At 33.3% G+C, this 72,089-nt stretch overlaps 3 protein-coding genes and 3 long non-coding RNA genes across 32 annotated transcripts in view; 5 read left to right on the forward strand and 1 right to left on the reverse strand.

Moving 5' to 3' along the window:
* Window positions 1–4,531: 4,531 nt before the first annotated feature.
* LOC108204145 (mitochondrial metalloendopeptidase OMA1-like) lies at window positions 4,532–18,220 on the reverse strand. 24 transcript variants are annotated; one of them, XM_064093144.1, is made up of 14 exons: window positions 17,805–18,173; window positions 17,458–17,579; window positions 15,277–17,361; window positions 14,551–14,640; window positions 14,127–14,221; window positions 13,879–13,982; window positions 11,308–12,631; window positions 10,105–10,846; window positions 9,690–9,856; window positions 7,716–8,038; window positions 7,405–7,521; window positions 5,176–5,326; window positions 4,928–5,037; window positions 4,532–4,785 (listed from the first exon to the last, which is right to left on the reverse strand). In XM_064093144.1, exons 8-10 carry the CDS (start codon window positions 10,624–10,626, stop codon window positions 7,780–7,782), a joined length of 948 nt encoding a protein of 315 aa, XP_063949214.1. In that variant the 5' UTR covers window positions 10,627–10,846; window positions 11,308–12,631; window positions 13,879–13,982; window positions 14,127–14,221; window positions 14,551–14,640; window positions 15,277–17,361; window positions 17,458–17,579; window positions 17,805–18,173; the 3' UTR covers window positions 4,532–4,785; window positions 4,928–5,037; window positions 5,176–5,326; window positions 7,405–7,521; window positions 7,716–7,779. The 24 variants fall into 24 exon arrangements, with proteins under 24 accessions (XP_063949214.1, XP_063949212.1, XP_063949207.1 ...); XM_064093142.1 differs by having other exon boundaries at window positions 5,176–5,336; XM_064093137.1 differs by having other exon boundaries at window positions 5,176–5,386.
* Window positions 18,221–26,422: 8,202 nt separating this feature from the next.
* On the forward strand, window positions 26,423–30,295 carry LOC135152932 (uncharacterized). Its single transcript, XR_010292278.1, has 3 exons — window positions 26,423–28,457; window positions 28,538–28,653; window positions 30,023–30,295. It is a non-coding gene; the product is annotated as an uncharacterized LOC135152932 (long non-coding RNA).
* Window positions 30,296–31,054: 759 nt separating this feature from the next.
* On the forward strand, window positions 31,055–34,927 carry LOC135152931 (uncharacterized). The gene is made up of 3 exons (XR_010292277.1): window positions 31,055–33,089; window positions 33,170–33,285; window positions 34,655–34,927. It is a non-coding gene; the product is annotated as an uncharacterized LOC135152931 (long non-coding RNA).
* A 759-nt stretch (window positions 34,928–35,686) lies between these two features.
* LOC135152933 (uncharacterized) lies at window positions 35,687–39,558 on the forward strand. Its single transcript, XR_010292279.1, has 3 exons — window positions 35,687–37,720; window positions 37,801–37,916; window positions 39,286–39,558. It is a non-coding gene; the product is annotated as an uncharacterized LOC135152933 (long non-coding RNA).
* Window positions 39,559–58,352: 18,794 nt separating this feature from the next.
* LOC108194532 (protein MAIN-LIKE 1-like) lies at window positions 58,353–60,900 on the forward strand. Its single transcript, XM_064093787.1, has 5 exons — window positions 58,353–58,449; window positions 58,540–59,232; window positions 59,322–59,401; window positions 59,490–60,009; window positions 60,118–60,900. Exons 1-5 carry the CDS (start codon window positions 58,354–58,356, stop codon window positions 60,898–60,900), a joined length of 2,172 nt encoding a protein of 723 aa, XP_063949857.1. The 5' UTR covers window position 58,353.
* Window positions 60,901–68,013: 7,113 nt separating this feature from the next.
* The window catches only part of LOC135153047 (uncharacterized), a 5,240-nt gene continuing 1,164 nt past the window's right edge, over window positions 68,014–72,089 (forward strand). Inside the window, exons 1-7 of one of the 4 annotated variants that reach the window (XM_064094807.1) lie at window positions 68,014–68,261; window positions 68,452–68,674; window positions 68,909–68,969; window positions 69,127–69,228; window positions 70,170–70,244; window positions 71,075–71,159; window positions 71,937–72,061. In XM_064094807.1, coding sequence (XP_063950877.1) covers window positions 68,961–68,969; window positions 69,127–69,228; window positions 70,170–70,244; window positions 71,075–71,159; window positions 71,937–72,061 — 396 coding nt within the window. In that variant the 5' untranslated portion in view covers window positions 68,014–68,261; window positions 68,452–68,674; window positions 68,909–68,960. Of the gene's footprint in view, window positions 68,262–68,451; window positions 68,675–68,908; window positions 68,970–69,109; window positions 69,229–70,169; window positions 70,245–71,074 lie in introns of all 4 variants that reach the window. The other 3 variants (XR_010292587.1, XR_010292586.1, XR_010292585.1) reach the window with 3 other exon arrangements.

The following is a 72,089-nucleotide window of genomic DNA, read 5'->3' on the forward strand; positions in this document are numbered from 1 at the left end:
TCTACTTTATGTCGTATTCATTGTGGCGAGGATTACCATGCCATTTATCTTAGACCAGCTTACCATGTCTTATTAAACATGATAACAATATCCACCCAAAGGTACGTGAATAGAATATAAGACTCTTGAACCTTTATATGGTGTGAATACAAAGTCATCTAATTGCTAACTATTAATATTTTTCTTTTCAAAAAGAATAAAGTTTTTAAATGATATGACATTGGCTCACCAACAATTTTCAAGAAATCTAGTGATTAGTTTTCAAAAAAAAGAAGAAGAAGAAGAAGAAGAAATCTATTATTAGCGTGAATTCAAAACACATAAAATAATTATAATCATATGATTATAATAACTCAATACAATTTTATTTACTGGTATATGTAGATTTTAATAAAAAATATTAAGACCTTTTCACGGCCACTTCGGAATACTTGATTTGGCATAATGTTTACTATATTAATTAATTATTTATAATAAAAAGTCCTCTTAATTAGATAACTTCAAAACGATTATATTAATAAATTAAAAGTAGAACACAAAATAAAAGTATCAAATGAGGAAGTACATATAATGAGTTTGTTCATGGTATCCATGCAGTTTAAAAACACTTACACAAAACTTAAGACAATTATGAAGAACGATATAAGCTTGGTACACCGATATATTGAACTCGCAAACCAAGAAAGCACGTGTACCATGATCTAACGATGAATATTTAGCATAGCCTTAGCCTCACTCTGCTCCTGCAACAAATTTTCACTAGCATACTTGTTCAAATGCTCTAACTACTGAGATCTTTTCTTTTGTCTCATTTTTTACAGTAAAGTAAATCTTTATACTATCTTTATAAGATCTTAATACATGTCATATCTTTCTTTAAGAATTTGATCTTAAATATAGGTCTTAATCTGTGATTTTGTTCGGATTGTATTAATTATATTAGTTTGGTTCACTATAATTTAAATATTATTATATATTAAATTATTATCAATTAAATATATTAATTTAATATGATAACAAATTATATATATTGGTTAAATATGATTAGATGTTTATAGTCAATCTACGCAACTTTAAGATGTTGGCTAAAATTATATACAACACCATTATTTTCACTAGAGTTCAATCTTTTTTACCTAATCTTCATACTTATTATTTATAACATGTATAAATTATCTTTAACTAAGAATCTTACAAATTTCTAATTTTTACCTATGAAAAAGAGATCAATACTACTGAGATCTTTTCTTTTGTCTCATTTCTTACATTAATGTAAACTAGCACCAGTGCCCGTGCAAGGCACGGGCCTGGCATGAAGCTGGGACAATTTTCATTGCAGCGAAACATAGCTTGTGAGGAAGACAGTCATGAACAGTGTTACATATGAATTTGTTGAATATCTCAAAGGCGATGGCGAACAATTTTAACCGCTTTGTCGCCGTAGGAACTAAGTCATGTACTTTCGTCCACTTCCATAATTGAAGCCCTTGCAAATGGAAATCGTAATATTTTGTTGACAGTTTCTCTAGCTTTACCAGCTTGCCCTCTGGCTGTCTGAATGTGGCCGGAGCAGGGTGTAATTCAAGTTGTTTAGGCAATTTTGAGATATATGTTATTTTAAGACAATATTGGGAGTGCAGTAAATAATTTAGATAAGAATGAACTGTGGATTTCCGGAATTTTTTTTTGAAGGTTGGTTTTTTATATTCTGGCATGTTTGTCACTTATATTTTAAGTATTTTTTGAAGTATGTTAATATTGTTTTCTTAACTCCTTATATAATACTTTTAGTTTAAGATATATTAATTTAACCTCGTAGACCACCTTTAGTCTCATTATTTTAACAGCCATCTATCAGGAAATGATTTTTTAGAGAATTTGGGTTGCAGGATATTAAAATCTGTATTGATTATTAAAATAATAGATAATAAAATCAACCAAAATTGTATGAGTGTAGTGAGCTCTTGTATGATATATGGATATTTATGTTAGAGCATCTACAGCAGAGTCCTAACATATTTCCTAAATATATAATAAAATATTTATTTTTTAAGGGATTACTACATAAATGGGAACTCCAACAACATTCCCTATTTCTATTCCCTATTATTATTATAATATTATATTCAACTTGTAAGTAGAAGAGAGAAAGAAGGGAAAAAGGGGGAAAAAGAGATAAGTGAATATTTTATTCTTTAAAATAGTATGACTTAAAAATGAGGAATGAAGTGGGCATCCTAATTTTTTAAGAGATGGCTAGGACTCTGCTGGAGTTGTGTTTTATGTCATATTCGTTATATTAATAGTTTAGGATATCATATAGGGAAGCTGCTGGAGATGCTCTTAGGAAGCAGAAATAATTTTTGAAATTATTAGCCGACACGCCATCTTCAACACATTATTTCTACAGCAATGTATTGAGCGATGAAATATAGGTGTACTATTTGCACAATATTCACGTAACCCTGTATGTATTGAACAGGGCGTGCCTGAGGCTGTGCTAGGTGTTCGACGGAACAGGGCTCATAATTTTGGGAGGCACATTGTATATGTATATATTATTTGAAAAAAATATTATCTTAACAAAATTAAAAAAAGTTATATTAGTCTTTTTTTTGCCAAGGAAAAAATGTTCTATTAGTCTTAATGATAAAGTAATATATAACTTTTTTAAAATAAGATTCATAAGAAAAATATGTAATAAGAATATTAATTTATTTGATTAGTAATTTAGACTACCAATTTTAATAATTAAATACAACGGGTCAATACTAGTTCTCATTTAGACAACTTGTACATTATTATTTTTAATAATTCAATTATTGGATATCTAATTTATTTAAATTAGGTCTCTATTTAATGTTTATATATTCAATGAGAAAGTTAAATTAGAATTAATTAATCCGTTAGTTAAAGTTTTACATCAAAATTTAATAAATTTTACATTTAAATTAGTTTTTGTATGATTATATTTTTTTATAATTATTATATCTTACTATTTTTGCACTTGTTTTTCCAGTTTTTTATTTTTTTATAATTATTTCAAAATAATAAAAAATTGATTAATTTTTATTATTTTATATAATAACTATTATTTTTTGGGCTTTTTTTATTCATAACCACGTTTTCAATATTATTTCCAAAAATACTACCTTATCCAATCTTATTTTCAAAAATACTACCTTCTCTAAAATATTTTCAAAAATACTATGGTTGCATATGCAACTATGGGGCCGTTTGGGTTAGCTTAAAAGAAGTGACTTCTTGCTTATAGTAAAGAAGTGGAGTAGAAGTGAGAAGTAAATAAGTTAATAAAGTGTTTGGAAAAGAAGCAGAAGCTGTGAGAGAGAAGCTAGCATTCTCAGCTTTTTAAAAGTGCTTCTACTTCTTTACACAAACGGGTCAAGAGAAGCAGAAGCCAGAAGCAGCTTCTGCTTCTCTCAACCAAACAGCCCCTATATATGCAACTGAATTCCTGATTTCAAGTTCCAGTTTTCAAATGTCATTTTCGACCTCATATTTGGGATCGATATATATATATATACAGTTTCCGTTGCATATGAGGTTGCATATGAGGTTGCATGCAACCTCATATGCAACTAAATGCAACTGAAAACTGTAAGTTCCAACTGAAGTATGGGTGCCCCTGGCGGGGCCATTAGATTGCAATAGAATCAACTGAATGCAACCTCATATGCAACTAAATGCAACTGAAAACTGTAAGTTGCAACGGATGCATGTTGTGCCCCTGGCGGGGCCATTAGATTGCAATAGAATCAACTGAATGCAACCATATGCAACTGAATACAACCATATGCAACTATATATGCAACTGAATTCCTGATTTCGAGTTCTAGTTTTCAAATGTCATTTTCGACCTCATCTTTGGAGTCGATATATATATATACATATATATATATATATATATGGATTCCAAATATGAGGTCGAAAATGACATTTGAAAACTGAAACTTGAAATCAGGATTTGTAGTTGCATATATGGTTGCATATGCAACCACCGTATTTTTGGAAAATATTTTCAAAAAGGTAGTATTTTTGAAAATATTTTAGAGATTTGAAAATAAGATTGGATAAGGTAGTATTTTTGAAAATAAGATTGAAAAAACAGTATACAAGATAATTCCCCTTATTTTTTTTGTTGTTGGGGCACATATTTTTTATTTTGCACTGGGCACCTAGAATTTCAGGTTATTGAAACAAATGGTTTTCTGTCCATTACAAATAATCGAACTGTCAAATATTACCAAAAATATTCATTCAAACCGAAGTGAGTAGCGGCTTGTCTTGGGAGATGGGTATAACATGAGATTTATAAATAACGAGTGTGACTCTTGTGCTGGACAGTAAATTACCATAAGAGTTAAGAATGCAGACCGGCTCCAAATGGTAAAGAAAAGCTTAATTTTTCTACAATCATTAAATTAGCTAAACAAACGCTAAATATATCCCGAGGAATGAGTGTAATTTTATCAAATGTACAAATTACCCTAAAGTACCTTATAGAACAATGTAAACAAAAGAATATAACGACTGGTCAGTGGTCAATTAATGGGGAACAACTGGAAGAGGACAGCAGAGAAATGTCACTATAAGAAAACAGCACTTCCTTCCCAGATTCATACGACTAAAATGATTTTTCTGTTGACAAAATCATGACCATTGCATCTTCCTGATACAACAAACACTGCCATCAAACCCTAAAATATAACTTCGTACCAATCATAACCACTACAGAGGCCGACATGTAAAATGGCATGAAACAACCTAGAAGCAAGAAGACAAACATAATACATTTAAATAACTCAATAATAAGGAACAGCCAACCAATTTAATCAAACAAGCAAAAGCAAATTGTCTCAAATAATCTGCACCAAAAACAATAGCTCGAACACCATAAGAGGAGTACCTTAAAGTAAAATTTGAAAGTGCATTAAAATGCTTCAATCGTTCTACGAATTCCAGAAAGCAAAACATTGAAGACACCAAATTTATAAAAGCAAATAATAATCAGGATCGCTGCAAAGACAATAATCAACTCCATAAAAATAATTCTTTAAAAAAATTTAACTAATGAAAATATGTTAATAACCCAATTCAGTCACAGCATATACATATACAACTGATACACACCAAGTTTCCGGCATCACCAAATACCTGTCTCTGAAATCTCTTCCCTAAAAGTCGAACTCAGATTATGGACACAGTCACCGCTCTTAATTGTAGCTTTGCAAGATAGACGCACATCGAAATCACTTGAAAAAAGTAGTCAACTATTTACTCACAAGTTGCCTCCTGCCTCTTTGCTCTGGATGACCCTTGAGCAGAAGAAACATGGTTAAATACATGATCGAGGTGGACCGCTCTCCTGCAATTCTTTTCAACTTAAATTCAATCACTACAAAATTCTCCATAAAAACAATGAAAGGCATATGTGATGATTGATGAGCAGCCGTAAAAACATATCAAATGACCGGTTTGAAATTTAACATTAATCAAGGGTGCATAAGTAATTTCACAGCCATTTTTCAGGCTCAATTTGCCCCTGGTTCTCCTTTAATATATAGAAGTAGATTTAGTCAGAGCCAAAATCGGGGATCTTCAAATACAGGTTGCAGAATTGCGTAGTTTACATTGTCGATTTCATTCTTATGTAATGACTTGGTTAAGAAATCTCACACCGTGATAAGACCCTTTGGAGGTTCAATGGGAGCTCCAAATTTAATCAACCCATTGCTTTTTGCCAACATAGACATAACAGACAGGCTTAAGAAGTTATTTGACAAATTTATACTTCCAATTAACTGAATACGCAGCACAGAAAATTAAACTAAGCACTTCCAGAAAATATAAACGAAAAGACAACCATACAACTAACTGCAGCATGTAAAATTTAAAACAATGTCTAACTGTCTTACAAGCAAACTGAGACAAGTCATTCTACTTGCCACAACTTCATGTGATATATCCATGGAAGCCAAATATAGCTATGTATGTTTCTCCAGTGATTGTCCTGCTTTTTAATACCTCTGATTAGTTACGATACGAAGCAAAGTATGCAGCTCTACACGATGGACAAGTTTACGGAGGAAGATGCATTACTCTTGAGTGACCATAATGCATCATCTAATTAAGACGTTAATACACAAATATCATCTACAGACTCCAAAAGCTTCGCTTATTATTATCTTCTGAGTTCTCGCACAATCAAATCATTTATCAAGTTTCTATTTATTGCATAGCTTATAGGTTGATAGGATTCAACATTTTCATGTCCACACACCGAAAATTATAGTTTGGTTAACTGGTTTTTGTGCAGCCTTTTACTTCAGTTTAATTTGTTAAACATTCATATATTTATACAATATTATTAAATCTAGACATACAAAGTTTAGTCGTTGGTTTTGGTTTGTAGTCTGGTACAGTAGATTATAACAATTAGATCACTTAAATTATAGCAACTTATAAATCACATGTTCTATACTAATCTTTTTGTGTTACCAACTTATTTGCTTTTTCCAATTTGAACTATATGTTTAGCACATATCCTATAGTTATATGTACATCCATCCTTCTACCTAATGCTATATATTTCCAGTCTCAATTTTCTTCGGCCAAATCACAACCAAATGATTTATGTTTCTGGCTAGGCATCCATATTCAGGTTATATGATGATTGCTGGCAGGCCTACTCTAAATGAAGGGGAGATATACTCCCTGTGAGTAAATATTCAATAGCTGCATCCAAGAAAGAACCTGAATCTTATCAGTTTCGCTGTTATGCCTGATGTCTAACATGTCATTGAGGTGAAAATCACCTCATCAGGTGACTATCACAAGTAAAGACCGGCATACATATAGTTTTTTGAGTTTTTAAATTAAAGCAGCAAGGCTCCAGGAACGCTCGACAATTCATCTTATGTCATAGTTTATTGGACTTAGTTCGAATATAGATATGACCATGACATTTAGTTTCCAGGATGAACTATATAGTTGGAGACAAAAAGTGTTTATCTTCCCTGTATACAAAGAATAATTTTCTAATGTACTTTTCTACTTGCTGGCTGAGAAAATTAGAATCTGGTGCTTCCTAATAAGAGTGTACTTCAGAACCCTGGAGCTACTGCCAAAGTGATTATCTGAAAGCCACTTAATACAACTGTTGTTTCGAAACTATGATAGCTGCAAAGTTCTAACAGTAACAATTTAGTGTATTATATAAGGGACCGGTAACTACCTAACTACCCTAAAATTATAGCTATTGGCAGGCCATAGATAGCTGAATCTTAAAAGCAAAGTTTAAGTCTGGCAGACATGAGAGCATGAGTAAAGAATAACAAAATGCAAGCATTTTGAAAAACAACTGTCAAAAGCGGATAAAAATACCTTAACAACTATATTTCCAGTCAAACACCTCTCTTCCTGTCCCCCTGCAGAACACACGCCTACCCCACATATATTCCTTCATTCCACAGTCAAATTTGGCCCCAATAACCACCAAATCTAACAATCAGACATAACTAATTTATGAAATGGCGGAAAATTTTAACATAAAAAATAAACAAAGACCAAAAAACAGAGATACATCTAGCAAGAACACAAACACGTGAGTTAATACTAACAAAGCTACAAGAGGGGCTAATAACACTAATTTAGTTTGAGTACCAAAATTGTGGACCTTAGAGATTAAGACATGCCTTCTAGGTAGCGGAAAGAAGGTTGGAATTGGGAAATTTTCTCCGATGAAAACCACGTTCTTGCTTATGCCAAAATTCTCGTGACATTCCTCAAGATAATCGAGAATGCCCGAGTCAATATCAGTATTTTTTCTGTATTCTGGAATATGAGTGTGCGACTTGTTATAATTGATCCTATTGATAGTACAGAGAACGGGTCTGTCATCTTTTGATTTGATAGAGTTGGTTCTACTTCGTCGGGCACTCCCCGTCTTCCGTTAAGTAGTACCGTAAGGGAAAGTGCAAAATTCACCTTTGCCAGCATGTGCTGATGAACTAAGACCCTGCAAAAGGGACAAAAATCTCCCTAATCAGTATGGTATAAAGATACACCCAAATATGACATATAAGAAGCAAATAACCTAATATTACTCAACACAAACCCTCCCACAGCCCTGACTGTAACCAACATAGCACAAGTTTTGATGCGCACAACAAAGGTCAGCGCAGGTTTATAATCATATAAGCACCAACAAAAAGCATGCCAAAGGAGTCAGAAACAATGGCCAATTATTGGATACCAGCCTAACCGAACAATCAAATTATAGAATCAAATAAGAAACAATGACATACAGTCCCGTAAAACATCGGGCGCTATAATACGACTTGCAAGCATCATCAATAAACCCTAAACACTTCTAACTTGATGAATGATAATTTTGTTGCGACACGAGACACAAAAATGAGTTTTCTTTCTCGCCTCTGCATCACTGCCACGTAGTAATTGGCTGAGAAGAGAGAAGCCGATAAAATCCCCTAAAATCAATCACACAAATAGGATCCCCAAAAAAAAATATAGCATAGGGTAAAATGTCCAAGGTCAACCTTGCAGTAACAAATTCAAAAAATATCAAAGGCAAAAGAAGCACAAGGATGACATTGCTAAGCACTACTAAATGAATGAAAGAGGGCGCTGAACTAAATTAATTACCAAACACCCTGCGGCAAACTTGAGGGGAGCAGAATTACTTTAATTTCATAAACAGTCCATTGTGCCAAAAAACCTCAGGCACACATTTTATCAAACAGATATGGCGGGCCTTGATAATATAGACCGATAATCTATCTGGGAACGTACCGGAATTAGCCGCAATGGATTGAAGGGCTCGGAGAGATAGAAGCTCTGAATAGATGCTTGCGTACAACCGAGAGGCCTCCCAGCCAACAAAGCAGCTCTGAAATGAGATAACCCCGCTCCTCTTGATCACCACAGAAGCAGCGCTGTGGACAGAACACGGAAGGACCCGAGCATGGGCCGACAGAAATGACCGCCGAGGATGATAGCTAGGCCGGGAGCCAGTTTGGAGTCAGGGTCGGAAGGGCATGATTGTGAAAAACATTGCTTCGGTAATATATCTAGCTTTCCTCTAAAGGACTGAACTGTCTTTTAACACTGAATTAATTTGCTCAGGAGAAGGGCATGTTCTCGTATAATAGATATCTAGCATCAGTGCCCGTGCAATAGTACCAAAGCTACTGAAACAAATTTGAAAATAACTCACTGAAAAAGTCTCTGATAAATTTGAGTTTTGATTTCGAAGAATCGTCAGGAGGGTCAAGCATTTCAAACACCTTAGGTGCCTCACGAGGATCATAGCCAGCTGATGCCATCAGAAGCAGCCCAATATAATCTGCTTCTTTCTCATTGCTAATAAAAAATAAACAATCACTCACTATCTTTATTCACAGCTATGTAATCATCAATGGAAGTGAATATTTATAAATACAAACACAGTTATGAGTTATGACTCCACCAAGACTTAAAGTTTCGACCTCTTATTACCAAAAAACAGGATTGTGCAGCTTACTGATGTTTGCAATACAGTTGTATGAGGCAATGAAAATGGTGTTACAAATGTAGCAGGACATAAGTACTATACAATTTACAATCATAAATCCAGTAGATTTATAAGGATGCATAAATCAATAATATACCTCCGTGAGCAAGGATTGAGGACGAGTTCTGCCAGCTTCCGTGTACCTAGAGGATGAGGGGGAGGGGACCTCCCAGACCCACCAGAGAAGATGATCATCAGTCCAATTGCAAACCACAACGATTTTGTAAATCTTTCAGCATAATGCCTAGCAACAACATGCCCAACCTAATCCAACAACAAGCAAGGGCGGTTTCGTCAATTTGTGGTCGATCATATTTCCAAATATAATGAAACAAAAGATAATGTAATAAAAGCTTTCTGAAATACTGTTTTAACTACTCTGAACTCTTCCAATATATATGATTATATGTTCTATAGTTTCGAGTTGAGTGCACTGCACTGCTAAACAAAGACCATGCATATTAATTAAACAACAAGAGTAGGAGCAAAAACAATGAGAGTTTAGTAGATACCTCATGGTCGATGACAGCAGCAACCTGATCATCCGACTTGCAACTTTTAAGTAAATATTTGTACACCACAATCTTTCCTCCTGGTAGGACATAAGCATTGTTCAGATATCTATCCACCACCACAACCTCCCAATCTAATCCCTCCAAATGCCTAGTAGAGAATTTAGTTCGTCGCCACCATGGCACTGCTGCTTCCTTCTCATCAACATCACTAGTGATATTTCTTGAACTGTATTCCAAACCAGTCATCTCTTTGATCTTCAAGTCGCTTTGTAATGCCCTAAGTATCTTGTTTGAGATCGACCTCACGCGTACACTATCAGGGTGATCCTGAGGAAGAACAAAGATTTCTTCCCTCGTTCTAGAAATAAAATTTCCAAAACTTGTGTCCTTGCTAGGTGGAATTAGTACGAAGTGCTTTCGTTTCGAGTAAGGTATAGTTTCCCAACTGCCAATTGTGAAAATGGTAACAATTCCTAAACCAACGATACAAATTTTTTTATACTCTTTAACATGTTTCATAAATCGAGCAAATTTAGAGTAATCCTTGAGTGCTAGGGGAGGTCCTCTATATTTGTGATAATGCCTAACAGCACCAAGTGTCCAAAATCCTATAGCAGCTGATGGAGATTGGACGAGAAAATTACGATAAAGTCTACAGAAATTAGGGGCTGGATTGCTTCCAGGCTTCTTCGAGTCGAAGAGCCTAAATCTTTTTAACCCTTTTAATGGCTCCTCTCTCCTGCATACGAAACGTAAACAGCTTTTTAACCCTTTTACTCAAATTCACATAGAAACCTAAGCAACAAAAAAATCAAGAAGCTAAGAAATAAACAACACAAAGACAAAATGAAAGAGTAGTTAAATCAAACAGTGAGCAACCCCATACTTTACACACAAAATTCAAATGATTCAAACTCACATTTTACAAAGAAAATTCAAATGATTTAAATCCTTTGAAATAAAAAAAGAAAAGAAAATATAGATGACTTATTGTTGTCCCAGCCTATCTTCATGTGTTTCAGACTATATACAGAAACTTAATAAAAAACGAATGATTTTTTTGTCCTTAACACTGCTTGGGATATACAATTACTATATTAACACATCGAAACAGATAATATAATGAAAACTTTTGTGGCTTAAGATTGCAGTTCAGACAATTTATGAAATAGTTCGGAACTCTATAATGATCGGTCGTACCTTTTGGCGCACCTTTGTAGTCCGTATCGGAGGTGGCGGCGATTGACAGATTGAGACAATTAAAATTGTAGAACCCCTAATTTGCAGGGAAAAACCCTAATCTGCTAAGAGGCCACAAAGAGTGAAGAGTATCCGTGGTGATAAAATCATATTGCATCATGGACTTACGACTGAAGGGGGATCGGGGATCGGGGAGAAGCCGTAAGAGTATGGCTATGAGGAAGCTGCAGAGATGCTGTGTGTATGTATATAAATGTGCAGGGTTTAATTAGGAGGTTCGGGAAGTAAGATCGGACCGAACCAAAGAATTAATTTGCTCAGGAAAATAACGTGTTCTCGTATAATAGATATAGTAGATTTTGGATTAATGTCATCCTTCTAAAAACCCACTTACAATATATTACGGACCGGACTCTTTGTTATTTTGCTTATAATTATTTGTTGTACTATATTATAACTAGCATTAGTGCCCGTGCAAGGCACGGGCCTGGTATGAAACTCATATTATTTTTATTGTACACAAAATGATCAGTAAGAAATATGCTCGTAAAAAAACAAAGAAATAAATATTGGAGTACTCGTCCAAAAAAACATTGTATGAAGCTGGAGGAAATATATGCAACACCACAAAAAAATTATAATTTGAAAAATTATATATAATTATTCTCTTCGAGATAGCCAAGGCTTTAGTCATGCACCTTTCAATGAACTTTCCTAACACTCTAAAATTAACATTTTCTTTACTACGAGCTCCTAACCTCACTTTTCATTTTCTAAAAAATCTAATGCCTTGAAAACTGCAGCTTGCATGTGATTGGCTATATAACGTAAATTCTATGATGTGAGAAGTTAAAAACATTTTAGAGTTCAAACAAACCATTAAGCCCTATTAAAAATAGAAAATAATATGTAATGAGAGTATTTGCGCAACAACACTAAGCTAGAAAGACAAGACAAAACCGAGTGTGTCTGGGGCAAGTTATTTCAAAACTAAAGTGCTTCTCTACGATAACCAGGACCTAACTTCAAAGGGTCTTCTACTAAATACGCCCCTTGACAATAGATGCCAGCATCATTCATGCGATTATTCTGGACATGAAAGATGGCTTTCTTTTCACCACCACAATCATCTCGATTTTTCTCAACATAGTCTTTAGCCTCGGCTGCGACACTGTTTACAAAAACAAAGCGATTTCCTCTGAGAGAATTAGTCTCCCTGATCCATTGCCATAATTTCTCCCCCTTCTCTTATCTTCCTCACTTGCTCTTCAAGAAAAGGAGTTCTTTCCATACTACTATACTGCATATTCTCATCTTTCTTTGTCTGATACAGAAAATATTTTCAAATAAGCACTTCAATTAACTCAAAGCTAAACATCAAGTCTGAGAGTTAAGACCTTGCCACAATCAGAAAGTACATGGCAAACAAATGGTAGTTCTTCATCTTCGAACTTGTCTACTGAAATTTATACGTTTAACATCCTACAGCAAAATTTATGATATTTAATAAATAATTAATTCTAATAATTCTACTTCTCAAATAAAAAAGAATATTTTTAGCTTGATAAATGAATTGTAATAAAACTTATATTAACATTAATGGCAATGTGTTTAGACATTTTGAGGTTATTTGTTTGAGTTTAAAGGCGTTGTCGACTTCAAATTAAAAAATGTTTGTTCGTTTATAAGGTAGAAGTCAACTGAAAGTTAACAATAAACCATAAATTAATTTAAAAATAAATATTGGTAGGACGCATTTTTTTATAATTTACTTTATTTTGCAATTTTTTTAATAGCTAGTCTCGTGGCATTCTAACAGCTTACACCTCTGTATTTCTCATACTAATTTTAATATCATATTTACAAATTTTCTCAATCACATTGTGTTTTGTTTGCTAATATATTCACATAAATTTAAAAGATCAGATTTAGTAGTTTTATTAATGCTTGTTTTACTTTGCGGAGTTCTCAAATGACTTGCTCAGTTACTCAGTTTTGCCTTGGTGCATCTTCAATGTGATTATATGAACACAAATAAATAATCAACTAATTGTCGTGATGTGTCATGTTTTAATTAAACTAATTATAATGATTGACTATATTTTAAAAATAATAACTTTTTATTATTTTAAATTATTATAAATAATATATTATTTAACTATTTAAATATTCTGATATGATAATAAATAAAAATTTTGAGACATAATAGATAAAATTATAACTCCGAATATTTAATATAATTTATTTAACTTGTAAGTTGTAGGATACCATAATAGATTTTTAGCGAGTTTTGTATCAAGTTGGTCACTCTATTCATCAAAATATCTCATTTAAACTATCAAACTCCGCGGCGACTCATTTAAACCAATCAATTTCTATTATATATCACACCGTTATCTTTGACATATTTTTAACAGCAGAGCTGATGTGTCAGCTCAGCTGACATGGCCAGGGAATAGGATATAATATAAGAGAAAAAGTTATTAAAAAGCAAAGATATAAATATATGACATAGTACATATTGCAAAAACAAGATCAAGTTAGAGTTGACCTCATGCAACTAAGACCTACCTCTGGATATGCAAGCTTGATGTCTTCTTTGCCCGTAGTGCCTCTGCGAGCTCAATTTTCAAGGCAAGTACCCTTTCTAAAACATTACCACTTCTCAAATAATTCTGAAACCAAGGAAACATGCTTTCAAGATCTTGATTTGCCTATGACCAAGACTTGTGACTTGTGAGAAACGGAAAGGTGCAAATTTGAAAAGTAGGTGCTCTGACATTATTAAAAAAGTTATAGAGAGCAATGGCAAAAACTACCTTATTTAAATGCATGAGTTCTCTTTGTAAGTCTTGAACATGTGGGTCATGATTAGCCTGTGAAAAATGGGAGTTTTCATTCTTCATCCTCTTTACTGCAGAAGAAATGAACGATTTGTGAAGTGGGCCACTGAAGTGTCACACATTTATCTAAGAGGAGCATGTATATCATTTTTGCACATGCATTTGATTAACAAATCTCACCATATAATGATTCATGTACTGGACTACTGAAGTGTCATGCATTTATCTAACAGGAGCTTGTATCTCATTTTTGCACATGCTTTTGATTAGCATATTCGAGCATACAAGATATTTTTGATTTACCAGTTGCCTACTTGCCTTCATAATACAAGATATAGATCTCTTTATGAAGGTGATCTATGCTAGACTTCAAAATTTCAGCTCTGAAATTTTGACTTACAGTTACATTCTTGGATTTGCGGGGTGACCAATTTCCTTCATTTAGAAGACCATGCTCTAGGATTTCATGTATACCTTTAGATTCAAGAACCTGCAGTGTGGCAAATGTTTAAACATTTCTAAGAAACATGGAATTTCTAATAATTGTAGAAAGAAAGAGCCAATTTAGGGATGAAATAAAATAGTACTACTGATTCATAAATGTGGCTCAGCTTACGTAGCATATGAAGTGTTAATCACACATTGTTGGTTAACTGGTAAATGTCAACGCATAATAGTTATCACTAAACATATTAATTAGGTCTAAATTATAATTTATTAAACAACAATAAGAGCTTCTCCGACAGGGGTACCAACATCTATGTGGCATGACACACTTGGTGCTACTCAATTGGAGTTGCAAGGGTGCTAACTTAAGTCGCCAAATTCTCGCACACTCTCAAATGTCTTAAACACAACTTTTGTACTAAATGTATTATGTATATATCACTTCCACCTCCTTTATTATATTTTAAGAACATATTACTAAATTATTTAGTTGATACGGATTACGGAGACCATTTAGGCACCTTGTGTAGGGGTGCCAACTACTGGAGTTCAAAGTTGTCACATTTGGCAAGGATGAAAGAGAAAATAAAAAGTTATTACTTATGAATTGGTCATGCTTGGCTTCTATTGGATATGCACTTAAAACATTCAGAAACATGAGAATATTAAAAATTATTACCTGGATGAGTTGCCCATAATAAGTGAACTTGAATTTTCAGCTTTTTCAACTGGAACCAAGCTCGTATCAAGAATTTGTCAGTATCCATGTTGCTATTGCGATCCAAGGACTCAGAGGAAAGACTTAAAGTTGAATCTCCATTTAAGATATTCGTAGTGGATGATACAAAGTTTGACTTGCTGTTACTTGCATTGCCAAATATGCTCTTGACTATGCCCACAGCAACTTCCTCTAGCATATTGGTGGAACTTATAGAATTTTCCCGTTGTTCTCTTCTCAACGCAAGCTCGGCTATTATTATAGTCTTCTCCTCCACGCACTCCTACAATGATGCTTCGAGTTTTTCTTTTTCTTCCTTGCAGAATTCAAGGTTTAATATTATAAAGTCCAACTCAGTCCGTATTCTATCATAAGCATTTGTTTTCTCACGATTATCAAAGAATAATGATTGTAATTCGGCCTCCAACTCCTAGACCTTAATTGACAGCTCTTCGTTTCTCTTCAAGTGAGAAACTTCAGTTTTTTCCTGTCTTCAAGTTGATTAACAACATGCTTCCTTTTAGAAATTTCCATAGCATCTCCTCCCCATGCTTTTTAGAAATTGAGAGCTACTGCCTTTGCTCTTGAAGCTTGGTTTTATATTATTCTTTAATGAAAGCAATTCGCAGAGACTCTTGAACAGCAAAAGATGGCCCTTCAGGACCTTTTTTCTCATAAGCCGAGAGACATTCAGCTTCAGCTTTGTCTTTGAGCTCCTTCAAGCTAACAGACAAGTTTTTGAATTCTTCTGTTCTAAGAATCTGTTCAGACAGCTTGTGGGTAACTTCCTTAATCTGATCCTGCAACTTGAAGGATTCAACACTAGATTTTTCCATCAGGGCTATGTGACCTTTATGTCTATCTAGTTTTTCTTTTAGAACAATGATTATAATTTCATGCTTAGCATTACAGAATATCAATTCACTAATCTCCTCCTCGGCTATTTCCAGCTTGTAGTTAATCTTTGTGGACTCTTGAATCCTAATCAAGTTCAGCCTCCAGAGTAACTGTCTTCCTCTTGAATTCCTAAAGTTGAGGCATTAAAACACTAATTGATTCTGACAAGACCCTGTTTTCAATAACAGAGGCTTCTAACTCAGATCTTAGGCAGTGAACAGTTGTCATCAACTCTGTATTTTCATTAGTTTGATGTGTTTCAGTAGCAAGACTACGGTTTAACTCTAACTCTATATCGAAATGCACCTTTTAAATTTCTACATGGCCCTTGGACTGTTTGAGTAGAAGCACAAGCTCCTCAATCAGACCTCATACTGGGTTTTCACAAATGTGAGTTGAACCTCTGCATGCTCTTGAATTTCTGCTAACTGACAACTTAAACTTGTAGGACGAGCAGACTCTTCGATTGGCTCCTCTTGACAATCCTTATGCTGCACTGAAATATCATTTCTAGACCTATTGATATCAAGTTCAGAAGCCAATTGCCTCAAGTTAACCATATCAACGTTCTGATTGTCAATGCAACGCAACTTGTCCTGTTCCTCCCCTTAACACCACTAGTCCCATTAGCTCCATTAACTTCTGCGTCAGATGCTTCCACTATCACTTCCTACATCCAAAATATACAAAATATTTTATGAATTAATAACGTATATGATTGAAAACATCAAAGTTTAAGAGAGTATCATAACATATCATAAACAGGAGAACAGAGCATTTATACTCTAAAAACTACACAAATCACATATATTTCTTTCTGAAGCATGAAAAGACAAAATCAGTGAGAGACCTTAAAACAATGTACAAAAAAATATAAAACAATAAATATCATAACAAAAATTAAAAAACTATGACGTATAATATCCACGAACATAAAACTTCTTCCACAAAGCCCAAAAAAGTCCACCAAAATCATCACAATAACTCCAAAAAACAAATAAATTGAATTCAACAACAAATTCAAGCTCTGAAATCATATAATGACAAAAAAACTTTTCAAGCAAATCAGTCAAGGCTAACTCAATGCTTTAACACCGGTTTCACAGCTTCATTGCCTCTGTAGCGAACATCATGGATGATAGGTTACACCTGAATAACATCGTTAGTTTTTATTTATCAATTCAAAGTTCGACATCGAGTTGACTGTGAAACAAATTTCCTTGAGGGAACAATTTAAAAACTCACTTCACAAAAAATGGATGAGAAATCAATGCGAGCACGAGCACTGAGATCATTAATCTCAGTTTGGGTAAGATCTGACAGCTTACACGACTTCATTGAGCATCCAATAGGTTTCCGAGGAAAAACTATGCAAAGACGATCACAATATACATTAACAATGAAAGTGTTATACATAATACATGGCAAAGAGAAGATTAGATAGCACAAAAGCTATAAACAAAAAATGAAAAAATCCCAAGAAAAAGCTATAACATACAATTATTAGAAGATGACCCAAAATTGTTTCTAAACTCCATAATCAAATAATTCAGCTTTTAGATGCATAATATATATAAAAAAAACATGTATACCTGACAGAAAATTGTGAAAATTGGGGGTATTGAAATGAAACTGTGGTGAGGTAAAGACGAACAGCCATCACCCAGCTTCCATTAAATCAGCCCAATTTCACAAAAACAACGATTCAACAAATTTCAAGATTGTGAAGTTTAATTGTCATCCAAACAGCAGTGACATAATTCTCCATCCCAAAGCTCCTCAACTGACTTGATAGGATTAGTTTCAGAAATAAACACTGTCCCAAGGTATGCCCTAATCTGTTGGATTGCAGCAACAGAGAGAGAGATGACGGATAGTAGAAAGACGCAGCATGAAGACAAGCAGGCAGGTACAACAGAGGGTTGGTTTTAGCAGGATGAGGGTCGGAATCAGGATCGGAGGGATGAAAAGGTCATTTCATGTTAAAATAAATTTGTTCAACAAACAAGCTGTTAGGTTTGGAAGGATAAAAAAGTCTTTTTACATTGAATAAATTTGCTCAGGTAACTCAGCTTATAATAGATATAGTAGATAGTAGATTTTAATACTATTTTTATAAGATCTTAATACATGTCATATCTTTCTTTAAGAACGTGGTCTTAAATATAAGTCTTAAGAGCAAGTCCAATAGGTGTGCTAAATCAAGTCTTAAATCCAAAAATAGGGAATATGGGATAAAATTGCACTCCAACACTATGCTAGTGATGTGCTAAATCACTAGCACAAGCATCTCCTTCCCTATTTTTAGAATATGCTAGCCACTTCTAAACTATTTTTAACATTAAAATATTCATTTCCCTCTCTCCTCCACATCATTTCCTTCTCTTTTTTCCCTCTCTCCTCAACTATTTAATATTATTATAATAATAGGGAATGGATATAGAGAATACTATTGGAGCTCATGTGCTAAATCTTGTGCTAAATCACTAAGACATATTATTTTATAATATTTTTAGGGAACCTCTTAGCATAGTGTTGGACTTGCTCTAATCTGTGATTTTAGTTTTAGAAAGGTACATTTGTTAAATGTTATAAGGAAAAATAATGCATACTAGCTTGAAGTTGGTTGAAACAAGGAGAGTATAGGTTGAAATAATGCGGTTGTGCTAGAAATTGAAATGTTGTTGGTTTGTAACGTTGTTAATGCATTCATGAGTTTATTTATGTACCTTGCAGGAATACTGTACCTTGTAGGAATGTATGTACTTAATTAGCAAATTGACGTGTAGTTGTGTAGGATGGTAAAAGTATCATTTTGCTAGCTAGCTAGTTGTCTGTTTCTAATTAGATGAAAAGAAATCTGAATGTTTAGCTTCTTAGCTTCTTAGCTTTTGTCAAAGAATATGAATGCCGCACCACCAAATTGTATGTTGCCTTATTTAGACAAGGTAAACTTTCTCTACCTAACAGCTTTTTTTTCCTTTTGGCGTTTGCAGAGTTTACTTTTCTTTTTCATTTTTTCATGTAAATGATTTGCAAGACTGCAGGGAATATTGCAAAGCCTATTATCGCTGAACAAATTCCGAAGTATATAATCGAGGCATAAGACCTTATGCATGGCTGTATGTAATGCCAAATAAAATAGTTCAGTATCACTTGCATATCATCCTTGTCACTCAAAACAATAATAAAATAAAGAATTTCCCGAAAAACATCTAAAAGCTATATAACTAGATTTTGACAGCCCATTCACCACTGTCAAACGTAAGCTCAAGACTCGCATAGCTAAGAACTTAACCATATGCAAAGGTCTATATCTTTGACTTATATTATTATTTACTAAATCCATTCTTTTAATTTTACTTATACAGTCCATCAACTTTTAATTTTGTCAAGGCAGTAGGTGCAAACTTTAAAGCTGAGGTGCCTTCTTTTAGCATGTTTTTAACTAGATTTAGGGCTCCTAGCATGGGCTCAAGTTTTGCTATATTTATCTACTTTATGTCGTATTCATTGTGGCGAGGATTACCATGCCATTTATCTTAGACCAGCTTACCATGTCTTATTAAACATGATAACAATATCCACCCAAAGGTACGTGAATAGAATATAAGACTCTTGATAATTTTTCGGAACTACAAGAACCTTTATATGGTGTGAATACAAAGTCATCTAATTGCTAACTATTAATATTTTCCTTTTCTAAAAGAATAAAGTTTTTAAATGATATGACATTGGCTCACCAACAATTTTCAAGAAATCTAGTGATTAGTTTTCAAAAAAAGAAGAAGAAGAAGAAGAAATCTATTATTAGCGTGAATTCAAACCACATAAAATAATTATAATCATATGATTATAATAACTCAATACAATTTTTATCTACGGGTATATGTAGATTTTAATAAAAAATATTAAGATCTTTTCACGGCCACTTCGGAATACTTGATTTGGCATAATGTTTACTATATTAATTAATTATTTATAATAAAAAGTCCTCTTAATTAGATAACTTCAAAACGATTATATTAATAAATTAAAAGTAGAACACAAAATAAAAGTATCAAATGAGGAAGTACATATAATGAGTTTGTTCATGGTATCCATGCAGTTTAAAAACACTTACACAAAACTTAAGACAATTATGAAGAACGATATAAGCTTGGTACACCGATATATTGAACTCGCAAACCAAGAAAGCACGTGTACCATGATCTAACGATGAATATTTAGCATAGCCTTAGCCTCACTCTGCTCCTGCAACAAATTTTCACTAGCATACTTGTTCAAATGCTCTAACTACTGAGATCTTTTCTTTTGTCTCATTTTTTACAGTAAAATAAATCTTTATACTATCTTTATAAGATCTTAATACATGTCATATCTTTCTTTAAGAATTTGGTCTTAAATATAGGTCTTAATCTGTGATTTTGTTCGGATTGTATTAATTATATTAGTTTTGTTCACTATAATTTAAATATTATTATATATTAAATTATTATCCATTAAATATATTAATTTAATATGATAACAAATTATATAGATTGGTTAAATATGATTAAATGTTTATAGTCAATCTACGCAACTTTAAGATGTTGGCTAAAATTATATACAACACCATTATTTTCACTAGAGTTCAATCTTTTTTACCTAATCTTCATACTTATTATTTATAACATGTATAAATTATCTTTAACTAAGAATTTTACAAAGTTCTAATTTTTACCTATGAAAAAGAGATCAATACTACTGAGATCTTTTCTTTTGTCTCATTTCTTACATTAATGTAAATTTTAATACTATTTTTATAAGATCTTAATACATGTCATATCTTTCTTTAAGAACGTGGTCTTAAATATAAGTCTTAATCTGTGATTTTAGTTTTAGAAGGGTACATTTGTTAAATGTTATAAGGAAAAATAATGCATACTAGCTTGAAGTAGGTTGAAACAAGGAGAGTATAGGTTGAAATAATGGGGTTGTGCTAGAAATTGAAATGTTGTTGGTTTGTAACGGTGTGAATGCATTCATGAGTTTATTTATGTACCTTGCAGGAATACTGTAACTTGTAGGAATGTATGTACTTAATTAGCAAATTGACGTGTAGTTGTGTAGGATGGTAAAAGCATCATTTTGCTAGCTAGCTAGTTGTCTGTTTCTAATTAGATGAAAAGAAATCTGAATGTTTAGCTTCTTAGCTTCTTAGCTTTTGTCAAAGAATATGAATGCCGCACCACCAAATTGTATGTTGCCTTATTTAGACAAGGTAAACTTTCTCTACCTAACAGTTTTTTTTCCCTTTTGGCGGTTGCAGAGTTTATTTTTCTTTTTCATTTTTTCATGTAGATGATTTGCAAGACTGCAGGGAATATTGCAAAGCCTATTATCGCTGAACAAATTCCGAAGTATATAATCGAGGCATAAGACCTTATGCATGGCTGTATGTAATGCCAAATAAAATAGTTCAGTATCACTTGCATATCATCCTTGTCACTCAAAACAATAATAAAAGAAAGAATTTCCCGAAAAACATCTAAAAGCTATATAACTAGATTTTGACAGCCCATTCACCACTGTCAAACGTAAGCTCAAGACTCGCATAGCTAAGAACTTAACCATATGCGAAGGTCTATATCTTTGACTTATATTATTATTTACTAAATGATATAAATAAAAGATGAATAAACCATAAGGATATCAGACAACAGCCATTCTTTTAATTTTACTTATACAATCCATCAACTTTTAATTTTGTCAAGGCAGTAGATGCAAACTTTAAAGCTGAGGTGCCTTCTTTTAGCATGTTTTTAACTAGATTTAGGGCTCCTAGCATGGGCTCAAGTTTTGCTATATTTATCTACTTTATGTCGTATTCATTGTGGCGAGGATTACCATGCCATTTATCTTAGACCAGCTTACCATGTCTTATTAAACATGATAACAATATCCACCCAAAGGTACGTGAATAGAATATAAGACTCTTGATAATTTTTCGGAACTACAAGAACCTTTATATGGTGTGAATACAAAGTTAATCTAATTGCTAACTATTAATATTTTCCTTTTCTAAAAGAATAAAGTTTTTAAATGATATGACATTGGCTCACCAACAATTTTCAAGAAATCTAGTGATTAGTTTTCAAAAAAAGAAGAAGAAGAAGAAGAAATCTATTATTAGCGTGAATTCAAAACACATAAAATAATTATAATCATATGATTATAATAACTCAATACAATTTTATCTACGGGTATATGTAGATTTTAATAAAAAATCTTAAGACCTTTTCACGGCCACTTCGGAATACTTGATTTGGCATAATGTTTACTATATTAATTAATTATTTATAATAAAAAGTCCTCTTAATTAGATAACTTCAAAACGATTATATTAATAAATTAAAAGTAGAACACAAAATAAAAGTATCAAATGAGGAAGTACATATAATGAGTTTGTTCATGGTATCCATGCAGTTTAAAATCACTTACACAAAACTTAAGACAATTATGAAGAACAATATAAGCTTGGTACACCCATATATTGAACTCGCAAACCAAGAAAGCACGTGTACCATGATCTAACGATGAATATTTAGCATAGCCTTAGCCTCACTCTGCTCCTGCAACAAATTTTCACTAGCATACTTGTTCAAATGCTCTAACTACTGAGATCCTTTCTTTTGTCTCATTTTTTACAGTAAAGTAAATCTTTATACTATCTTTATAAGATCTTAATACATGTCATATCTTTCTTTCAGAATTTGGTCTTAAATATAGGTCTTAATCTGTGATTTTGTTCGGATTGTATTAATTATATTAGTTTGGTTCACTATAATTTAAATATTATTATATATTAAATTATTATCAATTAAATATATTATTTTAATATGATAACAAATTATATAGATTGGTTAAATATGATTAGATGTTTATAGTCAATCTACGCAACTTTAAGATGTTGGCTAAAATTATATACAACACCATTATTTTCACTAGAGTTCAATCTTTTTTACCTAATCTTCATACTTATTATTTATAACATGTATAAATTATCTTTAACTAAGAATTTTACAAAGTTCTAATTTTTACCTATGAAAAAGAGATCAATACCACTGAGATCTTTTCTTTTGTCTCATTTCTTACATTAATATAATTTTTAATACTATTTTTATAAGATCTTAATACATGTCATATCTTTCTTTAAGAACGTGGTCTTAAATATAAGTCTTAATCTGTGATTTTAGTTTTAGAAGGGTACATTTGTTAAATGTTATACGGAAAAATAATGCATACTAGCTTGAAGTAGGTTGAAACAAGGAGAGTATAGGTTGAAAGAATAGGGTTGTGCTAGAAATTGAAATGCTGTTGGTTTGTAACGGTGTGAATGCATTCATTAGTTTATTTATGTACCTTGCAGGAATACTGTACCTTGTAGGAATGTATGTACTTAATTAGCAAATTGACGTGTAGTTGTGTAGGATGGTAAAAGCATCATTTTGCTAGCTAGCTAGCTGTCTGTTTCTAATTAGATGAAAAGAAATATGAATGTTTAGCTTCTTAGCTTTTGTCAAAGAATATGAATGCCGCACCACCAAGTTGTATGTTGCCTTATTTAGACAAGGTAAACTTTCTCTACCTAACAGTTTTTTTTTCCTTTTGGCGGTTGCAGAGTTTATTTTTCTTTTTCATTTTTTCATGTAGACAATTTGCAAGACTACAGGGAATATTGCAAAGCCTATTATCGCTGAACAAATTCCGAAGTATATAATCGAGGCATAAGACCTTATGCATGGCTGTATGTAATGCCAAATAAAATAGTTAAGTATCACTTGCATATCATCCTTGTCTCTCAAAACAATAATAAAATAAAAAATTTCCTGAAAAACATCTAAAAGCTATATAACTAGATTTTGACCCCCATTCACCACTGTCAAACGTAAGCTCAAGACTCGCATAGCTAAGAACTTAACCATATGCGAAGGTCTATATCTTTGACTTATATTATTATTTACTAAATGATATAAATAAAAGATGAATAAACCATAAGGATATCAGACAACAGCCATTCTTTTAATTTTACTTATACAGTCCATCAACTTTTAATTTTGTCAAGGCAGTAGGTGCAAACTTTAAAGCTGAGGTGCCTTTTTTAGCATGTTTTTAACTAGATTTAGGGCTCCTAGCATGAGCTCATGGGCTCAAGTTTTGCTATAATTATCTACTTTATGTCGTCTTCATTGTGGCGAGGATTACCATGCCCTTTATCTTAGACGAGCTTACCATGTCTTATTAAACATGATAACAATATCCACCCAAAGGTACGTGAAAAGAATATAAGACTCTTGATAATCTTTCGGAACTACAAGAACCTTTATATGGTGTGAATACAAAGTCATCTAATTGCTAACTATTAATATTTTCCTTTTCTCAAAGAATAAAGTTTTTAAATGATACGACATTGGCTCACCAACAATTTTCAAGAAATCTAGTGATTAGTTTTCAAAAAAAGAAGAAGAAGAAGAAATCTATTATTAGGGTGAATTCAAAACACATAAAATAATTATAATCATATGATTATAATAACTCAATACAATTTTATCTACGGGTATATGTAGATTTTAATAAAAAAATATTAAGACCTTTTCACGGCCACTTCGGAATACTTGATTTGGCATAATGTTTACTATATTAATTAATTATTTATAATAAAAAGTCCTCTTAATTAGATAACTTCAAAACCATTATATTAATAAATTAAAAGTAGAACACAAAATAAAAGTATCAAATGAGGAAGTACATATAATGAGTTTGTTCATGGTATCCATTCAGTTTAAAAACACTTACACAAAACTTAAGACAATTATGAAGAACGATATAAGCTTGGTACACCGATATATTGAACCCGCAAACCAAGAAAGCACGTGTACCATGATCTAATGATGAATATTAAGCATAGCCTTAGCCTCACTCTGCTCCTGCAACAAATTTTCACTAGCATACTTGTTCAAATGCTCTAACTACTGAGATCTTTTCTTTTGTCTCATTTTTTACAGTAAAGTAAATCTTTATACTATCTTTATAAGACCTTAATACATGTCATTGATAAGTGCGTATTTTTACGTATTTTAAGTACCTAATTATTGCTTGTTCTCACTTATTTATTTGTTTATTTGTCTTTTTTCAGGAATATTGCAAATATTTGAAGAAATAAAAGAATAAAGCAAAATGGAGAAAAAGATGGGAAGAAAAAGATCAGGGGAATATTCTCAAGGAAGCATCTAGATGGGACACCTACACCCCTCTCTACCCTAATTTCCCCCTATAAATACACATCTCCCCATCATGTTTCAACTTACCTAGGATTTTCTCTTTTTAGTAGGCTTCTTTTTCTAGTCTAGATCTAGTTTTAATTTGTATGCTCTCTCCCCCTTTTGTAAACACATTTTAATATTTTAATGCAAGAATTCATTTTTGTTCTTACATTCTTGTTCTTTAGGTTTTCTTTGGCTATGAAATCTTCCTCTAACTACAAAAGAATTCAAAGTTGTTTGTAGATTGGAAGGAGCCATTAATTAGTTGTAGCTTTTTTATATTTAGATTTGATTTCTGGAAAAAGCTAAAACTCTAGCACAAAAGATGATTTGTGTTGGGGTTTAGACTTAAGAAATTCCAATATCATTATGTTTTACTTTTATAAAATGCAAAATAGTAGTTTAATAAATATAATATTAGTGTTAAAGAGCCTTATTACAGCCCCCTGCTTAGTTTTATTAAAATAAACTACCTACTGCTCTGTTATTATTTTTCTTTGTTAAAACCAGTGTTACAGAAATTGGGAATCGGACCTAATCGGTTGAGCTACCGATTCAAGGATTAATCGGAAATCGGGGACTAATCGGAAGGATTAATCGGAGTTAAAATCGGGTTTCTTTTAATATTAAAATATCATTTAATATTTAGTTATTATTATATTGGCTATTTAGTAACTAATATATTTACTATATTCATAAACTCTATAATTATTCATATTTAAAGTAATATAGTATTTTAATTTTAATAATTTATCACATATACTTCGATTATTAAATATATATAAGGATTAATCGGATTTCAAAAATCGGATCGGTGGTCGACCTTGCAGAGGATTAATCGGGGATTTATCGGTTAAATCGGGGATTTTTAGAAGACTGGTTAAAACACATATACTCCCCTTTTGTCCCCTGTTTTGTAAAAGAAACTCACCCCCTCCCCTGTCTTTTAACTTGTGCTTTCGTTTTCAAAACCCACATGGAAACCCATTTCCTATTTCTTGTTTCTTCTTCGATTAAAAACCTGCGACCCTCTTCTTTAGCTGAGTCTTTCGTTTTCTGTTAGTAATCGAGTCTAGTCTGTTATGCTTGTTGGTTGTCGTCTTTGTTTGCTTTCTTTCGATTTCGTTTTCGCCGAGTCAAATGCCTGAGTAGTCAGTCTGTTTCTGGATTGTATTTTGCCGATTTGCAGCGTTTATTTGTGTTGGTTTTGCTCAGCGTCGAGTCCTGTTGAATGCTTGTTTTGTTGAGTATGAGTCGTAGCTGAGTCGCCGAGTTCAGGTGGTCTGTCTTTGTCCTAGTCTGTCGAGTGTTTCATTGCTTCCTGTAGTCGAGTTTTGGCACCGAGTCGTGTGTTTGCTGCTCCGATTTGTTGAGGCTGCGTCTTTTGTTTATGTCGAGTTATTCTGGCTTAAGTTTGCTTTCTTTCGTTAGTTTTTGTTGCTGGATTCTACTATCAGGTTTATTAGTATAGTTTTGTGTCTGAGTTAATGCTGCTGTTGGGTGTTGGTTTAATCTGGCTTCTTAAATCGAGTCTATTCTTGCTGTGTTTAAGTCGAGTAGCTGTTCATTCGGCCGAGTTTGATTTATGCTGAGTTTTAATAGGGTCATTTGATGCTGAGTTGTTTGGCTGCTCTTTTATTTAGTAAGTTTGTATTGCTTTCTTGAGTTTGTTTCTTTTCTTTTTGTCGTCTTCTTATCAAGTCACCTCCTGGAAGTTTTCATTTTCTTTTGTTTTTTTTTGTGTTTTGCCGTATGATTGTTTCATTTTCTGGTCAGTAAAGTATGCTTAACTAATTTTAGTTTATTTAGTTAGTTAATCTTGGTAATAAATTTTGGTTAACTACATTATTCTCGCACTTTAATTTTATAAAAATTAGTTTTCAAAATTAGTTTAATAAGAAAACCCCCCCATTTTCAAAACTTAAAATTCCTAATTCGCCTAGGTTAATAATAAAAGGATTTGTGAAAGTTAATTTTAATCTCTGTGGATCGAATTATAAATATTAAAACGGTGATCGTGCGCTTGCGATTAATAAATGTAATATTTCAAGCACATCAGTCATATCTTTCTTTAAGAATTTGGTCTTAAATATAGGTCTTAATCTGTGATTTTGTTCGGATTGTATTAATTATATTAGTTTGGTTCACTATAATTTAAATATTATTATATATATAATTATTATCAATTAAATATATTATTTTAATATGATAACAAATTATATAGATTGGTTAAATATGATTAGATGTTTATAGTCAATCTACGCAACTTTAAGATGTTGGCTAAAATTATATACAACACCATTATTTTCACTAGAAGTTCAATCTTTTTTACCTAATCTTCATACTTATTATTTATAACATGTATAAATTATATTTAACTAAGAATTTTACAAAGTTCTAATTTTTACCTATGAAAAAGAGATCAATACCACTGAGATCTTTTCTTTTGTCTCATTTCTTACATTAATATAATTTTTAATACTATTTTTATAAGATCTTAATACATGTCATATCTTTCTTTAAGAACGTGGTCTTAAATATAAGTCTTAATCTGTGATTTTAGTTTTACAAGGGTACATTTGTTAAATGTTATACGGAAAAATAATGCATACTAGCTTGAAGTAGGTTGAAACAAGGAGAGTATAGGTTGAAATAATGCGGTTGTGCTAGAAATTGAAATGCTGTTGGTTTGTAACGGTGTCAATGCATTCATGAGTTTATTTATGTACCTTGCAGGAATGCTGTACCTTGTAGGAATGTATGTACTTAATTAGCAAATTGACGTGTAGTTTTGTAGGATGGTAAAAGCATCATTTTGCTAGCTAGCTAGCTGTCTGTTTCTAATTAGATGAAAAGAAATCTGAATGTTTAGCTTCTTAGCTTTTGTCAAAGAATATGAATGCCGCACCACCAAGTTGTATGTTGCCTTATTTAGACAAGGTAAACTTTCTCTACCTAACAGTTTTTTTTTCCTTTTGGCGGTTGCAGAGTTTACTTTTCTTTTTCATTTTTTCATGTAGACAATTTGCAAGACTGCAGGGAATATTGCAAAGCCTATTATCGCTGAACAAATTCCGAAGTATATAATCGAGGCATAAGACCTTATGCATGGCTGTATGTAATGCCAAATAAAATAGTTAAGTATCACTTGCATATCATCCTTGTCTCTCAAAACAATAATAAAATAAAAAATTTCCTGAAAAACATCTAAAAGCTATATAACTAGATTTTGACCGCCCATTCGCCACTGTCAAACGTAAGCTCAAGACTCGCATAGCTAAGAACTTAACCATATGCGAAGGTCTATATCTTTGACTTATATTATTATTTACTAAATGATATAAATAAAAGATGAATAAACCATAAGGATATCAGACAACAGCCATTCTTTTAATTTTACTTATACAGTCCATCAACTTTTAATTTTGTCAAGGCGGTAGGTGCAAACTTTAAAGCTGAGGTGCCTTCTTTTAGCATGTTTTTAACTAGATTTAGGGCTCCTAGCATGAGCTCATGGGCTCAAGTTTTGCTATATTTATCTACTTTATGTCGTGTTCATTGTGGCGAGCATTACCATGCCCTTTATCTTAGACCAGCTAACCATGTCTTATTAAACATGATAACAATATCCACCCAAAGGTACGTGAAAAGAATATAAGACTCTTGATAATCTTTCGGAACTACAAGAACCTTTATATGGTGTGAATACAAAGTCATCTAATTGCTAACTATTAATATTTTCCTTTTCTCAAAGAATAAAGTTTTTAAATGATACGACATTGGCTCACCAACAATTTTCAAGAAATCTAGTGATTAGTTTTCAAAAAAAGAAGAAGAAGAAGAAATCTATTATTAGGGTGAATTCAAAACACATAAAATAATTATAATCATATGATTATAATAACTCAATACAATTTTATCTACGGGTATATGTAGATTTTAATAAAAAAATATTAAGACCTTTTCACGGCCACTTCGGAATACTTGATTTGGCATAATGTTTACTATATTAATTAATTATTTATAATAAAAAGTCCTCTTAATTAGATAACTTCAAAACCATTATATTAATAAATTAAAAGTAGAACACAAACTAAAAGTATCAAATGAGGAAGTACATATAATGAGTTTGTTCATGGTATCCATTCAGTTTAAAAACACTTACACAAAACTTAAGACAATTATGAAGAACGATATAAGCTTGGTACACCGATATATTGAACCCGCAAACCAAGAAAGCACGTGTACCATGATCTAATGATGAATATTAAGCATAGCCTTAGCCTCACTCTGCTCCTGCAACAAATTTTCACTAGCATACTTGTTCAAATGCTCTAACTACTGAGATCTTTTCTTTTGTCTCATTTTTTACAGTAAAGTAAATCTTTATACTATCTTTATAAGACCTTAATACATGTCATTGATAAGTGCGTATTTTTACGTATTTTAAGTACCTAATTATTGCTTGTTCTCACTTATTTATTTGTTTATTTGTCTTTTTTCAGGAATATTGCAAATATTTGAAGAAATAAAAGAATAAAGCAAAATGGAGAAAAAGATGGGAAGAAAAAGATCAGGGGAATATTCTCAAGGAAGCATCTAGATGGGACACCTACACCCCTCTCTACCCTAATTTCCCCCTATAAATACACATCTCCCCATCATGTTTCAACTTACCTAGGATTTTCTCTTTTTAGTAGGCTTCTTTTTCTAGTCTAGATCTAGTTTTAATTTGTATGCTCTCTCCCCCTTTTGTAAACACATTTTAATATTTTAATGCAAGAATTCATTTTTGTTCTTACATTCTTGTTCTTTAGGTTTTCTTTGGCTATGAAATCTTCCTCTAACTACAAAAGAATTCAAAGTTGTTTGTAGATTGGAAGGAGCCATTAATTAGTTGTAGCTTTTTTATATTTAGATTTGATTTCTGGAAAAAGCTAAAACTCTAGCACAAAAGATGATTTGTGTTGGGGTTTAGACTTAAGAAATTCCAATATCATTATGTTTTACTTTTATAAAATGCAAAATAGTAGTATAATAAATATAATATTAGTGTTAAAGAGCCTTATTACAGCCCCCTGCTTAGTTTTATTAAAATAAACTACCTACTGCTCTGTTATTATTTTTCTTTGTTAAAACCAGTGTTACAGAAATCGGGAATCGGACCTAATCGGTTGAGCTACCGATTCAAGGATTAATCGGAAATCGGGGACTAATCGGAAGGATTAATCGGAGTTAAAATCGGGTTTCTTTTAATATTAAAATATCATTTAATATTTAGTTATTATTATATTGGCTATTTAGTAACTAATATATTTACTATATTCATAAACTCTATAATTATTCATATTTAAAGTAATATAGTATTTTAATTTTAATAATTTATCACATATACTTCGATTATTAAATATATATAAGGATTAATCGGATTTCAAAAATCGGATCGGTGGTCGACCTTGCAGAGGATTAATCGGGGATTTATCGGTTAAATCGGGGATTTTTAGAAGACTGGTTAAAACACATATACTCCCCTTTTGTCCCCTGTTTTGTAAAAGAAACTCACCCCCTCCCCTGTCTTTTAACTTGTGCTTTCGTTTTCAAAACCCACATGGAAACCCATTTCCTATTTCTTGTTTCTTCTTCGATTAAAAACCTGCGACCCTCTTCTTTAGCTGAGTCTTTCGTTTTCTGTTAGTAATCGAGTCTAGTCTGTTATGCTTGTTGGTTGTCGTCTTTGTTTGCTTTCTTTCGATTTCGTTTTCGCCGAGTCAAATGCCTGAGTAGTCAGTCTGTTTCTGGATTGTATTTTGCCGATTTGCAGCGTTTATTTGTGTTGGTTTTGCTCAGCGTCGAGTCCTGTTGAATGCTTGTTTTGTTGAGTATGAGTCGTAGCTGAGTCGCCGAGTTCAGGTGGTCTGTCTTTGTCCTAGTCTGTCGAGTGTTTCATTGCTTCCTGTAGTCGAGTTTTGGCACCGAGTCGTGTGTTTGCTGCTCCGATTTGTTGAGGCTGCGTCTTTTGTTTATGTCGAGTTATTCTGGCTTAAGTTTGCTTTCTTTCGTTAGTTTTTGTTGCTGGATTCTACTATCAGGTTTATTAGTATAGTTTTGTGTCTGAGTTAATGCTGCTGTTGGGTGTTGGTTTAATCTGGCTTCTTAAATCGAGTCTATTCTTGCTGTGTTTAAGTCGAGTAGCTGTTCATTCGGCCGAGTTTGATTTATGCTGAGTTTTAATAGGGTCATTTGATGCTGAGTTGTTTGGCTGCTCTTTTATTTAGTAAGTTTGTATTGCTTTCTTGAGTTTGTTTCTTTTCTTTTTGTCGTCTTCTTATCAAGTCACCTCCTGGAAGTTTTCATTTTCTTTTGTTTTTTTTTGTGTTTTGCCGTATGATTGTTTCATTTTCTGGTCAGTAAAGTATGCTTAACTAATTTTAGTTTATTTAGTTAGTTAATCTTGGTAATAAATTTTGGTTAACTACATTATTCTCGCACTTTAATTTTATAAAAATTAGTTTTCAAAATTAGTTTAATAAGAAAACCCCCCCATTTTCAAAACTTAAAATTCCTAATTCGCCTAGGTTAATAATAAAAGGATTTGTGAAAGTTAATTTTAATCTCTGTGGATCGAATTATAAATATTAAAACGGTGATCGTGCGCTTGCGATTAATAAATGTAATATTTCAAGCACATCAGTCATATCTTTCTTTAAGAATTTGGTCTTAAATATAGGTCTTAATCTGTGATTTTGTTCGGATTGTATTAATTATATTAGTTTGGTTCACTATAATTTAAATATTATTATATATATAATTATTATCAATTAAATATATTATTTTAATATGATAACAAATTATATAGATTGGTTAAATATGATTAGATGTTTATAGTCAATCTACGCAACTTTAAGATGTTGGCTAAAATTATATACAACACCATTATTTTCACTAGAAGTTCAATCTTTTTTACCTAATCTTCATACTTATTATTTATAACATGTATAAATTATATTTAACTAAGAATTTTACAAAGTTCTAATTTTTACCTATGAAAAAGAGATCAATACCACTGAGATCTTTTCTTTTGTCTCATTTCTTACATTAATATAATTTTTAATACTATTTTTATAAGATCTTAATACATGTCATATCTTTCTTTAAGAACGTGGTCTTAAATATAAGTCTTAATCTGTGATTTTAGTTTTACAAGGGTACATTTGTTAAATGTTATACGGAAAAATAATGCATACTAGCTTGAAGTAGGTTGAAACAAGGAGAGTATAGGTTGAAATAATGCGGTTGTGCTAGAAATTGAAATGCTGTTGGTTTGTAACGGTGTCAATGCATTCATGAGTTTATTTATGTACCTTGCAGGAATGCTGTACCTTGTAGGAATGTATGTACTTAATTAGCAAATTGACGTGTAGTTTTGTAGGATGGTAAAAGCATCATTTTGCTAGCTAGCTAGCTGTCTGTTTCTAATTAGATGAAAAGAAATCTGAATGTTTAGCTTCTTAGCTTTTGTCAAAGAATATGAATGCCGCACCACCAAGTTGTATGTTGCCTTATTTAGACAAGGTAAACTTTCTCTACCTAACAGTTTTTTTTTCCTTTTGGCGGTTGCAGAGTTTACTTTTCTTTTTCATTTTTTCATGTAGACAATTTGCAAGACTGCAGGGAATATTGCAAAGCCTATTATCGCTGAACAAATTCCGAAGTATATAATCGAGGCATAAGACCTTATGCATGGCTGTATGTAATGCCAAATAAAATAGTTAAGTATCACTTGCATATCATCCTTGTCTCTCAAAACAATAATAAAATAAAAAATTTCCTGAAAAACATCTAAAAGCTATATAACTAGATTTTGACCGCCCATTCGCCACTGTCAAACGTAAGCTCAAGACTCGCATAGCTAAGAACTTAACCATATGCGAAGGTCTATATCTTTGACTTATATTATTATTTACTAAATGATATAAATAAAAGATGAATAAACCATAAGGATATCAGACAACAGCCATTCTTTTAATTTTACTTATACAGTCCATCAACTTTTAATTTTGTCAAGGCAGTAGGTGCAAACTTTAAAGCTGAGGTGCCTTCTTTTAGCATGTTTTTAACTAGATTTAGGGCTCCTAGCATGAGCTCATGGGCTCAAGTTTTGCTATATTTATCTACTTTATGTCGTGTTCATTGTGGCGAGCATTACCATGCCCTTTATCTTAGACCAGCTAACCATGTCTTATTAAACATGATAACAATATCCACCCAAAGGTACGTGAATAGAATATAAGACTCTTGATAATCTTTCGGAACTACAAGAACCTTTATATGGTGTGAATACAAAGTCATCTAATTGCTAACTATTAATATTTTCCTTTTCTCAAAGAATAAAGTTTTTAAATGATACGACATTGGCTCACCAACAATTTTCAAGAAATCTAGTGATTAGTTTTCAAAAAAAGAAGAAGAAGAAGAAATCTATTATTAGGGTGAATTCAAAACACATAAAATAATTATAATCATATGATTATAATAACTCAATACAATTTTATCTACGGGTATATGTAGATTTTAATAAAAAAATATTAAGACCTTTTCACGGCCACTTCGGAATACTTGATTTGGCATAATGTTTACTATATTAATTAATTATTTATAATAAAAAGTCCTCTTAATTAGATAACTTCAAAACCATTATATTAATAAATTAAAAGTAGAACACAAACTAAAAGTATCAAATGAGGAAGTACATATAATGAGTTTGTTCATGGTATCCATTCAGTTTAAAAACACTTACACAAAACTTAAGACAATTATGAAGAACGATATAAGCTTGGTACACCGATATATTGAACCCGCAAACCAAGAAAGCACGTGTACCATGATCTAATGATGAATATTAAGCATAGCCTTAGCCTCACTCTGCTCCTGCAACAAATTTTCACTAGCATACTTGTTCAAATGCTCTAACTACTGAGATCTTTTCTTTTGTCTCATTTTTTACAGTAAAGTAAATCTTTATACTATCTTTATAAGACCTTAATACATGTCATTGATAAGTGCGTATTTTTACGTATTTTAAGTACCTAATTATTGCTTGTTCTCACTTATTTATTTGTTTATTTGTCTTTTTTCAGGAATATTGCAAATATTTGAAGAAATAAAAGAATAAAGCAAAATGGAGAAAAAGATGGGAAGAAAAAGATCAGGGGAATATTCTCAAGGAAGCATCTAGATGGGACACCTACACCCCTCTCTACCCTAATTTCCCCCTATAAATACACATCTCCCCATCATGTTTCAACTTACCTAGGATTTTCTCTTTTTAGTAGGCTTCTTTTTCTAGTCTAGATCTAGTTTTAATTTGTATGCTCTCTCCCCCTTTTGTAAACACATTTTAATATTTTAATGCAAGAATTCATTTTTGTTCTTACATTCTTGTTCTTTAGGTTTTCTTTGGCTATGAAATCTTCCTCTAACTACAAAAGAATTCAAAGTTGTTTGTAGATTGGAAGGAGCCATTAATTAGTTGTAGCTTTTTTATATTTAGATTTGATTTCTGGAAAAAGCTAAAACTCTAGCACAAAAGATGATTTGTGTTGGGGTTTAGACTTAAGAAATTCCAATATCATTATGTTTTACTTTTATAAAATGCAAAATAGTAGTATAATAAATATAATATTAGTGTTAAAGAGCCTTATTACAGCCCCCTGCTTAGTTTTATTAAAATAAACTACCTACTGCTCTGTTATTATTTTTCTTTGTTAAAACCAGTGTTACAGAAATCGGGAATCGGACCTAATCGGTTGAGCTACCGATTCAAGGATTAATCGGAAATCGGGGACTAATCGGAAGGATTAATCGGAGTTAAAATCGGGTTTCTTTTAATATTAAAATATCATTTAATATTTAGTTATTATTATATTGGCTATTTAGTAACTAATATATTTACTATATTCATAAACTCTATAATTATTCATATTTAAAGTAATATAGTATTTTAATTTTAATAATTTATCACATATACTTCGATTATTAAATATATATAAGGATTAATCGGATTTAAAAAATCGGATCGATGGTCGACCTTGCAGAGGATTAATCGGGGATTTATCGGTTAAATCGGGGATTTTTAGAAGACTGGTTAAAACACATATACTCCCCTTTTGTCCCCTGTTTTGTAAAAGAAACTCACCCCCTCCCCTGTCTTTTAACTTGTGCTTTCGTTTTCAAAACCCACATGGAAACCCATTTCCTATTTCTTGTTTCTTCTTCGATTAAAAACCTGCGACCCTCTTCTTTAGCTGAGTCTTTCGTTTTCTGTTAGTAATCGAGTCTAGTCTGTTATGCTTGTTGGTTGTCGTCTTTGTTTGCTTTCTTTCGATTTCGTTTTCGCCGAGTCAAATGCCTGAGTAGTCAGTCTGTTTCTGGATTGTATTTTGCCGATTTGCAGCGTTTATTTGTGTTGGTTTTGCTCAGCGTCGAGTCCTGTTGAATGCTTGTTTTGTTGAGTATGAGTCGTAGCTGAGTCGCCGAGTTCAGGTGGTCTGTCTTTGTCCTAGTCTGTCGAGTGTTTCATTGCTTCCTGTAGTCGAGTTTTGGCACCGAGTCGTGTGTTTGCTGCTCCGATTTGTTGAGGCTGCGTCTTTTGTTTATGTCGAGTTATTCTGGCTTAAGTTTGCTTTCTTTCGTTAGTTTTTGTTGCTGGATTCTACTATCAGGTTTATTAGTATAGTTTTGTGTCTGAGTTAATGCTGCTGTTGGGTGTTGGTTTAATCTGGCTTCTTAAATCGAGTCTATTCTTGCTGTGTTTAAGTCGAGTAGCTGTTCATTCGGCCGAGTTTGATTTATGCTGAGTTTTAATAGGGTCATTTGATGCTGAGTTGTTTGGCTGCTCTTTTATTTAGTAAGTTTGTATTGCTTTCTTGAGTTTGTTTCTTTTCTTTTTGTCGTCTTCTTATCAAGTCACCTCCTGGAAGTTTTCATTTTCTTTTGTTTTTTTTGTGTTTTGCCGTATGATTGTTTCATTTTCTGGTCAGTAAAGTATGCTTAACTAATTTTAGTTTATTTAGTTAGTTAATCTTGGTAATAAATTTTGGTTAACTACATTATTCTCGCACTTTAATTTTATAAAAATTAGTTTTCAAAATTAGTTTAATAAGAAAACCCCCCCATTTTCAAAACTTAAAATTCCTAATTCACCTAGGTTAATAATAAAAGGATTTGTGAAAGTTAATTTTAATCTCTGTGGATCGAATTATAAATATTAAAACGGTGATCGTGCGCTTGCGATTAATAAATGTAATATTTCAAGCACATCAGTCATATCTTTCTTTAAGAATTTGGTCTTAAATATAGGTCTTAATCTGTGATTTTGTTCGGATTGTATTAATTATATTAGTTTGGTTCACTATAATTTAAATATTATTATATATATAATTATTATCAATTAAATATATTATTTTAATATGATAACAAATTATATAGATTGGTTAAATATGATTAGATGTTTATAGTCAATCTACGCAACTTTAAGATGTTGGCTAAAATTATATACAACACCATTATTTTCACTAGAAGTTCAATCTTTTTTACCTAATCTTCATACTTATTATTTATAACATGTATAAATTATATTTAACTAAGAATTTTACAAAGTTCTAATTTTTACCTATGAAAAAGAGATCAATACCACTGAGATCTTTTCTTTTGTCTCATTTCTTACATTAATATAATTTTTAATACTATTTTTATAAGATCTTAATACATGTCATATCTTTCTTTAAGAACGTGGTCTTAAATATAAGTCTTAATCTGTGATTTTAGTTTTACAAGGGTACATTTGTTAAATGTTATACGGAAAAATAATGCATACTAGCTTGAAGTAGGTTGAAACAAGGAGAGTATAGGTTGAAATAATGCGGTTGTGCTAGAAATTGAAATGCTGTTGGTTTGTAACGGTGTCAATGCATTCATGAGTTTATTTATGTACCTTGCAGGAATGCTGTACCTTGTAGGAATGTATGTACTTAATTAGCAAATTGACGTGTAGTTTTGTAGGATGGTAAAAGCATCATTTTGCTAGCTAGCTAGCTGTCTGTTTCTAATTAGATGAAAAGAAATCTGAATGTTTAGCTTCTTAGCTTTTGTCAAAGAATATGAATGCCGCACCACCAAGTTGTATGTTGCCTTATTTAGACAAGGTAAACTTTCTCTACCTAACAGTTTTTTTTTCTTTTTGGCGGTTGCAGAGTTTACTTTTCTTTTTCATTTTTTCATGTAGACAATTTGCAAGACTGCAGGGAATATTGCAAAGCCTATTATCGCTGAACAAATTCCGAAGTATATAATCGAGGCATAAGACCTTATGCATGGCTGTATGTAATGCCAAATAAAATAGTTAAGTATCACTTGCATATCATCCTTGTCTCTCAAAACAATAATAAAATAAAAAATTTCCTGAAAAACATCTAAAAGCTATATAACTAGATTTTGACCGCCCATTCGCCACTGTCAAACGTAAGCTCAAGACTCGCATAGCTAAGAACTTAACCATATGCGAAGGTCTATATCTTTGACTTATATTATTATTTACTAAATGATATAAATAAAAGATGAATAAACCATAAGGATATCAGACAACAGCCATTCTTTTAATTTTACTTATACAGTCCATCAACTTTTAATTTTGTCAAGGCAGTAGGTGCAAACTTTAAAGCTGAGGTGCCTTCTTTTAGCATGTTTTTAACTAGATTTAGGGCTCCTAGCATGAGCTCATGGGCTCAAGTTTTGCTATATTTATCTATTTTATGTCGTGTTCATTGTGGCGAGCATTACCATGCCCTTTATCTTAGACCAGCTAACCATGTCTTATTAAACATGATAACAATATCCACCCAAAGGTACGTGAATAGAATATAAGACTCTTGATAATTTTTCGGAACTACAAGAACCTTTATATGGTGTGAATACAAAGTCATCTAATTGCTAACTATTAATATTTTCCTTTTCTCAAAGAATAAAGTTTTTAAATGATACGACATTGGCTCACCAACAATTTTCAAGAAATCTAGTGATTAGTTTTCAAAAAAAGAAGAAGAAGAAGAAATCTATTATTAGGGTGAATTCAAAACACATAAAATAATTATAATCATATGATTATAATAACTCAATACAATTTTATCTACGGGTATATGTAGATTTTAATAAAAAAATATTAAGACCTTTTCACGGCCACTTCGGAATACTTGATTTGGCATAATGTTTACTATATTAATTAATTATTTATAATAAAAAGTCCTCTTAATTAGATAACTTCAAAACCATTATATTAATAAATTAAAAGTAGAACACAAAATAAAAGTATCAAATGAGGAAGTACATATAATGAGTTTGTTCATGGTATCCATTCAGTTTAAAAACACTTACACAAAACTTAAGACAATTATGAAGAACGATATAAGCTTGGTACACCGATATATTGAACCCGCAAACCAAGAAAGCACGTGTACCATGATCTAATGATGAATATTAAGCATAGCCTTAGCCTCACTCTGCTCCTGCAACAAATTTTCACTAGCATACTTGTTCAAATGCTCTAACTACTGAGATCTTTTCTTTTGTCTCATTTTTTACAGTAAAGTAAATCTTTATACTATCTTTATAAGACCTTAATACATGTCATTGATAAGTGCGTATTTTTACGTATTTTAAGTACCTAATTATTGCTTGTTCTCACTTATTTATTTGTTTATTTGTCTTTTTTCAGGAATATTGCAAATATTTGAAGAAATAAAAGAATAAAGCAAAATGGAGAAAAAGATGGGAAGAAAAAGATCAGGGGAATATTCTCAAGGAAGCATCTAGATGGGACACCTACACCCCTCTCTACCCTAATTTCCCCCTATAAATACACATCTCCCCATCATGTTTCAACTTACCTAGGATTTTCTCTTTTTAGTAGGCTTCTTTTTCTAGTCTAGATCTAGTTTTAATTTGTATGCTCTCTCCCCCTTTTGTAAACACATTTTAATATTTTAATGCAAGAATTCATTTTTGTTCTTACATTCTTGTTCTTTAGGTTTTCTTTGGCTATGAAATCTTCCTCTAACTACAAAAGAATTCAAAGTTGTTTGTAGATTGGAAGGAGCCATTAATTAGTTGTAGCTTTTTTATATTTAGATTTGATTTCTGGAAAAAGCTAAAACTCTAGCACAAAAGATGATTTGTGTTGGGGTTTAGACTTAAGAAATTCCAATATCATTATGTTTTACTTTTATAAAATGCAAAATAGTAGTTTAATAAATATAATATTAGTGTTAAAGAGCCTTATTACAGCCCCCTGCTTAGTTTTATTAAAATAAACTACCTACTGCTCTGTTATTATTTTTCTTTGTTAAAACCAGTGTTACAGAAATTGGGAATCGGACCTAATCGGTTGAGCTACCGATTCAAGGATTAATCGGAAATCGGGGACTAATCGGAAGGATTAATCGGAGTTAAAATCGGGTTTCTTTTAATATTAAAATATCATTTAATATTTAGTTATTATTATATTGGCTATTTAGTAACTAATATATTTACTATATTCATAAACTCTATAATTATTCATATTTAAAGTAATATAGTATTTTAATTTTAATAATTTATCACATATACTTCGATTATTAAATATATATAAGGATTAATCGGATTTCAAAAATCGGATCGGTGGTCGACCTTGCAGAGGATTAATCGGGGATTTATCGGTTAAATCGGGGATTTTTAGAAGACTGGTTAAAACACATATACTCCCCTTTTGTCCCCTGTTTTGTAAAAGAAACTCACCCCCTCCCCTGTCTTTTAACTTGTGCTTTCGTTTTCAAAACCCACATGGAAACCCATTTCCTATTTCTTGTTTCTTCTTCGATTAAAAACCTGCGACCCTCTTCTTTAGCTGAGTCTTTCGTTTTCTGTTAGTAATCGAGTCTAGTCTGTTATGCTTGTTGGTTGTCGTCTTTGTTTGCTTTCTTTCGATTTCGTTTTCGCCGAGTCAAATGCCTGAGTAGTCAGTCTGTTTCTGGATTGTATTTTGCCGATTTGCAGCGTTTATTTGTGTTGGTTTTGCTCAGCGTCGAGTCCTGTTGAATGCTTGTTTTGTTGAGTATGAGTCGTAGCTGAGTCGCCGAGTTCAGGTGGTCTGTCTTTGTCCTAGTCTGTCGAGTGTTTCATTGCTTCCTGTAGTCGAGTTTTGGCACCGAGTCGTGTGTTTGCTGCTCCGATTTGTTGAGGCTGCGTCTTTTGTTTATGTCGAGTTATTCTGGCTTAAGTTTGCTTTCTTTCGTTAGTTTTTGTTGCTGGATTCTACTATCAGGTTTATTAGTATAGTTTTGTGTCTGAGTTAATGCTGCTGTTGGGTGTTGGTTTAATCTGGCTTCTTAAATCGAGTCTATTCTTGCTGTGTTTAAGTCGAGTAGCTGTTCATTCGGCCGAGTTTGATTTATGCTGAGTTTTAATAGGGTCATTTGATGCTGAGTTGTTTGGCTGCTCTTTTATTTAGTAAGTTTGTATTGCTTTCTTGAGTTTGTTTCTTTTCTTTTTGTCGTCTTCTTATCAAGTCACCTCCTGGAAGTTTTCATTTTCTTTTGTTTTTTTTTGTGTTTTGCCGTATGATTGTTTCATTTTCTGGTCAGTAAAGTATGCTTAACTAATTTTAGTTTATTTAGTTAGTTAATCTTGGTAATAAATTTTGGTTAACTACATTATTCTCGCACTTTAATTTTATAAAAATTAGTTTTCAAAATTAGTTTAATAAGAAAACCCCCCCATTTTCAAAACTTAAAATTCCTAATTCGCCTAGGTTAATAATAAAAGGATTTGTGAAAGTTAATTTTAATCTCTGTGGATCGAATTATAAATATTAAAACGGTGATCGTGCGCTTGCGATTAATAAATGTAATATTTCAAGCACATCAGTCATATCTTTCTTTAAGAATTTGGTCTTAAATATAGGTCTTAATATGTGATTTTGTTTGGATTGTATTATTTATATTAGTTTGGTTCACTATAATTTAAATATTATTATATATATAATTATTATCAATTAAATATATTATTTTAATATGATAACAAATTATATAGATTGGTTAAATATGATTAGATGTTTATAGTCAATCTACGCAACTTTAAGATGTTGGCTAAAATTATATACAACACCATTATTTTCACTAGAAGTTCAATCTTTTTTACCTGATCTTCATACTTATTATTTATAACATGTATAAATTATATTTAACTAAGAATTTTACAAAGTTCTAATTTTTACCTATGAAAAAGAGATCAATACCACTGAGATCTTTTCTTTTGTCTCATTTCTTACATTAATATAATTTTTAATACTATTTTTATAAGATCTTAATACATGTCATATCTTTCTTTAAGAACGTGGTCTTAAATATAAGTCTTAATCTGTGATTTTAGTTTTAGAAGGGTACATTTGTTAAATGTTATACGGAAAAATAATGCATACTAGCTTGAAGTAGGTTGAAACAAGGAGAGTATAGGTTGAAATAATGCGGTTGTGCTAGAAATTGAAATGCTGTTGGTTTGTAACGGTGTCAATGCATTCATGAGTTTATTTATGTACCTTGCAGGAATGCTGTACCTTGTAGGAATGTATGTACTTAATTAGCAAATTGACGTGTAGTTTTGTAGGATGGTAAAAGCATCATTTTGCTAGCTAGCTAGCTGTCTGTTTCTAATTAGATGAAAAGAAATCTGAATGTTTAGCTTCTTAGCTTTTGTCAAAGAATATGAATGCCGCACCACCAAGTTGTATGTTGCCTTATTTAGACAAGGTAAACTTTCTCTACCTAACAGTTTTTTTTTCCTTTTGGCGGTTGCAGAGTTTACTTTTCTTTTTCATTTTTTCATGTAGACAATTTGCAAGACTGCAGGGAATATTGCAAAGCCTATTATCGCTGAACAAATTCCGAAGTATATAATCGAGGCATAAGACCTTATGCATGGCTGTATGTAATGCCAAATAAAATAGTTAAGTATCACTTGCATATCATCCTTGTCTCTCAAAACAATAATAAAATAAAAAATTTCCTGAAAAACATCTAAAAGCTATATAACTAGATTTTGACCGCCCATTCGCCACTGTCAAACGTAAGCTCAAGACTCGCATAGCTAAGAACTTAACCATATGCGAAGGTCTATATCTTTGACTTATATTATTATTTACTAAATGATATAAATAAAAGATGAATAAACCATAAGGATATCAGACAACAGCCATTCTTTTAATTTTACTTATACAGTCCATCAACTTTTAATTTTGTCAAGGCAGTAGGTGCAAACTTTAAAGCTGAGGTGCCTTCTTTTAGCATGTTTTTAACTAGATTTAGGGCTCCTAGCATGAGCTCATGGGCTCAAGTTTTGCTATATTTATCTACTTTATGTCGTGTTCATTGTGGCGAGCATTACCATGCCCTTTATCTTAGACCAGCTAACCATGTCTTATTAAACATGATAACAATATCCACCCAAAGGTACGTGAAAAGAATATAAGACTCTTGATAATCTTTCGGAACTACAAGAACCTTTATATGGTGTGAATACAAAGTCATCTAATTGCTAACTATTAATATTTTCCTTTTCTCAAAGAATAAAGTTTTTAAATGATACGACATTGGCTCACCAACAATTTTCAAGAAATCTAGTGATTAGTTTTCAAAAAAAGAAGAAGAAGAAGAAATCTATTATTAGGGTGAATTCAAAACACATAAAATAATTATAATCATATGATTATAATAACTCAATACAATTTTATCTACGGGTATATGTAGATTTTAATAAAAAAATATTAAGACCTTTTCACGGCCACTTCGGAATACTTGATTTGGCATAATGTTTACTATATTAATTAATTATTTATAATAAAAAGTCCTCTTAATTAGATAACTTCAAAACCATTATATTAATAAATTAAAAGTAGAACACAAAATAAAAGTATCAAATGAGGAAGTACATATAATGAGTTTGTTCATGGTATCCATTCAGTTTAAAAACACTTACACAAAACTTAAGACAATTATGAAGAACGATATAAGCTTGGTACACCGATATATTGAACCCGCAAACCAAGAAAGCACGTGTACCATGATCTAATGATGAATATTAAGCATAGCCTTAGCCTCACTCTGCTCCTGCAACAAATTTTCACTAGCATACTTGTTCAAATGCTCTAACTACTGAGATCTTTTCTTTTGTCTCATTTTTTACAGTAAAGTAAATCTTTATACTATCTTTATAAGACCTTAATACATGTCATTGATAAGTGCGTATTTTTACGTATTTTAAGTACCTAATTATTGCTTGTTCTCACTTATTTATTTGTTTATTTGTCTTTTTTCAGGAATATTGCAAATATTTGAAGAAATAAAAGAATAAAGGAAAATGGAGAAAAAGATGGGAAGAAAAAGATCAGGGGAATATTCTCAAGGAAGCATCTAGATGGGACACCTACACCCCTCTCTACCCTAATTTCCCCCTATAAATACACATCTCCCCATCATGTTTCAACTTACCTAGGATTTTCTCTTTTTAGTAGGCTTCTTTTTCTAGTCTAGATCTAGTTTTAATTTGTATGCTCTCTCCCCCTTTTGTAAACACATTTTAATATTTTAATGCAAGAATTCATTTTTGTTTTTACATTCTTGTTCTTTAGGTTTTCTTTGGCTATGAAATCTTCCTCTAACTACAAAAGAATTCAAAGTTGTTTGTAGATTGGAAGGAGCCATTAATTAGTTGTAGCTTTTTTATATTTAGATTTGATTTCTGGAAAAAGCTAAAACTCTAGCACAAAAGATGATTTGTGTTGGGGTTTAGACTTAAGAAATTCCAATATCATTATGTTTTACTTTTATAAAATGCAAAATAGTAGTTTAATAAATATAATATTAGTGTTAAAGAGCCTTATTACAGCCCCCTGCTTAGTTTTATTAAAATAAACTACCTACTGCTCTGTTATTATTTTTCTTTGTTAAAACCAGTGTTACAGAAATTGGGAATCGGACCTAATCGGTTGAGCTACCGATTCAAGGATTAATCGGAAATCGGGGACTAATCGGAAGGATTAATCGGAGTTAAAATCGGGTTTCTTTTAATATTAAAATATCATTTAATATTTAGTTATTATTATATTGGCTATTTAGTAACTAATATATTTACTATATTCATAAACTCTATAATTATTCATATTTAAAGTAATATAGTATTTTAATTTTAATAATTTATCACATATACTTCGATTATTAAATATATATAAGGATTAATCGGATTTCAAAAATCGGATCGGTGGTCGACCTTGCAGAGGATTAATCGGGGATTTATCGGTTAAATCGGGGATTTTTAGAACACCGGTTAAAACACATATACTCCCCTTTTGTCCCCTGTTTTGTAAAAGAAACTCACCCCCTCCCCTGTCTTTTAACTTGTGCTTTCGTTTTCAAAACCCACATGGAAACCCATTTCCTATTTCTTGTTTCTTCTTCGATTAAAAACCTGCGACCCTCTTCTTTAGCTGAGTCTTTCGTTTTCTGTTAGTAATCGAGTCTAGTCTGTTATGCTTGTTGGTTGTCGTCTTTGTTTGCTTTCTTTCGATTTCGTTTTCGCCGAGTCAAATGCCTGAGTAGTCAGTCTGTTTCTGGATTGTATTTTGCCGATTTGCAGCGTTTATTTGTGTTGGTTTTGCTCAGCGTCGAGTCCTGTTGAATGCTTGTTTTGTTGAGTATGAGTCGTAGCTGAGTCGCCGAGTTCAGGTGGTCTGTCTTTGTCCTAGTCTGTCGAGTGTTTCATTGCTTCCTGTAGTCGAGTTTTGGCACCGAGTCGTGTGTTTGCTGCTCCGATTTGTTGAGGCTGCGTCTTTTGTTTATGTTGAGGCGGATTAGAACAATTAATTTGTAAAAAGTTTTAATACGATTAATTAATTATAAAAAAAATTGATTTAAAATCACCAATTAAACCAAAAACTATTTAACTAAACTTAACCAAAGTTTCTCCGTGACATTGTTTTAAAACAAAGCTGGCCAAAATACATTTTACAGAAACCAAATCACTCAACTTAACAAACTCACTAACTTGGCCACGAAATTAAAAACCAACGAAATCAAAAAAAACAAAACAACAAAGCCAGTAAACTAAGAAACCTAGAATTGACTCGCTGTACCAGAAACAAAATCACAAAAGAAATCGCAAACAAACTAAAAAAAAAAAAAAAACTTAAACACGTGACTCAATCAGCATTCCACTGGACAAACTCGAGTGAAAATGCAACAAAATCAATGAATAAAAACTGAACTCTAAAATCTAAATTAACAACCCAACTTAGTGAAAATGACTCAGCTGCAAACTCAGTAAAAATGACTCGGAACTCTTCAAACTCAGCATTCAAACTCAACGAAAAACAGAGCAGATGACATTACGCGAACTCGGTCACTAACTCGGCACCTTGACTCGAAGCTACTCAGACAACCCAAGGCAAGAGAATATTAACAGCAAACAAAATAACGACGCAGCAAAGAACACGAAAACGAAACCCAGACTGCTACTCGGCTGAACTCGGGAACTGAACAAAACGAAAACTCAGTGCTGCTATCACAGAAACTTAAAACTCGGTGCGAATCGGACTCAACTTAGACATACAAAATCAATCTCAGACTCGGTAAACTAGCTACCCTACGACTCGACTCACTGGGACTCAGCATCAAAACAGAGAAAACGCACAAAAACAGAGTCGACAAAGAACAGACGCAAGAAAAAAAAAAAAAACTAACTAGCTACGATTCTGTCAAATACAACCCAGCAACTACAAACACAAAACTCGTGCAGCAACGTACAGAAAAGAACAAAAATGAAAACAATGACAGCGGTGAACTCAGTTCCAGACTCGGCTGACTCAGAGCTCGGACACGCAAACAATGCTAGACTAACAAAAACAGTGTAAAGAACGGAGGTGGGGTTGTTTAATCTAAACAGGGGAAAGGGGTTTTCGCTTTTAGAAAACAGAACAGTAGAATAGTAGATAGTTTATTTTAATAAAACGAAGCAGGGGCTGTAAGAAGGCTATTAACTATTGTTTTGCATTTTATAAAAGTAAAACAGAATGATTTTGGAATTTCTTAAGTAGAGCATCTCCAAGGGGCTTTCTAAATGAGTTTTTAACTTCAAATTTAAAGAGCAAAACAAAAATTAGAGCTCCAATGAACTCTTAGAGGCTCTTTAAAAATTTAAGAGATCATCATCTCTCCTTTCTTTTAAAGAGCATGAAAGAGCTCTTAACTTCTTTTTCATGAATATAATATTTATTTCCCTCCAACTTTACCTTCAACAATTCTCTCTTTTTACTTTTTTCTCTCATTTATATGTATAAAATATGAATAAGGAGCAAGTATAAAGAGGAGCATTGGAGTTGAAATTTTTTTCAATGTCTTAACTCACTAGGAGCCAAATATTATATTATATTTTGAAGAGTGATTTAAGAGCATCATTGGAGATGCTCTAAACCCCAACACAAATCATCTTTTGTGCTAGAGTTTTAACTTCTTCCAAAAATTAAATCTAAATATAAAGAGAGCTACAACTAATTAATGGTTCCTTCCAATCTACAAACAACTTTGAACATTTTGTAGTTAGAGGAAGATTTCATAGCCAAGAGAAACATAAAGAACAAGAATGTAAGAACAAAAGATAAAATTTTGCATTAAAATATTAAAGTGTTTACAAAATGGGCTCCGTTTCATTTATAACCAATTTGTTCAACCACTTTTCAAAACTAACCAGTTTTTTTTTCGAGCTTTCAAAACTAACCAGGCTAATTCATTCGAAAAATGGCGACCCAAACCATTTTAAATTAACTGTACGGGACGCCCTTCCAAAGGGCGACCCCTTCTTCAATTTGTGGCCATATGGGTCGCCCTATACACGGGCGACCCTGGCTTATTTTAAAAAAATAATTCAAAAATCGGAAAATTTTTATATATTATTTATATTATTATATTTTTATAATATTATATTATATAATGATATAATATAAAAAAATCATATAATGATATTGTTTTACACGGGCGACCCTGGTCTATATTTTTTTTTAAAAAAAAATCATTAATCGGATAATTTTTATACATTATTTGTGATATTATATTTTATATTATTATATTATGTAATTATATAATATAATATTATAGAATGTAATATTTAAATATTTAAGCTCATACTGAAGTATAATTTAAAAGGTAATTATATATATATATATATATATATATATATATATATATATATATATATATATATTTAATTCAAGTTTTAGTAAGTATCTAATTAATAATGTTGTAATTACATAGCTAGTAATAAAATTGTGAATTTTTGTAACCTATTTCTATAAAATACCATTAGGTTTTTAGTCATTCTCACACATACACACATATTCTAGATCGACTCGTACAAACAAAGCTCTGAATGGAGAACCATAAAAGATCGAGAAAGGAAGACGAGGGGATGGAAGAATGGGCTTATGAACAAACGAAAGGCGAGCTTTCAATTGCTGCGGAAAGGGTATCGAGGAAGATGAAGTTTGTTGCGGAGATGCGGTCGTCGCAGTATCGAGAAGAAAGAAAGGGTAGACATTGGGTGCCGACCAAGGATGAGACCGACACTGAGGTTATGTATGGAGTAGGCAGGGCGTTGCGAGAATATCACTTCAAAAAAGATAGAGATACAAATACTTCTTTCTTGAGAGGACAGAGAGGAGAAAAGGGTAGCATTGTTGGAAGAGAGCTGGGCAGAATACGATGCAAAAGTGATAGATATTGTGAAATCGAATTTTGACGAGTATGCAAAGCATCCGTGATGAATTTTGTCATATGTTAGATGTGAGTCATTTTGAAGTAGTTGTAATGTTGTGTTTATACTCTTACTAAGTGCAATTTCATTGAAATAAATATAATGCAAGTACAAACAACTAGATTTATCGAAATAAAAACAAGAACAAAATATATTATTCGGAATCATCATCATCAGTTGCCTCTTCATCGGACATCGGCTCATCGGACAAGTAATTTGGATTTTGAAGAAGTTGGCATTCTTCTTCAAAAGTCATTTCCCTGCCGCTAGCAGCTGCCGAATCTTTTACCAACTTAAGCATGTAGAAACGACAACGACGCAACAACATTCTGTTGTTCTCTTCCCCTATTAGTCCCACAGCTTCAATGACCAAACGGCGATAATCACCCCAACTACCGTTGAAGTTACGAGCCGGATACACGCCTAAAGAATCGCGGACGGGGAGCTTTGCACCGAGACCAATCAGATCATTTCTCAACTGATTCGATTCTTCAAGACGGAATGCCCACTCGCGCCGCACTCCAGCGAAATACTCTTTGGGATCGGTGTATCTCAAACTATAGTAGTCGTCATCCATTTGTCGTAGCAACCAAATTCTAGAGGATGAGAACATTTCGTGATGAGAAGATTTAAGTTTTAAGTTGTAAGTGTAGACACCTTCAATAAACATGAGTACATATAGACTAATAATCCACTGTAGGCATGTGAAGTAGTTGAGTTGGAAGGCTAAGGTTGCACAGCTTTCATGGAGTGTAGCCATGTGAAGCTACTTGAGTATAGTGGTGAAGGTGTCTGAATCGGTCCATGTGAAACTGCATAGATTCCTTTACTATAACCATGATAAAAGTAAATGACATGGTCTTTTTGGCAGAGATTCGGAGACTGTACCAATGTGAATCCTATAATGCACCCATGTGAATTATTTTTTGCAGAAATTCGGAGACTGTAGCCATGTGAAACTGTACCCATGTGAACCCTATAATGCACCCATGTGAAACTGCATAGATTCCTTCGGGGTTAGATTACCAGACTGTAGCCATGTGAAGCCTATAATGCACCCATGGCAGAGATTCCATTATTTTCTTCCGCAATAATGGTAATCTGATGAGTAAACATTTGTATGAAGGGAGCCTACTTGGGAAATTGGGCTTATAAATAGTGGAAAACTTGTTCAAACTTTTTAAACAAATCTTAATTACATGGATCCAATAGGTGAGGTTGTTCAAGGGGATACGTGCTACTGTGAAAGGCTTGTCGTTCATAGTACTTATCGAGTGACTGGGCCTAATGCTGGAAGAATGATGTCCCGGTGTCCACTATGGCCAGAGGGGTGCGGATACATGTTTTGGATCGATGACTCACTTGAGGCGCGTGCTACTGCAGTGCTTACTGAGATGACTAAGGAGATGAGCGACCTCATATGGGATCATCACTTTTCAAAGGAGAGGATTAGGGAGAGGCATGATGAAGACCTTAAATCTGTGAAGGGAAAAAAGAAAGAGGAGGGTTGTTCAAAAAATAAAAACGAACGTTGATTTAAGTTCATGTCCTAGTAACATGCATGTGTTGTTGTGTTTCTTATTATGTACGTACAATAATACATTGTCCTTCCCCACTTTACGAACCCAGTCTTATGTATTAAGTTGTTTATTTTTTAATATTTTAAACTGATGGACTTATCATTTTCACTTATAAATAAGTCCCTCCCTCATCATCTCACCTTCATCACTATCTTAAACACATTATAACATTTATGGATTCCGTTGCTGTCGATAAGTGCTACTGTGACAAAGTCCTTGTTAAGAGAGTTTGTCATGACAACGGTCCCGACGTTGGTAGACGGATGTTGCAATGTCCTAACGGCGCTAGTGGTTGTGGTTACTTAGTATGGCTAGATGAGTGGCTAGACACCCGGTCAACTGTGGTCATCAACAAACTTTCTGAGGAAATAAGTGACCTCAAATGGTCGTAGGCAGTGAAAATTGCAGAAATGGAGACGAAGCATGCTGAAAGAGTAAAAAAATTGAAGAAGACCATGAAGGGTGATGGATCTCGATGGGATGCTGGGGATGTTTGATGTTTTTCATGTTATGTGTTTGTCTTTCAATGTTTTTTAACTTATGCACATCTCTATCTATCTTTATAAGTGTTCCAAATGTTGTTATCTCGTGTTACATTTGTAAGTGCTAACTGCTATGTTTCAGTGGCATTTTAAGTGTTATGTTGATGCTCACTATGTTTATATGGCTTTGTCATTGTTTCAATTTTAATTCATCACAGAAGGCTTCTTCAGTACTTGATCTTATCTTTATACTTGAACCACTAATATCAGCCTCTTTTTTTCTCACCTGGGGTACTGATTCTCCATCATCAAGACTTACATCACGATTTAAAGGATAGTTTATCTCAGTTGCACTTTGGTCGAACACACGTACTCGAAATTTAGATTTTTTGAAAGACTCAAAAACTAACACCGAACCAAAAGAGAGCGAGTAAAATGTTGCGAACTCAGGCCAACCATTTTGCAACCAGACCTCGCCTTTTGTTCTGACCACATCCACCGGCCAAGGTGCACTCCGGGTGGCCTTCAAGTGCACGCGTCCACGTAGCTTCTCTTTGTGATTTTTCACAAATTCTTTCGGAATCATCTTGCATCCACAAAATACGTGCACAAAGACATATATTTATATATTGTAAAAACATTACATATATAGAGTTTCCTTGATGCATAGCGAAATTTGAAGGGTTCGCGAGGTACTTACGAGCTTACTTTCGGGACTAATTTCGGAAACAATAATCTTGAAAAAACCTCGCTTCTTTGCCGGATGAACGGATCTTGAAGTGAGCTTCATTTTTGTTTTGGTTCGAAATGTGTAAACACAAGATTCTTCTTATCTGATTTCTCGATATGTTATGGCATTAGCATTTTTTTTTGTCACAATATGGCATTAGCATTTAGTTATGAGTGTAATGAACATTTATATAGAGTACATAAACGGTTTTAACTTTTAAGGGAGCGTTAAGTTCTTCTTTTTGGTTATGTATCTCTCTGGATTACTTAGCAATTAAATATTTGATTTTCATACGAAGAAATATATTTTGAGTGTTTCATGCCTTCTCTTGCGTAATTTTACTTCCAGAAAATTAGGCGTAATTTAAATATGAGATATATAAGGTCATGTTCAAGAAACAACTATTTGAGAAACTATAGAACCCTTATCTTATCAATTGCTACCCCCGAATCTTGGAAGTGATCTTATCAATTGCAGGACTGTTACGCAAATATCAAAACAGAAAACATATAGACAAATTTAGAGAAAAAGAACATACACTTGCTTGATAAGACTTTTTCTGACGTCCAGCATTCTTTGTCCTCCAAACATCCTTTTCTTCAAGGACTTTCACATAAGAAGTTCCTGACTTCAAGTCATATTTTAAAATAGGAGCGGCTTCCACAAATATTTTTATTTCGATATCATCTTTTGAAATTTTGGATATCGTTCGCGGAAGTCTTCTCACAATCCTTATTTCTGTTGAATTGTATACACTCCTGCCTCTGGTCTCGAACATCTTCACTTTTTGTAGAGTCTTGACCTGCTTGCATGTACAAAGTGAACTCTTGGTCGTGACTCTTCTTACCCTTGGTTGTGAAAAATGCCTCGCCTCCAACTTTGTCACATTTGACGAGGAGCTAAGCTTTCACTGGAACTGATATGGGGCTACCCTTTCACACTCTGTTTATGATATACGCAAATCTTTTGTTGCATTCCACTGTACACTGTCAGACTCCTTGAATTTTCTTTATATGTCAAATATCAGCCACCAGCCACCACATCTTATTCTTGCTGGTCCATTCTGTATTTACTCATTTATTCAAGACCAGCGTCGTCATCTTCCTCACAACAGCCTCGGCCTCACTGCTCCTTCTCGTTACTGTTCTTATTAGAACTTCCCTGTTCTCCTCTATCAACGCAAGATGTATACAGTCTCAAAAGTATATTTTGCATGATTAAGCGTGCTTGTCCTTGTGACTTTAAATGCATCAACAGACACATTGCTTGGCTTTCCAGCCTTTATTCTTTTCTGTTTTGTGTTGCAGCCTCGCCGTGCCTTCTCGGGGTCTTCTATTTTTAAACAACCCTGTTGCTTCCCACTTGCGGTGATCTTTGTCTACTTTACTTCCACCCATGTAGCTTGAATATGAGATTCCACATTTCCACGCACGTCGAGAACAAATTCTCTTTCTTATTTCTCACTTGTTTGTACACGGTCTGGTTTCTTTTTATTTACCTCACCACCAGGCTTATAGGAACCTCGTTACTTTATTCATAGGCATCGTACACACCTCGCGACTTCGTCACTTTGGCTTCGTGCCTTTCCTTTGTTTTGAAGCCTGCTTCAACAAAACACGCACTCCTGTTTTCAGTCATGTTGCCTTTCTGTAGTCCTGTCTTTGGTTTACTAATCAGCCACCCCAATGTTTTATCAAGCGAGGCCTTCACCATGTTGTTTATTTCTGTTAAACCCTGATTGACTTTTAAGAGCCCATCAACCTCGCTTCGTGATTCTCACTAGTGACCTTTAGTTTTAAATTTGTCTCTACGAGCAACCTTGATGAGTTTCTATCCTGTATAAACTTGCTGATCAGGTAGTCTCTTCCGGGTACTTTATTAGTCGTATGTGTTGAACCCACATCAACCTGTTTCTGGTAGCAGGCTGCTATATTTTTAGTATTTCCATCTAATGACTTTCAGAACTCTTCCGTATCTTGTACAGTATATACAGCAACACGCCTTTAGACAACAAACTTTCTATTGCTGATTTATCCTCGCCCAAGTAGACTCCAAGAAGATTTAACCACTACATTGTATATACACACGGTAAATTTACACTCTAGCCTCTTCTTTATTATTCTCTTGTACTCCCTCCGTCCCATTTTAATTGACACTTATTTTTTTTTTTTGGGACGTCCCAAAAAGAATGAACCTATTACACTTACTATTTTTTGAACATTACTTTTCACTATTACACCCACTACTTCTTCCACTATCTCTATTCTATAATAATATAAACACTATTACACCCACTACTTTCCTCCACTATCTCAAATTTATTATTAAGTGGGTGTTTGGCAACACTGATTATAAGTACTTCTGGGCTTTTTTTAGCACTTTAAACTGTTTCTGCTTTTTAGGTAGTGTTTGGCAAAAAAAAGCAGGAGTGCTTATTTTGGATTTTTAAGTCAAAAGCTGGAAGTTAGAAATGCTAGCTTTTTTTGACTTTTTTTAGTAATTTGCATTTTTTTATGAAAATTTTAAAATTTTAATATGTAATAAACTTTATTTATTATAGAAGTTTCTTTTATCATAATAATTTGAAATTTTTTAAATTGATAAATTTAAATTACCAAACACACAATTGACTTATAAATAAAAGTTATCCAAACACTTTCAATAACTTATAAGTCAAGTTCACTTATCACTTATAATCTATTTTTTTATTTTAAGCAATAAGTCATTTTTTTTAAGTTGCGTCAAACGGCCCCAAAAATTTTGATGGGTCCCATCACTTTACCAACTTTTCAACTAATTTAATTTTTTTTACTACCTTTTTCTTAATCTCCGTGAAAGTCAAAGCATATCAATCTTTTTGGGACGGAGGGAGTATTGTTCCTGTACTATTTCTATCCAGTGATCCCATTAAAGTCCATCAACCTCTCATGCATGTAGTAGCTTCTATTATTGCATCTTCCTCGCCTTCTTGTGAATGGCCTGGCTTGGTTCCCTTCCCTACTGACTCGTACTTCCTTTCTCGTTTTAGCATCTTTGCAATGTGTGCGATGACAAGTCTCCATCTCTCAAATTTCAGTCTGATGTCATACACTTATCCTATGGAGACTTCTGTTTTTTAAGCAACCATCTTGTTTCCCATATGAACATGTCACCCTTTACTTAGCGGTGACTTAGTCTTCCGGCCGTACGCTTCTTATACCTTAATTGTTTCTGTACTTTGTGATGTGAATCGACCCATCTGCTTCTTAACACGTTGATTGCAGCACCATTCTTGAAGGTTTCTTTTATCAGCATCTTTATATCTATATCATATTGTATATATGTTGTATCGGCTTGATCCCTCCAAGAAGATCACTGACCTGCTTCTTCACTTTCACCCTTGAAGACTTCTACGCTTCGTATCTATTCTTATGTCTCCTCACATGCTTCATGGAGTCCATTGCATAAGTGGAACATTATGTATAAAAACTTCTGTATATGCCCTGGAAATAGTATATTCTTGAAGTTTTGATCTAGGCGAGCCTTCCATGAAAATTATGTAGCCTCGCCACCCTCTTCTTGTTCCTCTTTCTCGCTCTTTTAAAAATATATCCGCGGGTTCAATATATTTACAAAGCTCTGCTATAATATACATGTCTCCTTTTTACTCAACAACCAATATCTTCACCAGGTAAACTCGTATTACAATTTTGAAATATGTACCCTCGCCCCCTAGCTCGTATATACATGTTTTATTGGCCAAACGGTTGCTGCGTGTTTGATTATTGCATATGGGCGAGCATCTTCGATAAATATGCAATCCACCTCGTACCAGACTAGCCTGGGACCTCGCCAACGCCTCCTCGCAGCTTCATTTTCCTTTAACGATTTTGAATACTCCAGCGACTTCTATAAATCTTCTCTTTTTATGTGCTTCGCTGTTTGGATACAAATTACCAACATGTCTAGAATATATGTAATTTCTTTAGCGGTCGCGGATTTCATTAAGCTATATATAGTACTGGTACACCTGTTTTCATTCAGGCGAGGCTCGATCCTTTCACATGATTTTAGTCGATAATAACATAAATGAGAAGATATATTACACATGCATGGATTTAATCTAAGACAACATATTTCTATGCATCAAAAATTAATTTGCGAGATTAAAATTAGATGAACTTATCTTCGCCGGGACAAGTTGATTAGGCTGAGACTGATCAGCAACCTCGATTTTCTTCTAAGTTGGTCATGTTACTCGTTTACTTTAGGTGACCTTCGCCTTTGGGTTCACCGCAGATTACTATTTTCTTCTACCTTTCATCATGCATGTCAGCCTCGCCCTGATAGTCGCCATCTTGTCCTTCTTTTAAATGTTTTATACTTGGCTTTATATATTTCCTGACGATGCGCCGATAAGAACATGCCTTGATTTGTACCTTCGCCTAAGTTGTTCGTCTTTTTCGTTCTCACATTGACTTCCTTTTTTCTTTTTCCGTCCTCGCCTTATATCATTACATCGTAAGTAGCTCTGCCAATCTTAATAAGGTGAGCCTCACTAATTTGTCTGCGCTTCCTGTTGTTGCCAGTGACCTAATCTTAATAAGGTGCCTTAAAGCTTCAATCTTTTAATTTCGGTTTTATCCTGCAGCCTTGCCGCATACTTATATGATGGCGTCTTCTTTTCATCAGACCCTCTGCTTAGCATGTCTATGCACTATACAAGGTACTAGTCTTTTTTCTTTACTAGCGTCGCCACCTTTGTAACTAGCTAGCAGCTAGGCGAGCCTCCGTGGTATTATTGTCCACAGTATCCATCACCTGCCTTCTTTCGTTTTAATATCCTAGTACGTAGCATGAAGCCTGTAGTTACACCCTAGACTTGTGTATTTATATTGTATCCATAAACTTGACGTTTGTGTGTTTGATTTCTCTGGCTATTATTGCACCCAAGGTGAGCTCTTCTTATTATCACGCAGTCCGAACCACACACCAGGCTCGCCCCCAAGTTAATCATATGATTTTCTTAGAGTATTAATTCTTCACCTGTTCTCATCATCTATCAACGCAAAATAGAAAATGATAATAAAACTATATATCCTGACAAATCAAAAATATATTTTATATATTAATAGACACATGCATACTAACAAATTAGCTATATATAAAATATATATATAAATTTTTTTGCATGATTAAGTTATACTTAGCCAGAAAGAATATTTTAGTGCATGATGAGAATATTAAAACGAGAAAAAACTAAAAAACTTATCTGGTAGGGCTAGTTTTAGAAGATCCTCATTCCTCGCCATCTTTCATCCGTAGGAAGCGAGCCAGGGTGACTTCATGTCTCTTTTTTCTTGTACTATTGTGGACCCCGCATTAACACTTTGCAGGCCCCTTCCAATTTCTAGGCACCTTGAACATCATCTTTACAAATATAACCACCTTTTTTTTCACTTCACATTTCTAACCACCCTAATTCAACACCCCTCGGGCGAACACAGCAGAAAAACTTTTTTTCAGCCGAGATCTTGCTACGGGCGAACAGAACAATTCCAGGCAAGTGTGTTCGCCCCTGCTACGGGCGAACATACCTGTGAAGCTTTGACGTGTCCGGCCCAGTCAGGGGCGGCCACGTGTCCCCTTTTACCCCTTAAACACCCCAACCCCTTTGTTTCTTCTTCATCTTCGCCGCAGCAACCAGCAAGTGAAGAATTTTCAGATTTTCACACACCGCAAGCTTCAATTTGTAGAAGAAAGGGTGATCCGGACAGAGAAAAGAGGGGAAAAAGGAGTTTGCTTTGCTACTTTCACCGGATCAAATTAATCAATTTCACCCATTTTCAAGGTTTTTCCACCATTCTCAATCTCATTAAAATGCATGCATGTATTTTTATAAATTTGATAATGATTGATCTTAGTTGCTAGTAGATACAAATTATATGACAAGCTTGATTAGTAATTTGTTTGATAATTTATAATGGGTTTTGTTAGTTGGTATTTGGTAGTAGCTTATGTTAGTGATAATTTTAGTTTAGATTAGTAGTTGGTGATGATTGTTGTTGATTAGTAGTGGTAGTGCTAATTTTAGTTTAGGTTAGTAGTTGGTGATGATTGTTGTATTATTTACGTTAAGAGTAGATTAAATATAATCAATTTAATTTTAGCTTTTATTGAATTTAATGAAATTAAATTAAATCGAATTTAAAAGTAAACTTGACACCATTAAATTAAATAGGTTAGTAGTTGGTGATGATTGTTGTATTATTTACGTTAAGAGTAGATTAAATATAATCAATTTAATTTTAGCTTTTATTGAATTTAATGAAATTAAATTAAATCGAATTTAAAAGTAAACTTGACACCATTAAATTAAATAGGTTAGTAGTTGGTGATGATTGTTGTATTATTTACGTTAAGAGTAGATTAAATATAATCAATTTAATTTTAGCTTTTATTGAATTTAATGAAATTAAATTAAATCAAATTTAAAAGTAAACTTGACACCATTAAATTAAATAGGTTAGTAGTTGGTGATGATTGTTGTATTATTTACGTTAAGAGTAGATTAAATATAATCAATTTAATTTTAGCTTTTATTGAATTTAATGAAATTAAATTAAATCGAATTTAAAAGTAAACTTGACACCATTAAATTAAATAGGTTAGTTGGCCTTGGTTAGCTTTAAGCATGGGTTAGTTCGATAAGAAAGACTTGTAATTTCAGATTTGTAAAAAAAAATGAAATCACAATATTTTGAATAAATGAAAATATAATATAAAATAAAAAAATCAGATTTGTAAAATTAGTTAGACATAATTACAATTAAAATTAAAATCACAATGTTATATTATTACAATTAAAATTAAAATTAAGTAATAATGTAAAATAATAAATATAGTACAATCTTTGGGATTACAATTAATATTATAAATATAATCAACATAATTTCAGTTTTTATAAATTTAATTAAATTAAATTAATTCGAATTTCAAAGTAAATTTAGAGAAATTTTATACAATACAGGAAATTTTTCGAATAAAATAAATGAAATATTACAATATTAGCATATTTTTCAGATTTGTAAAAAAAAATGAAATCACAATATTTTGAATAAATTACAATTATTTCGAATATTGGATTTAATGAAACAAATATTTTGAATTTAATTTCGCAGATGGATGTCGGTCGTTCTGGTCCCGGACCTTTAGACGGGAGTTTGTTGACATTACAGTCTGTGCACAGGTCTCAGGTTGTGTGGAACAACATAGAGGTAAACTCCTTCTTTAGTGCAATTTTTTTTACATTTGTATGAGTCTGTAGCCTATAGGGACTAATATTTTGTGCACTACAATTATTTCAGCCACCCCCTGATTTCAGATTGAGGACAAACTTTGGGGAGTATTGGAAGAGAGTTCGAGCCCACAGACCGCATCAGATGATCATGGATGCAATCAGGGATTTAGGATTTGATTGCATATTTAGGCTGGGACAGTTCAAGCACGACAGGGGTTTGATTACAGCCTTTATCGAGAGATGGCGTGGAGAGACGCACACCTTCCACCTGCCGTTCGGAGAGGCCACTATCACTCTTGAGGATGTTCATCACATTCTCGGGTTACCCACTGAGGGTGATCCACTCATCCTCCGTGGAGCGAGTACCACCGTGGAGGAAAGGCGCGTGCTAGTACGCGAATTTCTTGGGCTATTACCAGAAGCCAAGGACGATGTTAACCGAGGTGGTTTAAAGATCAAATGGCTTGTGGATAACTTCGGGTCTTGTGAGCGGTTGGAGCAGTTGGATCCAGAGGATATAGGTTATGGTGTACAGGTTACCTACCATATTCGGGCGCACCTACTATGCGTTATTGGATCATTGTTCCCCCACAGCAGCGGGAACCGCGTGCAGCTTGACCTTCTATGGTTACTGAGGGACATGGACCAGCTGCGTCGGTATAGCTGGGGTAGTGCTGTTCTTGGCTTCCTATACCAGAAGCTATGTTCTTCTAGCCGGGATAACTGTACTGATTTCTGTGGCTACGCCACATTGGTACAGGTAATACTAAACCAACCACAACTTTCTTTCTCATCTTTATTGTTGCATTATTTATTCATCATGTGCACTTGTACTAACCTTGCCGCTAGGTGTGGATTTACGAGCGCTTTCCGTCACTAGCGCCTAGGCACAGGGGTCAACCCTTGTTCGAGTACCCGCTGGCGCTGAGGTATGTTGTCACTCCTTCTGTTGATTAACTTCAATTCATATTTGTTGCATGTATAACCTCTGACCACTTATGCCAACTTCCACTTTAGGTGGAAGGCGCCACTTAGGCATTGTGAGGTGCCGCATGCGCAGAGCCGCATGACACAATATGAGTTGGATGCGTTGACACCCCGACAGTTTCGATGGAGGCCATATGCTGATTTACCTGCAGAGCATCACCCGGAGGCCACTGTGTACTTGCGTTGGACGGCTCCCGCCCCCATGATGTACATGTCCTACGTCGAGTGGTGCTACACGGACAGGGTGACGAGGCAGTTTGGTTTTATGCAGGGTGTACCATATTCCTCTCCCTACCCTAATCATCAGCAGCTGCACGACCACTACAACGAGCAGGTTGATTGGATGTACGCGAGGCAGCCATTTGTTGATCTTTGGGATACGCGCATGGAGCGTGCCCTCGCATCTCCTCCACTTATGCATGGCGAGGGTTGCACTGCCTCATACCTGCCATGGTTCCACAGGGTCACACGTCGAATCATCATTAACCCCTTACACTGGCCACAGCAGGAGGGTGCCTTCCAGGGAACACAGCTCTCGACACAGGAACTGGTAAATATACAGCTTAAATATACATGCTTAAATATACATGCTTAAATATACATGTTCTCAGCTTGTTTTGTACACTGTTCTGACTTAAATATACATGTTTGTAAACAGGAGGAGCAGTTATCCGCTATGCAGCGTGCCATTGACCCTTATGCTCCTGATTTGGGTCTGGCAAACCATGTTTTACAGGATATGGTTACTCGTGTACAGCGTCGACCTACGGAACAGGCCCCTGCCAGACCTAGGGCACGGGCTCCTGCAGGGCGTAGGGGACGACCACCAGTCACACCGGTAGTGCCCGAAGAGGGCACTTACTACACCCATGTGGGTAGCTCACACCTTGCAGGCACCTCACATTCTGCAGGTCATGATGGAGCAGGTACTTTTGAGGCTGGTGGTTGGTCTCCATTCATTCAGCCTTCTACATCTGAGGGGGGTGCATGGCCCCAAAGGAGCAGATTAGGGGATGATGAGGCACAGGACGATGAGGGTCCGTCACAGGATCACTTGTCAGAGTCATATGTATATCGTCCTGACATGTCATTCTTAGAGGATCACACACCTCCCCCATTCACCCAGGAGCCGTCCTTTGGGAGCAGTACATACAGATTCGGGAGTCCACCTGTCACGTTCACTCCGATGATGTCCACCAGCGGCGAGGGTTTTACCACACCTTTACCCGCTTTTGCTGCATTTGCGGGGGATAGTAGCCCCTGGGCGTACGCACCTGTGCGTCCACCGAGAGCAGCAGCACAGCCGTCGGAGGTTGAGGATGAGTCTGACCATGAGGAGCCATCCGAGCATGAGCAGAGACAGCAGCCACCTAGAGCTGCGAAGGGGAAGGGTCGTAGATGTCACACTGGAAGTCACTTCTTCGGGCATACGAAGAAGTAGGCTTTTTATTTTTGCAAATCAGAATGATATGAGCAATATCTATTTATATTAACCTAAACAAAATTATTCATATTACCGAAAAAACCACATATTTTAGTGCTTATTTTTTATTATTGTTAATCCAAGCATTACATAAACTGAGGGATGTGTAATTTAAAGGAAACACAAGCATTACATAAAATTAAAAGAACACAAGCATTACATAAAATTAAAAGAACACAAGCATTACATAAAGTGAAAAAAAAATTACATTTGATTAAAATAATTAAAATATTTGAAATGACAAGTCTCTGCCTTCTTGTATCTTTTTGAGTCAAACTTGTAATGCAGTAGAACAGTAGCTGCAATTTAAAGGGGTGAGTAGACAACTCATAATTAAAGTTTGATATGACAAGTCCTTGCAGTTTGATATGTTATTGAAGGATGCAGTTATTCCCCTTCAAAATAATGCATTACAAGTGGCTAAAAATCTTTCCGGATCTGATAATAATTTTGGAATTTACAAGTCCTTTGGCTTTAATTCTAATGCAGCCTTACTTTCTGCAGAACCTTTACTTTATGACATACTGTTCATCATGTGAACCTCTGCATTATGAGATACTACTGTTGATCATGTGAATATCAGCATTATTTCGTTGCAATGTTATGCCATGCCTATAAATAGGTTCACATACAATATGCACAATGCACACACAATGCAAAAAGACATGGTTCACATGTGTACATAATATTTCAACAACAATTCATTGTGGAGCTTGACAACACACTGCAACTCTACAGTAATATGCATGCTTTGTATAAAGCAACTGCAAAAGAAAAGATACCCTAGACAAAAATGCAGCAGAGACTTGTCATTTCGAAATTTTAAACATGCAAGAAGAGCAGTGCAGGGAGTTGCCATAATACAAATTTTGAATTATGGGATACAACTGTTGATCATGTGAATATCATCATTATTTCGTTGCAATGTTATGCTATGCCTATAAATAGGTTCACATACAATATGCACAATGCACACACAACCATAGACCTCACACAAGATATAGTTCATCATAAATCATGAGTTACACACCAGGTGATTTGTTTGTTGCCATGGGTAGAAAATGGTGGTGTGATGATGACTTTAGGTACTCTTTAAACCCTAATTTACGCTACTCCCCTGAGTTGATTACCACCATGTTGAATGAGTGGGAGTGGCGTGTGCGTAGGCTTGAAGTGTGCATGGAACGTTGTGCACTAGCTGGGATTCCAATTCCTAAACAAAGGGCTCGTACTATGCCTCGAGAAACGCCGCAGCAGATGGAGGCCGCCCTCTTCAGAGCGAGAGAAGAGGAGAATCGCATGAATCTGCGACTGCATCGTCAGAGTCTATACGATGATGCTAGGATGTTTCGGGAAGAAGGGGACCGGTTTAAGGAACAACAATATACCTTGCATTGGTCACCACTCCGGATTATTATTCTGATAGTGTAATGTCGTCCGAGGACGATTAAGTGGTCTGTAGTTTCGTCGTGATTGTTTTCTGCTTTTCAATTTTAGTTGTGTTATCATTGTTTTAATATCTTCTATGAATAAAATTGCTGTGTTTGATCAAATGCATTCGGGAAAAGATATTACATGACGTTTTCGGATTAATAAAAATAAAACAAGAATAATATTATTTATCTTTTATGAGCTTAAATATGACCTTAAATATTAAAATACTACAATATACAATAATATTATATTTTAATATAAAATAATTTTGTAATATATAATATAATATTATAAAATATAATAATATAAATAATATATCACAATTTCCCCTTTTTTTGAATTTTTTATAAATTAAATAAACGAACTGAACTGAAGTGAAGAATTTTTGAACCGAAGTGAACAATTCCCCCTTCTATGTTCGCCCGTGTGGGGGGCGAACATATAAGGGCCCTTCTTTGTTGTTCGCCCCTGGGGGGGGGGCCTTCAGCAAATTCCAGTTGTGTGGTGTTCGCCCCTGGTGATTATGAATTAGGGTGGTTAGTTTTGTGAAGTGAAAAAAAGGGTGGTTAGTTTTGTAAAGATTTTGTTGAGGGTGGTTAGAAATTTGAAGGAGCCCACTTTGCAACTTGCTTTGTCTTTATTTTTTGTTTCCACCCACTTACGGTCCTGCCATTCTTACTACTAGCATTCATTTGCCTTGTACAACAGAAATTAGTCTCACCTAGTCACGTAGTTGTGTCAGATTCCTACACATGCCATCACCACTAGCGAGCAAAAGATTATAACAAACAAGATAACAAACATACAATGTCGCGTAAAATATCCAATTTAAACTATCAATCTCTCACGAAAATATTCATGGTCATAAATATATACGTGATATAATAATCATAAATTTTAAAAATAAAAAATTGAACAAGAAAACTTATCTTAGCCGGGCCTGTAATTGTTATTGAGGTAGAGAGAGAGGAAGACGAGAATGTGATCTTCCATAGTGATACAGAAACTTTGTCTTCCGGATCCAGAATCTTTTTCCTTGGTATAGGCTGATCTTCAACGTAGGCCCATGTATCTTCGTCTCGTGCACATCATCAACAATTAAACATGTATACTCTGACATCCTTCCTCCAATAGATGTCAAAAAACCCGTCCTTCTAGCGCCAATTGTTAACGGAGGAATTTGGTGATAACAAGATTCGGGGAGGGTTGCTGGAATTAGTGGTGGTTGATGACGGTGGACGACGGAGTATGGGTGGTTATATTAGGTATGGCTGAGATCGTTCGGGGAAATCAGAGTTTTTCACAAGATCGAAGGAATATTCGTTCTTGCAAGGGTTGTGACTTATCCCCAAACGATGTGCCTACGTACCCTATTTATAGGGATCAAGCCATACGTAGTTCTTGGGGAACAAGTAACCTAATCAGAATAGGTTTCTCATTCCCTGGTTGCAACGATGGGCCACCGCCTTAGATCAGACGGATATGGGCTTCTGGAGCCCAGCTTCCTCCGAGGAGCATGGAACTAGGTGGGCTGACCAGCACTAGACCACGTGGACCTCCTCAGACTCAGTTGTATGGGTTAGCCCTCCGTCCTCTCTTAGGGCGAGGCTGATGGTGGGCCTGGGCCCAAGATAAAACAATAATAATTAGGCCTGAGAACCAGGCGTATTTGGTCCTTTCCGCATTGGGCGAGGAAGGTAAGCATTGGGCGTGGTCTTTCAACAATGGGCGAGGACTCCTTGAAGACTTAGGCCGCTAGTCATTGGGCCGCGAGGTCTGACACATGCCTAGGACGAGGGTCCATACCGGGCGAGGACCCTTACTGGGCGAGGTCCACGTAATGGGCGAGGACGGTCCAGGAGATCGGTCCTTTCCGTGAATTAAGGCGAGGTCTACGCAATCATCTGCCGAGTTGATATTTGACCATAACAGATGCCATTTGATGCAAAGCAAGATTATTCAGCAGAATAGTCAATAGAGGCGGTTGTTTTTCTCTTTTCATGTGTGTGCTGGGTAAATCTTTGATATCTATTGAGTTGGACTCAACTTTTACATAGTATAGATTCTCTACCACTTGATACACACATGTATGTAATTGATTTAAATTTAAATTTCGGGTTTAAAATTTTCTATGCGCTTTTACTAGATTAAGAAACACTTCTTACTTGACACTATTAAATAATTAGAAAAAACATGTAACATTAATTTTAGTTACGGGATACAAATATGTGATCATGATCTGGTATACATTGTCATGTATGCATGTTGTCCTTCCATTTTTCTGTGTTTTGAGATATAATGTCCTAGCAATGAAGAAACAATTTTCTATTCAGCACTCAACTACTCAACGTGATTATATCTTTGTTCCTCAGCTAATATTTGTTCATGCAATTGTATCAACTTAGAGAAAAATATGAGACTCACACTAGGCCCGTGTCTTGCACGGACATTAATGCTAGTTGAAATAATATTTCAATTCCAAGTAAACTTCATATGTAATTACTGCTTTACTTCTATAATTAAACCAAAAGAATTTTAGTACATTGAAAAATTTCCCTATAGGGATAATTCCCGGCCCAGCTAGCACAATAGTTTATCCCGATGAAAAAGCTGATAGACTAATGATAGGGATAACTCTATGATGATCACAATAGTAATGAATGTGAGTAATAAGCTCAACAACTAAGATTTCAGTGACCTTCAAAAAAAAAAAAAAAACTAAGATTTCAGTGAGCATCTCTGAAATAAAAAATTGATGGGCTTTCAACAAGGACTATATCATATTAAAATTTTCTATTATAAAAGATGATTTATTAAGAGATTACAATATTTTGGAGAACACTGAATAATTCTTATTTAGAATATTTTTTATTTTAAACTTATTAATTCAGAATTGGACGTGTAATTATATTTGTTTTAAAAAAAAGATATAAGAATAATGTGAAAGACATCAAATTTTGTGTCAGAATATATATCTAAATGATGTAATTTAAATGATATATGAATTTGAAATATTATAACTTGTGATATAAAGTTGATTTTAGGGAAATTCTATATTGTTAATCAAAAGTCAATCAAGTAATAATAAAAAGCGTTTACGAGACCTACTAAAAAGAATTGAGTTATAAATTTTACTTGATTTATTTTCAAAAAAAATTACTTGGTTAAAATAAAATAACACAGAGAAATAAGCTATATATATTAAAGTCTTAAAACTATAATTTTTAATATGCCATCTATCAATATATAACATACCAGTTAAATAAAATGATTCTAACTACAATTAAATTAATTAATCATTTACAAATTAATCTAAAAAATATAAATTATTTTGAACCGGATAATCTGACGCGATACGGTGAAAACTAATATCTGATCAAACGGAACCAAAACAAGAATAGTTTTTTTTCTTTCATAATCCAGAATATTGGATATCGAATATTTGAATTAATTTTTAACAAATGAACATGATATGCTACATTGCTCACCCCTAAGAAATACGAGTATAAAAGTATTTAAAAATTTAAGTTTGCACAAAGCTAAAAAAAATACACAACTAATTGAGCTAAATATTTCATGTCTTTGTGAACTTCATGGTGTGTGACTTATATCTACTGTGGTTTTGCTATTTCAGATTCCTAGAAATCATTGTTTAAGGTCTGGTTTATAACAATTTCATGAAAAATCATTAAAAGTCTTAATCATCAAGCTTAGAAAAATAATTATAATTAAAATTTAACAACAAGCCGATATTATAACAGATTGTATTAAAGTAATAATCTTCTAATATTTTAAATTAACAATAAAAATCTAAGACATTAAAGTACTTTACCGTTGACATGAAAATTAAAAGGTTAACTATGCTGATGATCTGCCCAATCATGTGCCACTTAACTATGACGCCAAATCTACGCTAAAAAAAAAGAAATAAATGTAAAACAATGCACGCCACACATCTTCTTCTGATGACGATCTAGGATATTGTAATTCTAACATATCAAGAACAAGTTTTCATCAAAATCATGTTATGTTAGTTGAAATAATTTAATAATTTTCAACAATAAATTACAGATATTTTTAATGAGAAATAATATATTTAAAATCTAAAAATTTTAGTATTCATGTCGAATGTAATTTTGAACATGTAGATAATATATATGATGATGACCTCTATATCCTCACGAATTTAAATATAGAAAAATCAATTGAGCTATAATTTTTTATACATATTTTTTTTTAAAATATAGTACTAATTATTATTATTATTATTATTATTATTATTATTATTATTATTATTATTATTATTATTAACGTTATTAGGTTGCAAATATAACATTTTCATATCTACTTATTTTGTTAAAATATAAAAAAATTGTTAATATTATTTAATTTTCATATTCGCTATTAGGTTGATCGAAACAATACGCGTTAATATTATTTAAAACACGACATAAACTAGAGGTATGTGCTTCGCACAGGCTTTTATGCTAGTTTATTATAAATTGTGTAACATTAACAAGCTCACATGTTCATATGTGATACAATAAAGTTGGGGAGCTCCACTTTGTGAATTTGTAAGGCTTTCTGTAATTTCTCATATGTTGCTTTGCATCCATTCCAATCTTTAGGTGCATCTCAACTCAGTGAGATAGTTTAGCTGGGTTTGCCAAGAGAAATATTATCTTGTTTTTTTTCCAGATTTATAATCTACTCCGTTTTCGATTTTGTTCATATGTGTGCGTCAATATTTTCATATATTATAAGGTTAAAATTATAATTAACTTGATTAGTTATTCATAGACCTTAATACTCGCATGTAATTACTATCAATTCGCACAACTAAAATATAAAACTAGTGCACAAAATTTTTTATAATAATAATAATAATAATAATTTAGTCATTACTTTGACTAAAATATATAAAGTTTTTAACTAATAGTTCCTTGTACACTAAGAAGTTTAACTATAAAGTTATCAACTTATTCAACCTTTTAACTATAAAGTTATCAACTTATTCAACCTGTCATATGTGCCTGATAATTCAGTAATAAATATCTTTCTCGAAAGTTTTTCATGTGTAAAATGTCAAGTACCTGTCAAACATAATGATCCTCTACTTGGCCAAAAAAAAAAAAAGTGGATCCTCGTAAATAAATAAAATCTACAAAAATAATAAATTACTTTGGCTTCAATATAATAAAAATAAAATTGTCATATATTTAATATCAATAAATTATTAATTTTAATAAAATAATAAAATTTATTAATTCCCATATCATATAGCACTAATATATCAAGATTTAAATGTACGTGTATAATATTCTCCCAAGGCTGATGATATATACCTGTCAGTTACGTTGAATTGCTAGTGCATTTGATATTTTTACATGATTATGAATCCGCAACGATAGAAAGAGCGGTACAAGTTGTACAACACCTTTTTCTTTTTTGGACGACGGATACAAATTGTACAACACCTAGCTATTAAAATATTCTCTCCGTCCCATTCATTTGTATACAGTTTCCTTTTTCAGACGTCTCACCAATTGTATACATACCAAAGTAGTAACTTTTATAATCTATACTATCTATACTATACTATAATAAGCCAACATAGGTATAATTTGTAGTCCCATTTTTTGTTCCCATTTTTTGGTTTCGTCGCAATTTTTTTCGTTTCGTCTCTCAGCTACACAAATGTTTCCTACTGGGACTCTCTCTCCCAACACTTATTAGGACTCTCTCTCCCTCCCTCTCTGGCTCTCTCCCCTTTAAACCATCAGAAGTATCTCAATTGATATAGAAGTGTCGAATTTATCTTCAAACTCACTGGTCAATTCTTCACACACAAGCGCTCATATCTCTTCTGTTCATACATCGGAAAAGTATATTTGAATTTCGAATTTGACATGTTTTTATGCCTTGCCTAGGGTTTTTAGAGGGTTTCTGTTTAATTGCCTTTTTCTGAAATTTTAAATTATGTAGTATATGTAAATTTAGAGTTTGTTTATGGTGTAATTGGTTTTAGTGCTGATGAATGTGAATTTCGTGTTTGGTGTCATTATAATGTGATAGATGGTGGCATAACTGACTCTAACTATGTGGACGGGATCGAGGTAGCCGCGGACAATAATGGATTTACGGATTTTAGAAGACCATCGGGTATTAATAATTATGATTTAATTAATCGCGTAACTACAAAAGGTTCGGATGTGTGTGCTGAGCTCCGTGACGGGTTAGTAGAAGGGACTGATTATATATTGCTTCCAAAAGCAGTTTGGAATCAGTTACATGCTTGGTGAGTTTGATTGTTAAGTTATTAGTATTGTTTCTGTTTTAATATCCCTAATTTTTATGTGATACTGTGATTGATTGTTACTTGAAAGGTTTTGCATTGTATAGGCTTGTGAACTTTACGCTTACTTTAATCTCAAACTGGTGATTACTGACATGTTTAATATGTTCTGCCTTGACTTAATATCGGTTCTTTCATATTCATGATTACTCTTCATTTTCTTTATTATATGTTTAGGGAGGCTTCAACTGTACTCAAAATTGAGGGCACCGATAGAGCAGATGAGCTGATGAAGAAAGTGAGATTTTACTTCAAATTCTCATTTTTTTCTACTTTTTACTGCTTTCAATGTCAATTAGCTATACGGGGCCAGTGTTTTTTTGTCTGGTTTTTGTTGGGAGTTATGAGTTCTCATAGGTATTTGTTTTGATTTTTAAGGTTTAGTTTATTTACAGAACAGGATTCATTCGGCTTTCGATAGGCCGTTAACAATGTGGGAAAAGTATTGTTTGCACCATTGTTTTGCTTTTCTGCTAGGATTCACGCTGCCCGCAAATGTGAGTTGTTTTGTTATTTAAATTATGGATTTCATGCTCACTTTTTGTATACAGTCTTGCTGATTTGTTTGTTGGTTTGAATCATGTGGAAGATGTGTTGTGTGTTGCAATAATTATGTTTGTGCATCTTTTTGAATGCCAGCCTGGAACTTCATGCAAAACTAATGCAATTTTCGTAGTGTTGTGCTCTATAATTATGTTTTTATAAGTCTTAACTCAAATATATGTAATGATGATGATGTATAGATTGGTGGTGAATGGTGATGTATACACTTCAATTGTAGCAAAACACGTGTATAAACTATCACACGATAATCATACTATAATGAAAGATAATCTGGCTTTTGAGATGCCTAGGCACTCCTATCAGCTATAGATAACAATATTCAGAGATGAAATCCCCAGTTTGGCCAATGCTAACTCCTTATACTTGCCCTGCACCTGACTCTTTAAGTAGAAAGTTTGTTTTACCCTCGAGCTTTAACGACTGACTTGTGTTGCCCACCTCCTTTGCTTCTAGTGCTTTCATCTTCTGTTTTTGTTGTTTCCTGGCCTACTTTGCTTCTAGTGCTTTCATCTTCTGTTTTTGTTGTATCCTGGAATACATCCGACGTCGCTGTGTAGTAAAAGAATGCATCACAAATTGCTTCAGAATCTAAGTGTTAGATATACGGGAATACATGTGGAGAGTGCAGAGAAGAATTTATATTTTCTGGAGCACTGTTGCACATGTAGATATCTATATGTTTCTTCATACTCTGTATGACTAGGATTTTGCTGTCATAGCCTCCATGATCTGTGTCGAATTTTCAAATGAAAATCCTAAATTTGCAGAAACTAAGAAACCGATCTGAGTTCATTTAACATAAGTTGTAGCACAGTCTGTATTGCTTTTTGAATCTACCTACTGCCTTCATCGTGTTAAGTATGTCATTTTGCAGTTTTTCTATGACTTAAGGTTGTCTGTGGCAGAAGATTACTCTGTTCAGGGTTTTAATGAGTATTATAGTGATCAGGTACTCTGGAGTATTCGTTTTGTTTATAAACTTAGGTTTTTTTTTCTTTTGCAAGGAGTTTGTAAGTTCTTGTGTGGTGGCTTATTTGTGAATAACTTGTGGGGTTGTTTATGCTGTAATGAGACCTAGACACAAGGGGTTGGAATATATTTTGACACAGGAGGTTAGGATTGTTTCCTTTTTGAAAAAAAAAATATCATGAGAGACTCGGAGATGACTTACTAGATTTTATTCAAATCCTGTGTGTATCATAAAGAAACTAAGAATGAATGATGCACGTAAAGTGTTTGATCCGAAAGTTGTTTGAAACATTAACTCACATGGTTGGTAGTAGAAAGATTGGTATAATTGTTGGGAGCACGAAACTCAGTATTCCAAGAGCAAACTAAAATTATCTGAATCTAGCTCACCACAGGAAGCATCAGCTTCCTGGGGATTATCTGTAAGCTTCGTCATCATCATTCTATTGCCAATTGTCGGAAAATTTTTGCTTTCAAGACAAGCTGGATATAACTTTGGGTGTTGCTCTTGGTTCTACAACACAAATTGCCCTGGTTTTTGGTCAGTTATCATTATGACTATCATCTCACACAAAAATGTGACTATCGTTAATAGTAAAAGAGGAGTACAGTTTCACTCTTTTTATCTATCACTTTGCTCAAACGACATTGTTTGTATTAGACTTTTTGGACTATAAACAGAACATTTAGGCAATCTTATACTATTTTACTCTGGTGTTTGTATTAGCTTGGATATATTCATTTTTTGTAAGTATTGAAGAACAGTAAAAATGTATTCCGTAATTGTTCTAATACAAAATATTAATATAGACAGGGTCACAGGGTTATCTCTTTACATCATACAAAGGAACTTGCTCCATTCAGATTCTTTTGAAGGTACAAATGTCTAACAGAGGTAAGTTTCAATATTATATTATTTTTTTCATGTTTATATTATAATATAGACAGGGTTATCTTTTGGTCCATCATGGCTCTCCCTAAGATATTGAATTTTTATCTTGTTTATCAAAAAAAAAAAATTGATACAAATTAATATTTACAGTTGTGTAGTTAAATGTTTCTTTACTTATTGAAAATATCTGCCTGTTCTTGTGTATTTTTTTCCCAAATCTTAGTTTACTTTTTCAATCAGCTAACTAATGTCATGTAGTAAATAGTAACTTTACAAAGCCACTTTATAGATATGACAATCCTTTAACTGATAAGTTATCATCTCAGCTTCTGTGAGACTGTGACTTTGAACTCATTCAAATGCTTTTACTTAGTCTGGTTTTGCACATTTCATTCCTCTAGAGCCTATTGAACATATATTCTTATGTAGAAGCAAGGTATATTACTTTTTTGCTACTAAAATTTAATTATGATTTAATAAAATATTATGCAGTTATTGAGTTTTTGGGCGAAGCAGGTAGCTGCATTACAACTCTATCCATCCGGAGGGAGGTTAGTAATGGACCTGAGTTTATATATACTATATACTTTTAGACAGTATAAGTATAATTTCTAGGTTTTGTACTTTGACAGATAAAGATCTAAATATGTTACTTAAAATTAGCAGATTGCTATAGTTGTTCAACATATATAATTATCGCCAAGTTTCTCTTTAGCGATGTTTGGAAAGATCCCAGGTCTGCGACTACATCTGTGATACTATATATTTTGAATTATGTAGTGAACCATGTAAAGTGTACATCTGTGATACATCGTTTTGATACACTGAGACTGCAGCCACTTGGTGATATTTATCAAGGGGAACATTTCGTGAATTCACTTAAGGATGAAGTCAATATCATAAAGGTGAGCCCTTCTCATTTGCATTCTCTGG

The sequence above is a fragment of the Daucus carota genome, chromosome 5, assembly GCF_001625215.2.
Source record: "Daucus carota subsp. sativus chromosome 5, DH1 v3.0, whole genome shotgun sequence".
NCBI classification, from domain to species: Eukaryota; Viridiplantae; Streptophyta; class Magnoliopsida; order Apiales; family Apiaceae; genus Daucus; species Daucus carota.

Excerpts from the sequence above, each read along its gene's own strand:
- LOC108204145 (XM_064093144.1), bottom strand. The coding sequence starts at position 10,626 with ATGAAACATGTTAAAGAGTATAAAAAAATTTGTATCGTTGGTTTAGGA. Across the intron at positions 9,857-10,104 it reads CTGCTGTCATCGACCATGAG|GTTGGGCATGTTGTTGCTAG; the intron begins GTATCTACTAAA and ends TTGTTGGATTAG. Across the intron at positions 8,039-9,689 it reads CTCAATCCTTGCTCACGGAG|GGTCTTAGTTCATCAGCACA; the intron begins GTATATTATTGA and ends TCCCTTTTGCAG.
- LOC108194532 (XM_064093787.1), top strand. The coding sequence starts at position 58,354 with ATGGATGTCGGTCGTTCTGGTCCCGGACCTTTAGACGGGAGTTTGTTG. Across the intron at positions 59,402-59,489 it reads GAGTACCCGCTGGCGCTGAG|GTGGAAGGCGCCACTTAGGC; the intron begins GTATGTTGTCAC and ends CTTCCACTTTAG. Across the intron at positions 60,010-60,117 it reads AGCTCTCGACACAGGAACTG|GAGGAGCAGTTATCCGCTAT; the intron begins GTAAATATACAG and ends GTTTGTAAACAG.